Below are 68379 nucleotides of genomic sequence, written 5' to 3'. Positions count from 1 at the left end.
ATTACCCGCCTCATGCTGGCGGGGCAGGCGGGGCTGGCGGAGACCGGCCGGCCGAGTTGGACTCGCTTTTCTCAATTACAAGGCCGGCCGGGTGCAGAGACAGCGGCAGTAATTAAGATGTTCTTCGTGGAGGGCACCCCCCCCCCCCCCCCCCCCCCGCGAGAAGAAGCTTTTCCCGCAGGGCGAGCAGTGCTGCTCCTAGTCCCGCCGAAGCGGCCGTCGAGACACAAGTACAAGTTGGAGCGATTTTGGGCCCGAAACTCGCCCCGCCGCCGAAGCCTCGCTCCAAGTCCCAGCCGGCGACGGCGCGCCAAGGGCTGGCAACACCAGCTGTCGGCGTGGAATGCCAGGGAATGCCGGGCCGACACTGTATTATGGCAACGCATTTGTCCTTTTTGGTTTGCCTCCCTGGCCACACACTCTGTCTCCACAGACGCACTCGATCTTCTCTCTCTTTCCCTCTATCCATCTCCCCCTCTCTCTTTCTCTCTGTCTCTCACACGAAAGCTATGGCGCGCGAGACTCCGATTTTTCTCAGCATCCGTCCGTCCGGTGCCCTGCCCCTCCTTCCGTCCGCGTCGCGTCGCGCCCGAGGCGTGCTTGTCCACTTGAGCCACGCTAACGCGCACCAAAAGCTGGAGAGACTGCCCCCTCCCCCTCCCCCTTGAGAGCGCAAGCGCTGGCAGCCCTGGCCACTGCCATGAAAGGAGCGTGTGCAATTGCCGAAGCGAGTCAAGAAGATGAAAGCCTCCTCGGCCTCGGCGCGGCACGGCCAGGCACGGCACGGCCGCTCACTGAGCTTTCTTCGGCACTCGGCGCGCCAAGTTGGACTGCACGATCGTCTCCTCTCTGTCGCACTCACGGGGCGGCCCGTAGCGGAGCGAGAGAGACGGCGCGCAAAAGGCGCCGCAGGGCCACTTAGGCGGCCAAGTTGCCGGCGGCTGCTGCCACTCCTCGGCCTGCTGCACTGCGCCGGCGGTGCGGACTTGGGCCGACCCTCGCAGACCCTCCGCAACGAGGAAAGCAACCGCGAGCAGAACGGAACGCGTATTAACGCCCGGATTATTATCATTTCGCGAGGCTCCTTTGCTCGGCTTCCGCTACGAGGGGGAGGGGGAGTGTCCTGATGGGGCGCCTCCCGACGCGGGCCGCGAGGACCAGGCACATCAGCCGCCACGCCGCGCTGCGAATCTGACTTGTTGATCCATTACGCTTATTTGCAGAGCCCCTCGACCCGGCGGCACGGCGCGGCACGGCACGGCACGGCTTAGCAGCGCCAGAAAGGTGTGTTCGGATCTCCGCTCCGCCTGCCACTCGATGTCGCTCGCCATCTCTTTTGAAACGGGCGCCCCGGTGAAACTGAACGGGGCAATACGGAATCTCCTCTCCCGCTGATGCCGCCCCCGCCGCCCGTTCGAAGGCCGGCAAGGCCCGCCCCGTGATCCGGGCGAAGCGAGTCGGATGTGTCGCTGTGTCTTCGAGTTGACGCGAGTCGAGTCCAACTTTTACTCGTCGTCGGCAAACTTGTGGTCGGCGCGGCGTGGCGGTATCGCTAGCTAACCGTATTCGGTACTCTTTCCATGTTCTTCAACATTAAATTTCCAGTTTCTTTTCCATTGACAGCCGCGTGTACAGCTCGTCACTCCAGGGCCCGCCCACGCGCTATCTCGACCTGCAGCGAGGCCTGGAGTCCTGGAGGCCGCGACCGCGTTGCACGTTCCAGGGCGCAGGTAGTAAACACGCAGACTTCCAGGAAAGACGCAGGTTCGCCGACGCTGTCCGGTCGATGCAGCTGCATCCTGTCGGGGCAAATTCGCGAACGTGGCCAGGGGAGCTGTGCGAGCTGACGCGCCGAGTGACGTGCGGTGGCCTAATTGTGTAACAGTTCGTTTCATTATCCGCTTTTTCCGCGCGTCCAAATTAATTCGACTGCAATATTCCAGCTGCATTTGCATACATCGGGTTGCAGTACGTACCGCGGCCACCCCCCCCCCCCCCCCCCCCCCCCTCCATGGTCCGCCCCTGAGGGACAGCACGCATCCATCCTCGTGTGGGCGTGGGCCGGGCGTGGGGCCGTGTCGCTGGCAGACGGTGGTGTGGTGGTGCTGTCCTGTCGAGCCTGCCTGGTGGAGGCTGCCCTGACCAAAGACCAGCCCGTCGTACAGTGGTGGGTCTATCGGCCTTCGAAACTCGGTTTGAACAATGGCCTTCAAAATGGGGCCCGAACATTTGTCAAGGTTTTGGTCAAGTTTGTGGCCAGGCTACTGCCAAACCAAGGCGACGGAAAAAAATCGCACTCCGTAAAACAAAGCATGCTGCTCTGCTCATAGAAGCGATTGGAGACTCACGTTTCTGGGCCGAAAATCCCTACAGTGTCTGCGTCCGGCTAGCGGGGCGCGTTGTTGGCGTTGCCGCGTGGAACAGAGTGGGTGGAAAAGTGCGGTCCTTCCGGCACGCCGCGGCGCTGTGGCACGCTGCCACAATTATGCAAATGCAAGTGTCATTTGGTTCATTTCCGCCAGTAATACATGTTTGCGAGAACGGGGAGGGTGGCGCGAACAGCGTGTAATGCCGCAGAGACAGGGACACTGTCAAAAAAAAGGATGGAAATTGAAAATGAAAATCGAATTTCGCCCGCTGTAATCGTCTGGTTGTCGCCGCTCATGAATTCCGACGAAATGATCATTTCGGAGGTCCTTCGCTCCAGGCCAGCCAAGTCGAAAACAGAAAATCAGAAAAGTTGCGTCGTCACCGCGATGACCGACTGCCCTGCGCCCATCTGTCTGTCTGTCTGTCTGTCTGTCTGTCTGTCTGTCTGTCTGTCTGTCTGTCTGTCTGTCTGTCTGTTTGTCCGCCCGTCCACCGGGGAGCCAGAAATGGGTCCCGCAGCTCAGTCCCTCATTTGTCTCGCGGAGTTTGACCCGAAATTAAATCTGCCGCTCTCCCTCGACGGCGCCACGGTGAACAAGTCCGTTTGATTGGTCGTCACGACTCTTCTTCTTCTTCCGTTTTGCCCGCGGCCCAGTCTAAAGGGGAGAAGGGAGGGGGAGGACTTATGGAGATGGGGGCGGGGAACGAGTACCGAGTGCCTCACAGTCAAGAGGCCCTCCGCGCTGACGGAGACAGTCTGTAGAGAGAGATGTCGCCCGCCATCATAACACTGCGAGCCTCGGCCTGCCCCAGCCAGCCTCCGCTCGGCGCACTCCGCCTATTGGCTGCTATTCGTCTCCGCGAGTCGGTGCTGGGGGGGGGGGGGGGGGGGGGGCTGGCGGTGCCAGTGGAGGACCCGCATTATACAGGTTTGGATCCAAGATATACCCCCGCCTCCTGCTCCCCGGGAGCGGCAAGGCCGGGCGAGGCCGGGCGAGGCCGCCGCGTCGATCGCTGAGGATGTGATTTGAAACGAGAAGGAAAACCCGGGGAAAAGTGGCGTCGTCGAGGTCGAGGCGTCGGGGCGGGGCGGGGCGGGGCGGGGCGGGGCGGGGCGGGGCAGGGCGGGGCGGGGGCGGGGTGGTATGGTTGGCCAAATTGAGGGCGCGGCTCTTTGCAGTGTTCCGCGCGAATCTTCAATCCTCTGGGCTCGCGCGGCAACCAGCAGCAGGCTGATGCCGGAGACTGCTTCTCTCGTCGCTCCGTCTCTCTCGGCACCGAGAGGATTCCCATAGAGGTGCGAGGGAGACGCAGCGGCTTCTGTTCGCAGCCAGCCACGAGAGCGACTTCAAACGGCTGGAATCAATGACTGCGAGCGCAATGACTGCGAGCGCAATGACTGCGGGTGCGGCGAGGCAGCCGAGGGAACGCACACTTTATTACTTTTCGCTTTTCCTGCTTTTCCTCAGAAGGACCGCGAGGGTGGCACGGCGCGGCACGGCACGGCACGGCACGGCGGCTCCCCCAGGACGCCCCACGAGTGCGAGGGAGGCGAGGCGACGACGCTCTGCACTGTTCGGAGTCGGCCTACTGAGCGGCGCTGCTGCAACCCCTCCGTGCTTCGCGTTCCCCTTCACCAAGGCGCGCAGCACGGCGTCCTCCGGGCCGCGTCCGGGACGACGGCGACGAGGCCTCGAGCCGCGAGGGCGGAGAGCGAGGACGACGCTCCAGCGAGCGCGTCTCCCAGTGTATCTCGGCGGGAATGTGGAAGAGAGGGCTGCCATTGCCGGGGCCAGCGCAGCCGGCGACAGCCAATAAGCCTCGGGAAACAATTGACAACAATTTGCAGCCGGTTTGTCTTCGCCTCGCCGCCCCTTGGCCGTCAGTGGCTCCGCGCAACGACCCGAGAGTGCGAGAGGGACGGAGCGACCGAAGCAGCCTGCAGCCGCGCGAATAAAACGATCCAAGTGGACAAGTGTCGCCCGAGAACGACGACCGAGGGGGGCCGCGGGGGCGAGCACAGCGGGGCGGGGCCATTGCGAGGAACGCCTGTCGCGCATTAATGTGGGGCTTAAAGCGCGAAACAGCCTATCGCTATCAGTCAGGGCGTGCCGCTTCCCCGACAAAGACACGCACGCACACGCACACACACACACACACACGCACGCATATGTTCTCGCAAGTTGCGGAGCGGGACTCCTTTCGGCGCTCAAGCTGAGTGCGGTGCTGGAGCAGCACTCACAGCAGCTGGGCTGACACGGAACGCAAGGTTGGCGCGGCGCCGGGGCGGGGCGGGGCGGGGCGGGGCGGGGCGGGGCGGGGCGGCACAATATGGGTCGACACCAACAATGACACAAGAGCGAGAAGCAAAGCCAAGCCAAGCCAGCCGGCAGCGCGCGCAGTTTCCAACACGGGTTACTACAAGCTTGACGGGGCACACGTCACCGCCGCACTGCCGCCGCGTCACCAACACCCACTCAGCATTTCACACGGACGGGCCCGCACGCTCGCACGCCCACGCACCACGCACTCACACATGCACGGACACACGCACACACGCACAGACACACACAGCCACAGCCAAAACGAAGCGGCGCTCTTGGTTCGCGACTTCGCGGCCAATAAAGGAAAAGGAAGCGGAAGTCAAGGACTTGCTTCGTCTTTGAGAGAGACGCTATGCCACGCCGTAATGTACGATGCGAGGAACAACTCTCTGCACGAAAAATACCTCGAATAATTTACGGTTTGACTAAGCGTTCGCAGCGCAACAGCCTGGATAATCCATCACACTCCATCACAATCACTGTGATACAAAGTTTTCCATTCATGGCCACTCGGTGGAATGGGCGCACGCTCACTTGAACACAGTAGTGCACAATTCTACCGTGATTGTTGTCTGAACTTTGTTCCTCTGACACTCAGAAACGAGTTTCAGCCGCGCACAGTGTGAGGGGGAAATGTTGCTGATCTCTGGAGTGCTGCGCGGTCAATAATGAAGTGATTGGGTGGAGTTGTTAATACACGCCATTAGCAGCGTTTATGCTGTAACGGCGGCAACCTGCTACTCTGTGGGCGGCAGGGCAAGCTGGGCAGGGTAGCTCCGGGCCGTTGGGCGCGGCAGCGTGGCATCGGCGAGCAGATTGCAGCGCGTGCAGTCAATGATTCCGGTGATAGCGGTGGGGCTGCAGACTGATTCCGCACAGTGCGGAGGGGCCCCGCCGACCGACAGTACCCATGAGTGCGAGAGAGACAGAGTGATGCGGGTGGGCCCCTCCGCACTGTGCGGAATCAGTCTGCTGGTGGGGCTGGCGGGGCTGGCGAGCTGGCAGCCCGGCGGCGCTGATCATGCGGTGGGGCTGCCAGCTCGCCGGCCCCGCCAGCCCCGCCAGCCCCGCCGGGCACATTGCGTGTTAAGCCCGGCCAGCTGCAGTGCCGGAGGGGGGAATTAATTGAACATGAGATTGATTCTCGCGCGAAAACTCGATTCAGTTTTAATGAAAGCCGTTGCCACGGCGCTCCGGTCGGACCGAGATGGCCCGATAGAGGAGCTTGCCCCGGGCTGCCCCGGGCCGGCGGGGGCGACTCGCTGACTCGTCAGCATCGCGTGGAAAATAAAGTTCCGGAGCCGCTTCTGCCCTTCGGCGGACGACACATCTGGCGCCGCGTCGCGCCGCGTCGCGCCGCGTCCGAGGAGGCGGCCAACTATCTCCGCGTGGCTGAAGTCAACGGCTGGCGTGGCCATTTGTCACGGCGCTCTCTCTCCCTCTTTCCCTCTCGCTCTCTCCCTGTCGCCAGTTGGCGGACTGGATTTGAACGCCCGGCTGGCACGCACGCAACACTTCGCACCTCGATACGCGAAAGCGTTCGCGCTTTGTTTGTTTGCTTAACATTCATTGCATTTTCTTTCAATAACACAATCTTACTTTCATAGTATTCGCGTTTTGGCGGTGCTTGTGGCGGGGTTTTTGCAGCCCGTGCCTTTGTGTGCGACCCGAGATGATCTGGCGAGCCCTGGGAAAAGGGTCCGAATAAATTAATGTGCGCCATAAAAATCATTACCGTCACATGTAACCGGGGGATGGCCGGTCCACAAAGACGCCCAGCCGGCCCACGGCCTCCACGGCCTCCACGGCCGGAACGCTTCTCCGGCTTCGGACTTTGGGGGGCGGGCCGGCAGGGTGGCCGGCAGGGCCGGCAGGCCTTAGTGCCGCGGGGGTCCGTACATACATCAGCCGCTTTCTAAAGGGGGTGCCTTACGGAGGCCTCCGGACCGGCTCAGCCGAGCCTCTGCCGGGCCTCTGCCTCCGCCATCCCCAGCCTCGGCGTCGCAGCGCAAAGCCCTGCTGGCCTCGGCCTCGGCCCGATCGCCGCGCGAGCACTGCGGCATGCCGGCCAACAAAGAGTGTAGCGGTCGAAGCTACACCGCCCTGCGCCGCACTGCCATTCTTCTCCAGGCGGGGGATTCAATTTGGAGCGCGGCGATGGAGGTACTGCCTCTGGAGGCCCAGCCCGTCAGCCCTGCACTCCGCAGCAGCATCGTTACCACCATTGTCACTGCCGTTCGCTGCACAGCACCGCGAGCGAATCAATGAGAACGGACGCGTGAATGGCCATGCAGCGCCGCGTCCCATGAGCGGGTCGCACACGCTGCGGTGCACAGTGTGGGGAAGTCCTGCCGCGACCTGATTTGCATCCTGGCGGCACAGCACCCCGCGTGGCGGTGCGAGAGTGACAGACGGCTCGGCACAACGGTCGCCGCGGCGTGAGAGCAACGGAGACAGCTGCCAGCCGCCCCCCGGCCCCGCAGTGCAGCTTGGCGACTCCCTCCGGAAGGTAAGCCGCTTACAAGTGACTCCGGCCGGCCCGGCCGCCGCCCATCTCCGGGGACACGGCGGTAGCGGCAGCCCGACTGTTGTTTTGGCGCCAAATGAAGCCCGGCTGCTTTCGCTGCTTTCGCAGCTTCCGCGGCTTTGCGTCGCACTGGCGGCCCGCCGCTTGTTTCCCCGACGTGTCAGCCCCGCGCCGTTTCCATAATGCAGCCCCATTTACGGTGGGGTGGCCGGGCGGACGTGGTTCTGGCGGCGTGGGGCGGCCGGATATCGAGACCAGGTCAGTGTCCCCCCCCCCTCCCCCCAACCACATTCGCCTCAACTCAAAGCGGATCATCCCACCAATTGCTTGGTCAGGCTATTGGAGCGGTCCGGCCTGCCCCTTCCGGCCAACCCTGCTGTCTTGTCGCCGCCGGGCATTTGACGTGTCTGCCCTGGACGGCCTGGACGACGGCCTGGACGTCCCCCGAGCCGCAAACGGGCCTAAGCCCCAAACCACACACTGCACCGCCACCACACCGCAAAGCGCGCCGAGCGGTCAAGGCAATGCAAAGCCCCGGCTTGGCCACGGCACCGCAAGGGACACCGCCTTATCAGCGGCCTGCGCACACACTGCAGCACTGCACAGGCCTTGGGTTCGAATCCCGGGCTTGTGACTCCGATTTTCTTTTAACGATCAGCAACACGGATTGCCTCCCATTGCAAAGCTCTACGTAAAAGAGAAGGTGCTGTTCTTCGCGCCGATTCACAGAAAAGAGTTCTTAAGAATAAAAACAAAAACGAAAACGCAATTAGCAGAGTGCGCTATTAGCTGCAGGCTGATTCCCGTACAGTAGTTTGGGCGTTCTCTCTCCGTCGCCCTCGCACCCGAGGGGCGCGGGGTGTTGCGAGAGAGACAGAGCGACGAAAGCACTGTTCCGAATCGCTCGGCTCAGCCGCCCCCCGACAACTACTTTGTTCGTCGGAGTTGCGCACGGCGCGCCAAGTCGGCCTCGTCGTCGTGGCAACGCGCGGCGGGGGCAGACCCGCCCGGGGTGTAACCTGTTGTCGAGATATACAATTTCACATATGTCGCGCACACACGCACGCCGAGTACAGGCGAGTTACACCTGTATTGGCCCGCGCACGAAGCCAGCCACGCCTTACAAGGTCACGGGGGAAGGGGGGGGGGAGAGATTCCTGATTGCACGCATGGCAGCGGCAGGGCCGGCAGGGCTGCCGTTCACTCCACTACAACCACTACATCAGCCCGGCCGTTTATTGGCCACTGCCGTTGGCACCCCTGGAGGCGGTGCAGACCCCCACCGCCGAGTCCCAGCGGGCCGCCTCGGCAGGCACGCCTTGGCGGAGCCGTTTTACGACGCTAGATTCAGGGCGCCGTGTGTTTGCATATCACGGCGCGCCTAAGCTTACGGCCCGAGCCCTTAAGCAGGTCCTTGTGAGTTAGCATCGAGCGGCGGCGCGAAGGGCGGCGGGGCGGCGGGGCGCGGCGGAGCGGCGGCGCGCGTCTCCGGCGAAGTGACGGAAGTCATCGGGGCGGCGCGGCGCAGTGCTTTGTCGCCGGCACAATGCGAGCACTGCGCCCGCCAACTGCCGCCGCCGTCGGCCGGGTCACACTTTCGGGACCCGCTGCGCCCGCTGCTCCCTGGCGATTCGGTTCTGCCGCCGGGTGTTCGACGCCGTGGGGCCCGGTGGGGCCCGGCGGGGCCGCGCCGAGGAAGGCCGTGAGGCCGTAAATGGAGCCAGCGTGGTGTGAACCGTTTCCAGCGGAGCGCGGCGGAGCGTCGCAGGTGAGGCGCGCTGCGCACAGGTGGAGATTGGGGCATGCCGCCCTCGCCTCTCGCCCCCCTCCCCCCACCCCTTCCCCTTCTCGCAGCGCGCCTGGCCATTCACGGCGTTGTCCGGCCCGAATGGCGATTCCTTCGCGCTCCGCTGGAGCTTTGTAACGATGGCGGAGAAGAAGACCCCGTGTGCCCCGTGCTGGCCCGGCCCTGCCCCTGCCTCCCCTTCTTGCACCACACTCGACTGCAGTGGAGTAGTTCCTGTCGCCGTGTCACTCCGGCCCACGCCTTTGCACCCCTCGAGGACGAGAATAACAAACTGCCGGAGACAACAGTCCAAGCCAAGGTTTCGTCTCGGACTCAAAAGTTCGTTTTGATCAAACAGAACAAAGAAAAGAGCGGTAAAAAGTCGCCATTCGTATAACTACTTCGATATTGGCAAGTTCATCTTCGCCGAACATACGAAAGTCAAATCAACGAAAAGCAGGACTCTGACCTGCAGGTGTCTTTCCGAGGTCAAATGAAACGTGAAAACGGCATTTTTGGACGTGATTTCGACGTCCTTGTCGTTCTCCCCTGGACAGCGGCGCGCGCCTCGGAGGAAGGACTGGACCGAATGAAAAGGAGCCGGGGCCAAATTGAATCCACGGGCCGACCGGAAATAAAGATTCCTGGGCGCGGCCCCGCCGGCCCCGCCGCCCCACGGCCACTGCCACGGCCACCGCCAATGGCCACCGCCCTTGATTAAATAATTACAGGGAAGGCGGCGGCGCGGGGACCAATTTTGAAAAGCTGGAAGCCAGAGGCAGCCAGCCGAACCTGCCGAATGGGGAATGGCGGCTGCCAAACCACCAAACGCAGTGCGAGCCAGAAGCCGAGCCAGAAGCGAAGCCAGAAGCCAAGCCAGAAGCCAGCCGCACGCAGCGCGCTATCCGCTATTTTATTCAGCGAGCACACGCGCAGGCGGTGGCGTGAGGCGGCGCAGGCACACTGGGGGAGGCGACTAGTACCCGACGCGCTCACCGCAGCGGCGCGTAGTCCTGGATGCCCTACTCGTCGGGCCGGGAGAGAGACGGAGGGACGGAGAGGGGTTCAAAGAGAGACAGGACGAGACGAGGGGAGCGCGCGAAAAACAAAGACGTGTCGGCGGTTCGTGATAAAAGATGCACAGGTCGGGTCGGCAAAGGTGCCTTCTTCAAGGTGATGGCGCGCACATCCACTCGCTCTCTCGCTCTCCGACTTGCTTACTTTCCCTCTCTCTCACTCTCCCTCCCTCCCTCACACTCCGACGCGCAGCTCGGGGCGGAATAGACGTGGCGGCCCTCTTCGGGCTGCAGCCACCGTGTTCACCGTAGTCGCCCCCGCGAGAAAAGCCCAAGTGGCGCTGACTCTCTCGTCTCTCTTTCCCTGTCGCCCTCGGACACCCGACTCCGCGGCTCGCGGCGGGTAGCGGCAGACACCTGGCCCCCACCTGGTACATCGGCGTGCCGCGGGCCGCACTAACTCAGGCAGGCAGTTTTATTGTTTCCGCGATATATACGCGTAGGCGGCAGTTCATCCAGTCCATCCCCCTCCCGCCGCTGTTGTTGTTTCCCCCGCGAGTTTTATTCGCTGCCTCAGTTTTCGCGAGCGGTGAGTGGATGGTTCCCGTTCAGTGACTCTTTTTCCTCTCTCTTTCCTTTTTCAACTCTTCTTTTTTTTTTTGCGCCGCCCCCGCACTGCTTTTGAAAGGAACTGAGCCGCCGGGCGTCGCGCGGGGCGAATGGCAAACGGCGAATATCGACACCCCGCCACGCCACTGTAAGCCAAGCCGCGCCACTGTGAAGCCACGCCACGCCGCGCCGCGTCAAACTCGGAAGACAATGGCGGCTCCAGCCAAGCATGCGAGCAATAAGGGTGCTGCAGGCTGCCTCCGCCGTCGCCCTGTCGTCGCCCTGTCCCCCTCGCTCTGCTGGGCCGTCCCGCGGGCCGCGGGGGTGCGAGAGGGACAGCGACCAATCGCTGCGCGGAATCGGTGGGCCTCGGCCTCGGCGGCCCATTACTGGACAGAGGGGGCTAACGGCCTGCAAAAGGCTCGGGGGGCTCGGCTGCAAAGCACTGCGTCGCACTGAAAAGCGCTGCAGAGCCTCGGCCAGATCGACAACGAGTGATAAATGCCAGAGGGGGGCAGTGGAGGGCCGACAAAAGCGAAGAGGGCTGCACCGGGCTGTGTGCTTCGCTTACCTTTCGCTCTGCAGCCCTGCTCGGCGTGGCTGCCGCTGCGGCTCACTCACACACTGCCGCGAATGAAAATTAAAATTCTTTCCACTTTTTTGTTCGTCTTCCAGCCGCACTGTTGGTCGCACCGTCCGCGCTACGCCGCCATGGGCACCATGGGCACCATGCCCTCGAGGGGGTCGCGGCCGAGCCGGGCGCCGGAGCGCGCCGAGGCGTCGGGCAGCGTGGCCGCAGCGTGGCCGGGGCGTCGCGGAGCACTAGGCACTAGGCAGGGATGTGAACGGGGCAGGCTGCGTCGCGCAACTGGTGTGCCTGTGCCGGGACTCGGGACTCGCGGCCGGAGGGCTGCGCGGCGCTGTGCGCCCCACGAGGACGCGGACGAGGCCGCGCTGGAGGCGGAGGCACGGAGGCACGGAGGGGGTGCCCGAGGTCCGCGCCGCCGCAACGCGCACGGCGCAGACAGCGCCGCGAGGCTGGCCCAAAGTCATCGCGCCACCCTTCGTTATTTCACTGAAAAAAAAGTCTAGTTAAAAGTACCAGACGGTTCCTAGTTAAACGAGCACCGGTAATAATAACTAAAAACCTTGTATTTTTCACTAGATTTTCAGTTATATCTACTAGCATGGGTATGGTAACATTTACCAGACGTCTAGTTAATATTCCTAGTAAATTTAACTATACTGCTTAGTAATTGTCCTCAAATTTAAAATTGCAAGAGACTAAATTTTAACAATGCGTATTGAATCCCTTCGGTTCCCTGCAATCTCCAAAGCACCGTTTAGTAGCAGGAAATGCCACTCCTTTAGCTGCCTTAGATGAGCGACAAAACGATGCGCAGAGTCACCGGGCGGGGACACTCGGCCCTCCCATGTGGCGTGATAGCGCAGTGGTAACGAGCTTGGCTCGTATGGGGAAGATGGGTGGTTCGATCCCGGCCAGAAGCAAACCGGAAAATAATTCTTCCCAGCTTTACGACCTCCCAGCGTACATGTGGGGGCGTAGAGTTGAGAAATTCCATTTTCTTCTTCTGCTTTGTCTTGTCTCAACTCAAAATTTTTACTAGAAATTTAGTTAATTTTACTAGATTGGGGGTCTGATGGCATGGTAAGGTTTACCAAGAATCTGGTTATTTTTACTAGACAGAGACCAACTAGGCAGTCTGGTATTTGTAACTAGATTCCTTGTTGGTTCCTATTCAATTAGACTGTCTGGTAATTGGCACCAAAATCCTAGTTGCTGTAACTAGACTTTTTTTTCAGTGTTCGGTTTTGTTTGCCCGCCCAATGCCTTTGCGGTTTTCCAGTGGGGGGAACGTGTCCCCAAACTGAAGTTAGTTGCAGCAAGCCTCTGCGTGTGGAAAAGGCCCCATTTCTTGATTTTCTATGCGAATGCCTCAAAATATGCGGATGTTTCTTTTTAAAATGTTTTTGTATCTGCTTCGGTTTACTCTTTGGGTCGTGTTGCCTCCGTGCCGATGGCGCCGCACGCGCCAACCGGACCAGGCCTGACCAGGCCGGTGCTGTGGCCCCGTCCCAGCCTGCGCCCCGGTCCCGGCCGTCCCGGCCACCCCGCTCGGCCCGGCCGCAGGGATAAAATTGGAGGATTCGTTGGAGGCGTTGAGTGACACCGCCCCGGCCTGGCGGGCTGGCGGGCTGGCCGGGCCATGCCCTGCTCGAGGCGCCCGGCGCCCCAGTCCTGACCTGTGTGCCAAAATAACCCCGCGGAGCGGCCCTACCCGGCCCTCCCCACCACAGGGCCCGTCCCGGAGCCACGAGCACACGGGACGGGGTGCCTAGGGGTGCCACCTGGCTCTCGGACGGCCCCTGCTGTTCTGGCCCCGAGGCTCGGGCCGGGGCTGGCCGCACGCGGCCGTGAACATCAGGTGTGGCAACCCTACCTTTGCCACCCCTTGGCCCCCCCGTTCCCAACAAGCTCGACAAGCTCAGCTGAGCTGGCGATTCGGAGCGATCTGTTTGAAGCTGGTCTGTCATTCGGAAAGCGCGCGCGGGGGGCGCGGTACAGGGCCGCAAAGAGGGGGAGGGGTGGGGGGAGCGGTTCGTGGAAAGGCCGCAGGTAAGACGGCATCGTGGCCGTGACGGCGTCGACGGCAGTCGCGGGACGAGAGTTTCCCAGGACTCCCTTCGCCATTATGGGCAGGTTTTCGTTAATTTTGTTAATTACGGACCAAACTACTCCCCTCTCCTCCCCAACACGCTGTCCTTAATCTTGTCTGTCTAACTGTCTGAAACACACAAGTCGCCAATTCCATCTCTTATTTTTCTGGTCCGACGAAGTGCCGGTAGGATGGCGAAGACTCGCTCAACCAACCCTGGCACATCTCTCAGAGCTGCGAAAGCGAAGAGAGCCCGCCGAACCGACCGCGGTGCCTGGCCTGCCCACTATGCAATTTTCGAAAATCGATGCGGGCTAGTCGCTTCGGGTGCCGCTGTGGCCGCGCCGCGCCACGCCGCAGCCGCATGTGAGCTGAGCTGGGCCGAAGCCGAAGCAGCCCGAGCTGAAAGCGCCCGCCAGGTCGAGGGTAGGCAGCCCGGCCCGCAGGCACGCGCGGCGGGCAGGCCTAGCCTCGACTCGGCGGGCGCTACGCGCTGCGAGCCGTGTGCTGTGTGCCGCGCTCAGTGCCGGGCGGTGCTGTGCGTTCCAGTGTCAGCACGCTTATTGACAAATGCGTTTCTAGTATTCGAATGTATTTGATCGGCCAATGGGTCAAACGGGAACGAATGAACTAAGATCCACAAACATGAACAGGGCATTTATCATTTTATTTTTTTTGAAATTCTTTTCAAGACACATTACAACATTAAAAAAAAAATGTTTATGTGCGAAAGAGGTATCTCCAGCACAAACAAACACAAAATTAGCAGAGAAGACTACAAGAAACAAACAAAAAAACAATGATGCAGTTCAGTTGGTGCATAATGGCTGAGATATGGCACAAACAGTCCATTTTCTGTCAATTAATAAATAAGGTTGGGTTAAGAAGGATTAACTTCACTTCACATCACAAAAACAGGGTACAAAGCAACTTACTTAACTGCTTTTAAAGGAAATGGCTTTTTAACCTTTTTAGCGGCTAACAGTTTTGTACCAATAGTCAGGTCCACTTTCTTATTTACATAATTCATATTGTGAGAATTAGATGATGGTAAGAAACCAAACCAGCCAAATTGCAAATAAGTTTCCAAGGGTTCTAGCCAAAAGGTGTTAGCGTCTACCTCCTTGACTCCTTCTTTCAGGAGAAATAAAGCACAATCAATGAAAGCTCTCACTGACATTTCTGTTTGGAGACAAATAGTTTCATCTAAAAGCAACTTAGACTTATCGTCTTCAGATATATACGGAATGTCCTGTACCTCTGCTTTCCACTCACTGAGGTAGTCTAATAATCCTAGCATTGAAGAAAACCGAGAATCATTAGGACTTGTGTAAGGTTTCAGAGGTTCTTCAGCTTGAACTGTTTTAAGAAGACAGCTAAAGGTGTCACAGACTTTCGAAATGAAAGTAACTGTTTCTGGCGTATACGAACAAAATTTTCGCAAAAAGTTTACAACAGCAGTACAAAACACAGCAGAAGCATGAGATGGTATTTTACGGGAGTGTTCATCAAGATAGATATCTAAGTTATCAAGCATTAGCATAGGACGTTGCCATTTCCGTGCTAGGTAGAGTTTTTCAATTGTCTTCCAGACAATTTTTTCCTTATTTTTGGTGAGAATTCTTTGGTTTACCCCATTAGAACCGGATTCCTCAAAACAGTTACGAATCTGTCTCAATAGATACCACATATCTGTGAAAAAGTAAATCAGTCTATCTTTAGCAGCAATGTTTTTAGTGGCATATACTTGTCCAGAATCAAGCATGAGGCCAGAATGCAAGTCAATAAAATTCTTGGTTTTCAATGAGCCATTTGTTACCACTCCTACCACTTTAAAAGCATTTTGTTCTAATGTACTAATGACATCCCATGTTGCATCATAGACCTTCTGAGGGGAGTCATCTTCAGCATCTAGCAAACCTACAACTTCCCTCAAATTATTATTTATGCCTTTCACCATGTATGCAAGCATTGTATAGGATGGAATAGGCCTATGATCTAAACATTTATCTGCAACAATAAACTCTTCAATTTTGTCCATTTCACACTTAACATCACTTAATTTCACAAACCCAATAAGTTCACTGTTTGATTTCTGGTACACAAGATTATCAATGACATTAATTTCATCAATTAATACAATATTATGGCTCCCAATCAAGTTGCAGTTCTTTAAGTAGGGCTTATCCCGGAAACATGAGACATCAGCTTTCTGGAAAGAGTTCTTGATCTTGAACAATACTTGCGAGAAATTAAATAATGCTTTACCAGACGGTAGGGTAATCATACCCGACCCAAGTTGACTAGTTGACCTCATAAAAAGAGCATATCTAATTAGAGTTGGATACCACTTCATCCCAGTAGCTCTCTTCTGAGCAGCAAGCTCCTCCTGCATGTCGATGAATTGTTGTTGAACAGAAGTGGGATTCTTCAAGTCCTCCAGAATATCCAAAAGATCTTTTGACAGTTTATTGTCTATTGGCACTGCACATTTTTCCAATAGTAACTTAATTTTTACACATCTTTTTTCCAAAACACTTTGCACAATCTTCTGATTTTGCATAGCCAAATCAAGGGGTGCATTCACATCTTTATATGAATAGGTCTTAGGAGGTTTAGGAACTTCCTTTCCTAGAGGTAAGAAACACCTGACCACATTGCCAGCCATTAACTGGTTTGGTTTGATGTTTTTGATAGATGGGTAGGCACTTACAATTTTGACTGACAAGTCAGTGCAAACTGGTGATGAATTCTTCGATACAACCTGGGCCTGACTTTCAACTTGGTGGTTGGACATCATAGGTGATGCAGAATTTGAAGGATTTGTCAGCATTAAAGATGGCTTTGAAGAACAGTGCACCATTTCTTCTTTCATTGCACAACTGTCTGAAGAGGGCAATACATCATTGTGCCCTGACATTGGAGGACCGGAACTTGGTACCATTGGGAATACTGTAGGTAATTTGGGAGAACTACCTTGCTTCTTTGAAAATGCTACTGCAAGTCTCACACATTCCTCACAAACCCATACATTTAAAGGAACAAGACGTTTGCATTTTGTTGACCGGAATGTGAGACTGTAACTGGTCTCTGCGTATGGATTATTATCGAACACTCCATTTTTTTCTTGGAGCCACAATCCTTGGTGCATGTTACTGTGGTCAGCTCCTCTACACACTCCCAGATTTGACAGGATACGGATTATTATTAAAACACGTCCTAAAAAGTCGTTGAAGGATTGCTCCACAACAAGGATAGCAGGCAGTTTGAATCCCTTCAGGAGCTCATTGACATCAGAAGGAGGCAAAACATGTCTATGAATACTTATTTCAAGTTCTCCTTGAAATGAGATGAAAAGCTGCCTTTGAATAGCTTTATGTCTACCACTCGACAAATACATAAAGTCAAATCCATCATGGGTTGATTTGCACATCCAAGGATCTGGCAGAACTGCATTAAAAGATTTCTCCCACTCTGCTATGAGAGAAGGAATGGACCCTACAGAAGCAACCTGAAAATAAGCATTGTCATTGCAACTTGGTACTCTGTGTATGAAAGGATTTTATTAATAATAATAATAATGTCACTCACTAAATTTTCTCCTTCCCGTGATTGAACATCCGGATATGAGGCTTGCTCAACTATAGCTACCTGAAAATTGAAGTTACATTACATACAACCCTTGACTCATTACTAAAAGCTTCATTTTTATTATTTCTACTCACTAAACTTTCTGCACCACCTGCCTCTGCTTCCAGATTATCCACACCACAATCAACTTCTTCATCTTTGATACTAGTTATCTGGAATTTCAAGGTTGAATATGAAATGAAATTGCTTCATGAAAGTTGATACGTTTTTTGTACAAAACTTATCAGATTAATAAAGGAAACAGTATACATACAATGTTATTGTGTGCTTCTCCTAGCCTGAGAGGATGATCAACTGAATCATTTTTCTCCTGTTTGACTACGACTTCTGCAACTATGTCAGATTTCCGCTTGGTTGGTGTTACACCTCTGTCATTATGGCTGTCTGCTTTTCTCTTTCCCTTAGGAACACTTTCCGGAGAACTCCAGGATGTACTAGCACCACTTAAATTCTGTGAACATAATGAGGTATTAAAGAAAAGCATCATAGGTTTTATTGAGAAGGTAGTGCGACAAGCAAGAAACCTACACTTGATGACCTAGAAGGTTTCCTCGGAGAAACATTCACAGTTTTTGCTGCAGTTTGAACTTCAGCTCTCTGTAACATAAAAAACACACATGAGGATCATGCGACCATAAGAATTAAGAACCAATCAGAGGCACACAGGAGGTTTGGATTTTTAATTCAACAGTAAGGCAAAAATGTTACCTCATTCTTCACTTTGGGTTTGTCAGGTTCGACTTCTTTTGTTAGCTCCTGTTTAGCTGTGTTGGCTGCAGCTGCAGGTTTACGCTGCTTGCAGTTTCGCCGCCGACGGGCCATTATTTAGTCTGATTTGCTCATATGTAGTGATTGACCATAACCTTTCAACAAATTTCCGGGGCAGATTGAGAGAACCTGAAACGGCAACAAAATGAGAAAAACCGAACACGGATAAAGTGTCAGCTCAAAAATCTACAAAAGCACGAGAATAACACACAAGTTATAGATAATATTGAAAAGAAGAATCATTTCATTTGATACCCTCAATCACCTTAACCTTGCCGAACGGAAACCAATTAGAAACAAATATAGTAGTTTCATGGGAGCTAGTCCAAATAAACTACAAACCTTCGGTGAAAGAAAACTTTTTGAAAGCATAGATGTTCGGGCCTTTGAATTTCCATCACCTAGTGCAGCATCGTAGCTTTGTTTGGGTTTTGTTGGAGTTTGTTTTGCTTTTGCTTTTTCCTCAACAGACGACAAGTATCAATCCCACATTTGGGGGCGCGCAAAAGTCACTCAGAACAGGATACTTAAATCTCTCAGTGATTGGACATTTTCAGTGATACGTGGAGTTAAAGCCCAAACAGTGCTAAAAAATACAGAGTAGAAACTTCATAGAAAAAGATATAACCCCTCAACTTTACGAGAAGAGACGAAACATAATTTTGATTATCTACTGTTGTTGTTTGCTTCTTTATGCTTAATTTTTCATACCAGTCATTCAAGGGAGGTTCGTGGTTCTTGCAGTCTCCCTCCGCAGATTCATTGCAGATTTTAAAGCCGATTGAGTTCTATATAGCTTATTTAAAGTCGAATATAGAAGTGTTATCTTAGCGCATATCTGTTTTGAAAATGGTGCTATCGGAGCTTTCAAACAAGCTTGAGTTCGAAGAATATGTCAAGTAAGTTCAGAAGATTTCTAGCGTCATGCTCCCTCTCCATAACCTTGCCCATATTCATTTTAGATTTATTTTTATATAAATAAGATGATATTTATCAATTTCACTTTCCATCATCCAGAGATTCTTTTGAAAAATCTGTCATAGAGCTGATTCTGACTGTCACTTTTCTGGGGCATAGTAATCTCAAACTTATCTCGGTTGTGATCAGTGATATCAATCTCTGTTGTTTTGTTGCAGCACTAATTCTCTCTCAGTGGTCCATTTCTATGCTGAATGGGCACCTCAATGTGTACAGATGAATGAAGTTATGGAAGAATTATCCAATCAAATCGAATACAGGGTAATTATTTCTCATTTATTAACGATGTGAAATATTTTGCACGTAGCAATTCTCCAATGCCTTAAATTCTTCTTACAGGCTGTTAAATTTGCAAAATGTTTAGCAGAAGAAATACCAGATGTTTCCCTGAAGTACAACATCACAGCTGTGCCAACTTTTGTGTTAATCCGTAAAGGTGCTGCAGTGCAGCGGGTGGATGGTGCTAATGCTGGAGACCTCACTAAGAAGATAAATCAGGCTGTAAGAAAAGCACTATCTTCTGAGTTATGTCCTTCAAAGACCATCCATACAAAGTAATTTTGGTTGTTTCTTTTTGCAGCTGAAAGACATAGCAGAACCTCCTCGATCAGAACGTGAAATACCTCCTGTTGACTTAAATGCTCGTCTGAAATCTTTAATTAATGGGGCACCCGTCATGCTTTTTATGAAAGGCTCTGCTATTGAACCACGCTGCAAGTTTAGCAAAGCAATTGTGGAACTTTTGAACTCTCTAAATGCTGATTACAAAACTTTTGACATTTTAAACAATGAAGATGTGCGACAAGGATTGAAAGAATATTCAAAGTGGCCAACTTACCCTCAGGTAGGCTAGAGACTTTCCTTTCTTGCAAATTGTGAGTATTCTAACTCTTTTGAATTATTAACAACAAAATGCTTATATGCCATAATATTTTTTGCAGCTTTATATTAAAGGTGAGCTCATAGGTGGATTAGACATAGTGAAGGAAATGCAAGATAGTGGTGAGTTAGAAAGTATGCTTCCCAAAAAGATGTCTTTGGATGAGAGGTGAGTGCTCAGAGGTTGATTTGGTGATGGAAGACACTGAGACCGATTCGTGTTAAATGCCACTGAATCAATATTCACTTTTCTTTTCAGACTGAAGAGCCTCATAAATAAAGCCAAGGTGATGGTGTTCATGAAGGGAAATCCCAGTCAACCCAAATGTGGCTTCAGTAGAACTTTGATGGAGATTCTGAAGGGAACAGGGTAAGTATATGGTAAAGTGTGATTTGAGTCTACTTCAAAAACCACATGCACTGATTTGTGTCTGCTTAATTTTCAGAGTTGATTTTGAAACTTTTGATATTTTGGAAGATGAAGTAGTCCGTCAAGGGTTGAAGGAATATTCGAAGTGGCCAACTTATCCTCAAGTGTATGTCAAAGGGGAGCTTATTGGTGGTCTGGACATAATCAAAGAGATGAAAGAAGGTGGTGAGCTAGAAAGCACGCTTAATGCACAGTGAAAGAGAATCTGTATGTACCTTAGGTTGTTTCTTATGTGTAATTGCTTGTAACTCATCAATAAATTTTGAATCATTAACATTACTAATAATTACTGCAATTCAACCCAGAAAGGGAAATTTAAAAAAACGAAATAGAGGTTGCAAATCGTTTTGACATAAATTGAATAGATTTATTTATTTATTTCAAAAAAATACAATCTTAAAAACATCGAAGATTTTACAACTTTAAATTTCTTGATTAAAACATCCCAGCCTCTCATCATCAACCCCAGTTATGGAGGATGTTGATCTGGGCTCACTTTCAATTGAGTTCTTGAATAAAACGTGCAACAAGAGCAGCAATGGGTGCACCACTTGGTTCATGGGGCAAGTCTCCAGCAGATGCAGCAATATCCAAGTGAGAGTACTTCACAGGCAGCTTGGCAGTGAGACCATGCTACAAAAATTTAAGACAAATTAATAATGGCTTCATGATAGCCAAAAATATATAACATAACAGCAATAAGACATTTACCTTTTCCAGCCCTGAAGCTAAGAGAAGGAATGCACCAGGTGACTGGTGCCCACGAGGAGTTCTGGAAGATGGTGTATTGGTGCATTGCAGCAAGTCATCTCCAGCGCTTTTGGCTGAAACAAAAATCTCTTTACCAATCCGCTGCACCCTAAAATGAGCTTTCAGTTAGCAGGTAGATGTTTAAGTCACCTTTGTAGAAAGCAATGTCCTCTCTCCTCATAGTGCTGATTTCAAAGGGGTCTCCAATCACTGCACCAGCATCTTGAAGTTTGCGTGAATTTTGGTCTTCACGTGCAGGTCCATTATCTTGGCAAATCTATAAAATTAAATTGAGAAGTGCACAAAAGTTAGGGATGGACCTTAAGAAAGAATCAATTTTCTCCAATGAATCTACTTATCTTACCGAATAATTCCCAACAGCCAAAACTGCATGACCGGTGAGAGTTGCAATGGTGAATAAGTGCGGATTGGGACAGTTGGGAGTGGTAGAAGCCAGCTCCTTCATCTACAAGAGTTAAAAGCATTGTAATAACAATTCTGAAACTTCTTACAGTACATTACGTTAAAATTATCTTTTGACTTACTCTACACAAGGCATCTGCCATAGCCATACGCCCTTCAGCATCCGTGTTTCCAACACGTACACGAACTCCAGACCGAGCAATGACAACCTCATCAGAGACATAACAGTTTTCACCAACACTGTTCCGCACCATGCATAAAGCTGCCACTACTTTAACGTGCTGAGGTTTAAGTTCAGCAACAACCTGTTAATGCAAGAAATGTTTACAATATTGTCCTTGATCTATTTTAAAGTTCTCTTCAATTTTTTATTTCCATGCAAAACTTGCCTTCATAAAGCCAGCAACACCAGCGGCTCCACACTTATCACGAGACATACCGGCCATAATACCTCCAGCTTTGATATCAGCACCACCAGTGTCGTAGGTCACACCTTTACCCACAAACATCAGTGTTTCTTTGACATTTTTCAAATCTTGAGGCTCATAAGTGAGATATATGATACGGCCTTGGTGGCGTTCGATCACTGAAACAAACAAAATTAAATTTAGCACTGTCTCCTTCCAGAATGCCAGCAAGAAAACAATGAACCCATTCACATACCACTCGCTGCCCTATTCACTGCAGCAAAGAGAGGATATTCCTTTTCAAAGAATTCAGTGCCGGCAAGGACTTCTATCTTGATACCAGAGCCTCCAAATACATCCAGTACATATTTTTCAACTCGAGGAGGGGCCATTCGCTCCGGATCCCCACCACCAATGTCTCGAGCCACAAACCTGAAAAGCAAACATTCTTAGAACATGCCTTCTGGTGTCTGTATGAGACAGCAGGCGAAGAGACAAGATTTTTGTACCTTCCTGCTTCAATGGCATTGGCCAATTTCACTGTTGAGCTAGCGCGGGTCTTATTTTCCAGGTAGACCCCCAGAGTCTTGGGCTTCACCAGTTTCTTGGGAGCATCTTCTCGAACCATAATAGGCTGTTAAATGAGAGCAGAAAAATGATTAACACAAGAAATGCAAGTTGGATCACAAGCAACAGAAAGCAAGACAACCTACCACATACAGCTCTTCTAAAGCACCAAGTACTGTCACCAGTTCCACTTGTTTGAATTGTTCACAGGTTGGAATTACAAGAAGAGGAGACTTGATTCCTGCTTTCAAGGCCCTGCACACAGCATGCAAAAATGTTTTAGGAAAGTTGGAACCTAAACAAAACTGAAACGGGTGTAGGGAAAAATTATCTTTACCTTGAAACACCTTTCTTGGCTGCGTCAGCAAAGCTTCTGACATCATCATAGTCAGGGCAAATATTTCCAGTTGGGGCGTACACAAAACGCTTGGACGGAAGATTGACACCGAAGACACCTCCAACATTAATCAAAGACTCGTCAATCTAAAAAGTCATAAAAATATTTATTATCACAAAAAAAAAATAAACAAACGGCTAGATAGAACAAAAATAAATGGAAAAGTTTAGTACCTTGGCGGCATCAGCCAGAACAGCCCCGAAGGGGGCAGGCTGCTGCCCCGGAGGCAGATGGGAAATGAGAACGATACCATCATAGTCGGCAGATTGTAAATTCTCCTCCACTTTTGCCACACAGGGCTTACTGCAACAGAAAGATAAAAGATGAATAAACAGTCGATTTAAGACACTTCAATTGAAACAAAGAGGGTCTCCAGGTATCAATGTCTCTGGCATTCAAAATTTATTCTCTTCCCAGAAATTTTCAAATTTCGCGCCCCGGGCCTCGGGATATAAACAAAGAGCCTAACCTCGACACGTCACGAATAACGGTGGATTCCGGCTAGAGAATACGGCATTCAAAGCCTGTCATGAGCTTGGCCGCTCTCCGCTTCCCATCTCTAAGAACTTGCACTACGCCGAATGCGGTTGCCTTCGCAAAGCGGCTCGCCACTGACGACCGACCTCACACCGCGTTCTCGGAGTTGGACGACTTGCGGGACGCGGCGACGCGGCGACGCCTACAAACCTCATTGAAGAAAAGCCACGGATCCCCACAACACCTCGCCAGAGACTTGTCGAGGAGACAGAACGCAGCACTGCCCACATTTCTACTCATTCATAGGTGCTCCTCTGCGCTGAGCGCCGGCCGGATGATCCAACCGCGCTGATACTTACTGCAACTGGGAGTCCCCCATGTCGGCTCGATGGGTCGCCCCGAACTGCTCGATCGCAGCGAACCCTGCACTTGCACTGTCCGTGAACGGAGCCGAGCGACCAGCGACTGCGACGAGTTCTGCCGGTACTCAACCTCAACAGCAACAGCTGTGACTAGCGGAGTGGCCGGCGGACGGTGGCGGACGGCTGCGACCGAAAGTGACCGGCTGGTGGGTACGTCTCCGTCTCTGTCACACGCGAGGCGGGGGCGGGACCAGGACGGGACCCAGCGATTCGAACGCAGCCGGTTAATCTAAAGCCCCCACGACGACGAGTCAGGATCGCAACGCCCCTCCCCGAACACACCCAATCCAACACACACACGCACACACACACTACCCACACACTCTCAGCCACTTGCAACGCCGCCGTCCGACGGTTGCTGGGAGCAAGATTCTTCCACGACTGTACAAGGGGAAAACAGCCCGCCGCCCGAGACCTCTTTACACAGATACAACAGAAAAATAAATCTGGGGCTGCTTGCTCCAGGCGTTGGGCTTTCCCCCGGCTGTCGAGCCTTCCCTCCAGCAGGCCGATTCCGAACCTCCGAACAGTGTGCTGCCGGCGAAGACAGGGGCTGGCTGCAGCACGCCCCTGGCTCGGCTGGAAGAATTCAAGACGATTGACTCGAATCCAGAAAAAGATAGAGGTGACATTGGTGGGGTCAGTTGCCCCTGTTCCACTGTACAGCAAAGATCTTCTCCGCCGTTCACGTCGTCCCAGCCCTCCCAAATATTTTTCCTCAGCAAAAAAAAAATAACAGTGTCAGGGTCGTTTTTTTTTTTTTTCAATTATCCCTTTTCAAGCCCCTTTCAGTCAGGTGACGGAACTACTGCATGAAGGTCTGGACTCTTTTCCGTTATGAGAGTAAAGTGACGGTTGCGTCATTCCCCACTTCCCCCAATTATTGATTTTTGTTGTGTTCGACGAGGAATCACGAGTTTGCCCTGTCGCTCCTCTTGCGTCGGTATCTCTGAGTGCGAGGATCGGTACGGTACGTGACAGCGATATCAGCCTACTTTGTCACACAATCAGCCGTGTCATCGGCTTTCCGACGATTTCCAACTGGAGAGAAAGTCTTAAAATTTCCCTCGGAGGGAATGACTCCGCCAGCTCCGCCTCAACACTGTTTCCGCAGTGCGATTGTCCGGCGTGGCGGTCGAGCCAAGTCCACCAAGTCCACGGGTCACGTGATGCGCGTGACTGACACGGACGCGCCGTCGCCGTCAGCGACAAAGACGCTGTGAGTCACGCGTCACGCGATGGCGAGCCAGGAGGCCCAGCCAGCTGGCCAGCTTCATGGAGTCTCGAGTGCAGTGCACCGGCGCGCGCAGCAGATACCCCACGCGCAGAGGTCCGCCAGCCGTACTCGACCGTCGATACCCCATCGCTGGGCACGCGGCGATACTCCGAGCAGTCGCGCGAATACCCTTTGCCGCTGCGCTACCGGACGACGGGTGTCGAATGGGTTGCCTGCCTGCGGGCGACGTGGACGCCGTCTGCGTGCCGTCTGAGATGCCGCGCGCTCGCGTTCGAGGACTGTCCGAAGGACGCATCACTCTAGATTCGCTCTAGATTCGACGCGGATGCTTTCTCTAGACGCTCGCGGTGACCGCGCGCACGGCCTGCGGCGGGCCGGCAGGTGCGAACGCTGCGAAGAGACGGCGGCGGCACGGCGGCGGAACCGAACGCGGTCCAAATTTATGACCGACTTTGTGTCACGTCTAATTGGGATGGCGGGGACAGGCCTGACTGGACGGCTGGACGGGTGGCTCGAAGCCACTGCCACTGGCTGCCTCCGGCTGCGGGGCTTCGGATCGACAGGTTTCCAAACAAGATGAACTGAAGCTGTCCCCGCGCCGCGCCGCGCGCCGAGCCCTGCCAGCGGCCGGCCCAGCCAGCCAGGCGAGGGAATGAGGGAAGCAGCGAGGGCAGGGGAAAATATTCAGGCACCGACATCGTTTGTATCCAAAAGCGAAACGTAAATCAGCGCGAGACAGGTGAGGAGAGGACGATCTCGACTGCTGTTACGGTAAAAGGTCGGTAGATGGCGGCAGTGGCAGCGCAGCGCGCGCTAGCGGCCGGGGGAGGGATGGCAGCCGACGGCAGGGGAGGCGCGGCCCGCAACGCAGTGGCGGAGTCCTGGATCGCGTCATCGCCCCGACACTCACCCTCCTGCTGCAGCTCGAACGCCGCGAAAACAGTGTGGAAAGGCTCGAAACAGTGTGGTTCCGAGGTGGCCCCCTCTGTCTGGAAATAACGCCCTCCCACCCTGATGGCAGCCAATTCATCCCATCCCCGGCCTCCCCGCTCTTTTCAATTCGCTCCCTGCGCATAGCCCGGCATAGCACGGCGTTGACGTTTATAAAGCGTTCCCTGAGGGACTCCCCGAGGGACGGGGCGGCCGACCGGGCCTAGAACCGGGCCGAGGGGCAGCGAAGGGCCGATACGACGAGCGCCGCACTCCGCGGGGGAAAAACGCGAAAAGAGAAAAGCGCGGCGGGGGGAGTCGAACCCCGACCCAAGCCGCCCCTCGCACGCGGTGCACGCCACTGCTTATTCACACTTTGCTGCGATCATCTGGCCGTGGTGCGATGGTGTGCCTCCGGACGGTCCAACGGGGTCGAGCGGCATTCCCTGCGCGTCCATTTCCAATCACGCTTATCTCTCTGCCTGCCCTCTGCCGAAGCCTGGCCGCGCTGCCCGGCCGAGCCCCACAAAAATGCTGTATAAATAACTCGCTCGCTGTCACACCTTCCGAGAGGACATCCATTTCCGAGGGCGACACAGCGTCCATACCGCGCGGACGGAGAGAAAGACGCCAATAGAAACATTTCTCGCATTCTTTTTCATCAGTCCGCGAGGTGGTGCCACTACTGCGTTAGTGTGTGTGTGTGTGTGTGTGTGTGTGTGTGTGTGTGTGTGTGTTCACGTCGGTGTGCGCGCATCGGGTTGGCGCGCCTCTCGTTTGCCTCGTAAACGTCTTGGACGTGGCGCTGGCCGGCGCTGCCCTGGCCGCGCTGGCGCTTGCGTCTCAATCGCTAATAAGATCGCCTCCTGCCGTTAAACGCGGCAATTAAAACGGCTTTCGCTCTGTCCCCCTCGCACTCGCGCGGCGTCCGGCACAGGTGCGAGGGAGGCAGAGCGACGAAAACGACTCTCGGAGAGGCTGGGCTCGGTGCGCTGTGTAAATGCGTGTGTTCGTCCCGCCCACAGCCCGGCCGGCCGGCCCGGCCGAGGGAAAGGGTGGAGAATGGGTGCGGCCGGCCCTTAAAGGGCTCTGCCGGCCCTTAATTTGTTTTTTCACCTTTTTATGGCACTGTTATTGCTACGGGGTCATCATGTCCCGAGTTATGAGGGCGTCATGAAGGCGCCTGGGCCGGGCGGCGGGCCGGGGCCGGGCCGCACCGGCCACGTGAAGGCAGACAACCTGCAGGCACGACGCGTGAGACACTCTGGAACGCGTCGGGGTCGTTTGTCCTCCTGCAATCGGCGAGGGTTGTCCAGCTTTGGAGGTGCGTCAACTACTGCGGGGCCAGATGAAACCTGAGAAGAAATGCCCTTGGGCTGTGGAGGAGAGTCCAGCGCGCTGCTTCAGAGCCGTCATGGTGCGCTCGTGCCACCAGCAGCCCCCTTCACCGGGTGAAAACTCCACCCCCTTCCTTGCCCCTCTCTTTTGGCGTCAATGAATCGGTGGAGTGGTTCTCACTTGATGGTCATAATGAGTGTAATGAGAGCGCGGCGCTCCTCGCCGCTCCGCCTTGTTGGTCCTCCTTGGCGTGGCGGGGCGTGGCGGGGCGTGGCGGGGCGTGGCGGGGCGTCGCTTGGCATGCCTCCGCGAGTTGTTTGTAAGCGCAATTACGTTATCTCGTGGCGGCGCGCTGCGGCGCGGCGTGGACGGTGGCGTGGACGGTGGCGTGGACCGTGGCGTGGACGGTGGCGTGGACGGTGGCGTGGACGGTGGCGTGGACCGTGGCGTGGACGGTGGCGTGGACCGCGCCGGCACCAGGGGGGCCGCGTTGGCAAGTGTCCATTGTGGCCGCAAGCCCCGCGCAGCTCCCCCTCGGCAACGCCCCGCCCCGCCACGCCACGCCACGCCCGCAATGTTAAGTCGGACTCCGCCGAGGCGAGTGATGTGCAAGTTCCGTCCAAATTATCCCGCGCCTCGCTCGAGACTCGGCCGAGCCTCGCGCGCCGCGTCGGGGAAGGGCGATGGAATGCGGCGTCCGCACGCCCCGCCCCGCCCCGCCCCGCCCCGCCCCGCCCCGCCCCGCCCCGCCTTTGTCGCACCCTCGGCGCCGTTGCGTGCCTAACGGCGCCATGTGCATCATGATCGCTGCAACGAGTTATTACCGTGCAGTGTCTTGGGGCGCGCGCTGCATAGGTGGCGCTGGTGGCGCCGCAGGTTCGCGCCTAGCGGCACGCGGCGCGACGGTCGCAGGGGTACAAGAGAAGACACCCAGCACCGGGGGCGGGGTGCGGCAGCGCGAACCGACGAAACAGCTTCATTTGCGAAAGCCTGGCTGCGCGCTGCGCTGTCGCTCCCCGTGTCCGCGGCCCGCTCTCTTCCCACTCCGAGGGGGGCTCGGCTGCTCACTCGGCGTCCCCGTCCCGTCCATCCCGTCCCCGCCGCTGGCCGCGCTGCTCGCTCAGGCCCCCGATAAATTAGACTAATTACTTATTAGCGGCGGTGGCAGCGCGCTGGCTGCCTGCCTGCCTGGCCGTCGGGGCGCCGGGGCCGTGGGGCACCGTGGGGATGCAGGGTCGAGGCGCCCGAGCAAGCATGGCCGGCGTGGCCCCCGCGGGGGCTGGCACTCTGGCACAGGGGCCACCAGTCACCAATCCTGCGCTCGACATGTTCTAATAGCGTTCGCTTCTCCATAACCCCCCTCCCTCCTCCCGCACCTGTTTTGTTCCCTCCCGATCCAGATAATCTAAGCGTGCTCGCCTTGATTTGGGGGCCACCCCGCCCCCACCCCGCCCCCGCCCCGCCCCCGCGCCGGACCGGCCCCCGTGACGTGATTATGACGCCTTCGGTGTGGATATCAGCGCTCGGAAGAGGTGAGTACGAGAATGAAATTAAGAAAACAAATGTTATGATTAGACGGTCTCGCCCCGGCGGACGGCCCGGCCCGGCCCGCGAGGTTGAATACACTCATCATGCTAGCGAAGGTAAGTGAAGAGGGAGGGGGGGCTGACAGGCAAGGCTGCTGGACGTGACGGGCGGGGCGGCGGGGCGGTGGCGGTGCACGCGGTGCCGCCCCCTCCTTGATCCGCGCCGCCGCGACCTCGCGACCTCTCCCCGAAATCATTACCGTTTGCCTTTGTCGTAATTACCGCAGAAGGTAAGACATGCTCACTTGCTTTCGTTCGTCTCATTCTATTTTTTTCCCCCGCCGCGAGCGTAGACGCAATTTTCTCCAGGCTTGTTGTGGGTAAACCATTTTCTTCCTTTTTTTTTCGACGGCAGGTTGTTTCCTAATGAATTATTTTTGAGCCGGTGCGACAATCGGGCACTCGATTGCCGCGAGAAGCGACAGCATTCTCACATTACATCTCACTCACACACACGGCGCGCTCCACGGCGACACGACGGGGCGGGGCGAAGCGGGGAAGTTCCAGTCAGATCAAAAGAAGGCGCCTTAACGAGCGATAATTAACGAAGAAGTGACTCGGCCGCCCCGCCCCGCCCCGCCCCGCCCCGCCCCGCCCCGCCCCGCCCCGCCCCGCCACGCCGCGCGTCACATCGGCCCCGCCACGCCCCCGCCTCCACGTGAACTATTGCCGGAGTCATCTGCTCGGCGCGCCGCGCTGCCCGCTGCTGATTGGTCCAGTTCACACGTAGCACCGCGTCGCCGTGCCGCTCCACTCTCCATCACGGATTAGCCGAGCGGCTGGTCGGGTTAGCGCCGCGCCATGCAGTGCAGCCAGCGACACGGACAGGACGTGCCGGACAACAAGAAGCTGTTTCAAGCGCGAAAAAAAAACACCAAAAGTTTTTTCTTTTTGGAAAAAATTACTTGATGTTGCTATTTTTTCTTTTTGAACGATTTGGGTCCAGCCAGGGTGCGAGGCGCGAGGCGCTGATGATGATTAGACGTCGATGGTTTTCATTTTCATCGCTGGCCGGGAAGACAAATAATTGGTCGGGGTGAAAAATGGAAAGGCACCCGATAGGAGTGGGCTTGGTTTCGCTTCGCCTTGGCTTCGCCCTGGCTGCCCACCGGCCAGCCCCCGGCCACTCCATCGCTGTCAGAGTCCTCATAACGACCGTCCCGATTTCAGCCTCCAGAGCGACGCAGAGCGACGCAGAGCGACGCGCCGCCATGCGGAGTCCGGCCATCCGTCTAATTACAGCCGCGATGACTTACTCCGCTTCCAGAAAGAAAGAACGTCTATAAATGAGAAAGACATAACTCCGGACAGATATTTTCCCGAAGGCTCGCTGCGCCGGGCTGCGCCGGTGGCTGCACGCTCGTTTGCAGCTGCCGCTCGGTCGAGATGACCTCTTCATCAGCACTCGCACCGCCCCTCAATTTAAAAAACAACACCTTTTAAAACCAGTAATTATCGTGGCCGCTCGGACCAGCGGGGCAGGCGGGCAGGCAGGCCCACCCCCGTAATATCTCAATCTCGGCTCCTTTATTTAATTTGTTTTTGTTGCCGCCCTTCGGCCCCCCGGCCGTCCGGCCGTCCGCAGCGCAGAGCCCTTCCCTCCGTCCTCGACCCGCACTTTTTCCCCGTCTCTCGCCTCTAAAAGGGCCAATAAGGCCCTCGGAGTCATTACGAAATTATCGGTCTCTTCTTTTTTGCCCGGTCCGGCTGCGCGCTGCGCGTTTAGCCCCCTGCACAGCACACGCCCCCAGGCGGGCCCCGCTGCGGGGCTACCGGATGATGACAGGGTGCTGCTGCGTGCGATGAAGAGAAATTAAGGGCTCGGGGTGGCTTCGGTGAGCCTTGGCGCGTGCGCGTAGAGCCGGGGCGCCGCGCTGGCAGGCAACCCGCAAGCCAGAGTCAGTGACTTGACGAGCCGCATCATTGGTGCAGCTTGTAGTGGTTCTTACCCAGCGGTGCAGGCCTCATGGAGCAGGAGGCTGAGCTGCTGGGTGTAGGCAGGGCGGCCGAGAGACGAAAGCAGCTTGTCTGAGGGTGGCGGGCGGGGCGGGGCGGGGCGGGGCGGGGCGGGGCGGGGCGGGGCGGGGCGGGGCGGGGCGGGGCGGGGCGGGGCGGCCGGAGCGTCTCCACGCGAGGCGACCCCGGCCGTCGTTTCGATCCAAGGGTGCGTCGCTAGGCATAGTAGGGCGGAACAACCCCCTGCCTGCCTGCCTCGTCCCGGTCGCCATGGCAACGCGAGATAAGGACCGCCCCTCCGCCCCACGTTAATGGTAACGATGGCCGTGCTTGCCCTGCTTGTTGGCGGCCAGGTTCGCGTGCTCCAGGCCCTCCAGGCTGAAGCCTCCAGCGCTGCCTGCCTGCCGTCCTTTCTCCAGGACTATTACTCCAGATCGACGTGGCCGCGTCATTACAAGCTGGGCCAGGACGGCCTCGGCCAGGGCGCGCTACGGCCGTGCCCGCCGCGCCCCCCGCGGCGCCGACAACCACCCCCAGCGCGACATGGACGGCAGCACACGCGCCGCGTCACTCGCCGGCCCATTCATTGCTGCGTTCCTTCATTCATTCATCCATCCTGGCCGCCGGCCTGCCCGCCTGCCCGGCCTGCCCACTCTGGAGTAAATGACACTCGTTTCGTGAATGGATGAGAAGGGCCGCGGGCGCCGACCAAATCGGTGTCATGACGAGATTCTTGTTTTCCGAATGACGAGCGCGTAGGCCCGGATGGATCCGAGCAAGTGCATTCGCTCCGCACTATTTTTCTCTCTCCCTCCCCTGCTCTGTCGCTCTGCGGGCACGATGGGCCCTATTTCGCGATTTAGCTCGCAGTTTGCTTCGGAGGGGGGAAAAGGAGTAAAATAATTGGCACTCGGTGGTGCCACCGTGCATAAAATGGCCAGGTGACCCCTCGGTCCCCTTCCCCCTCCCCTGGGCTCGTTAATGCTCGCCACGCCTCGGCCGCGTCCGGATTACTGCTCCGATTATTTCCACGCGGATGTAACGCCTGCAGTGGCCGCCTCGGACGCGGCCCCGCAGCCCCGCGGCCCCGCGGCCCCGCACTCGTTATGTTGCGGTTTTGTCACTCGGCGGCGGCCCCGCAGTAAGGCAGGCTTTTTCATACTCGATATCCAAACATCTTTGAGGGGGTTCCGTGTACCGACTCGTGCGTGCGTGTTGCGTCTGTGTGTGTGCTTGCGTGCATGTGCTTGTGTGTGTTGGAGTGAGTGTGCGTGTGTGTGTGTGTTACGGCCGTGTATGTAGGTGTGCGCACTTGAATGTGTGCGAGCGTCTGATTTGTTTCCAGGTGGCCATTTGCATGCCATTACTGCTTCGGCGGCGACATCCGCAGCGGCGATGAGGCGGCGGACCGATTTTCAGGAATTATAGCGAGCCGGGCCGGGATGGGGAGATGCTGCTGCACTGCACCACCTCATTGCCATTCGTCGCTGCCGAGCCGCCGAGCTGCAGAAGCGATCGTGGCGAGCTGGACGCGGCCCAGGACACCGCCACCGAGGACGCCGTCGAGGACGCCGTCGAGGACGCCGTCGAGGACGTCAACGAGGACGCTGACGAGCACGCCGACGACGCGCCGCGGCCGTGCCCCGCGGCAGTACGCGGCAGCACGGCGGACCGCAAAACAAAACGTGGCGCGGAAATTAATCGCGGCGGCGCGATTTATAGCAGCGACTGTACAGTACACAATGAAGACATCGACGAAATTCAAATGCGCTGCCGCTGACCTTATATGAAAGCGAACACAAAACACACACTCGGACACTCAGGCCAAGTGAAACATATACGAGGAACGAGAGAGGGAGACGGCAACCGGCTACGGCGCGCTGCGCCGCCGGTGCGACGGAGAGAGCAGGACGCAAGGAGGAGACCTTTTGTTTTGGTGATATATATGCAGATGCTGATCAGACGTTATTCTGAGAAGAGTTCGCGGCTGTGGCCTGCCAGGCCCTGCCAGCAGGCCCTGCCAATGTGGTGGTGGCGGTGGTCGTGGTGGAGGCCCTCAGCAGGCACTGCGGCCAGCCGAGTGGCCGAGGCCCGGGCTGCACAGGCCGGCACGCCGCGGTGGAGGCCTTGTGCCTCGTGTCGGCCATATAGTATTGATGTAGTACGCCCGATACCCTGCCTGGCCCTGCCGATGTTCCGTGGGGGCCTTGTAATCTGTCCTTCGCTATAAAAGCACAGGTGAACCTGCGCCGCCGCCGGGACGGCCGGGCCAGGGGGGCGATGTGGGCGATGTGGGCGATGCTGGGGGAAGGGGCGAGGTGGGCGCTCCCTCGGGTGGCGGGCGAGGCGGGCGTGGACTGTTGCGCGCGGCGGGGCGACGCGGCGACGCGGGGCGGGCGATGGCCGAAGATGACTGTGTTCGGCGAACAGAGTCGTTACAGTGTCGTGCATGGCAGCCAGGGCTGGCCAGGGCCTGCACGGCCTGCACGGCCTGCACGGCGGCGGCGGAGTCGTGGCAAGGAACGCCGGGCTCGGAGTCGACACGTACTGCCGGGTGACAATCATGTAGCCTCACGAAGAGATTAAGCGGTGCACTGCTGCAAGTAGAAAGCGGAGCGGCGCGAGTATTTGAACCCGCGGAGGTGCGGACGGAGCAGCGCCCTGGCTGGGCCCGCTGCCTCGGTAGCCGGCATGCCGAACACTCTGCGGCCGCGACGCGCCGCGCCGCGCCTCGACTTGCCGCCAGGGAGTTATTGCTGATCCGGGCAATAAATTTGTCAGTCGGGATTCACTTTGAATATCATCATCAGCTTACAGAGGCAGCAGGCGGAGCCACGGCGGAGGCAAGGCAAAGCTCCTCGCCGAAGCCGGCCGTCGCCTAGGCGTGTCCGCCGTCCGCGGGCTTCGCGACGTACCCTGCACCTCGCCGTCGTGGCGCGCCGGGCCGTCCCCCGGGACCAGACAGACTCCCGTCGGCCCGTCGGACTCATTCATAAGGCCGAACAAATTAATGGGACCAATCCGAGGCGCTCGCTGGCGCCGCTTCCCCGGCCGCTTCCTCGACCGCTTCCCTGATTCATCAAAAACCACTCACTCACTGGAGTGTAGAGTGTAGCTGCTGCTTTCGGCCGGCCCATTGATAAAGCGAGAGGCAGGCCCGGCGCGGGCCGCTGGCGGCCGCAGGCCGGGCGGGAGCCAGTTTTTCTCGTTTTCCTTTCCTTTTGCATTTCGGTTTTGTTTCCTTTCGGTTGAACGCGCGTCTTGATTTTATTCCCGTGTTGTTTACGCTTCCCCGGGATGATGTCCCGTGACCTGTGCGCGGCGATACCCCGCGGGGCTCCGAGTCCCGGTGGCGCCAGCGAGTGCGGTCGCCACTCGGCCGAGGGGCTGGACGAGTTGGCACCCCTATCATGGAGCCGAAAACACGGCGCGCGGCGCTCGCAACGGGAAACGGAGCCCCCTGCGACGCCCTGCCAAGTCGGCCTCGGAATTATGACGTTTGGTCCGGCGGGCGGTCCGGCGGAAGGATATATATCGATCTATTAGGGGGAAACACGGAAACATTTCTGTAATGACTTTTATTAATACGGGCGCTGCTTTACGGCGGGACTCGCGGCCGGGACGACGGGCACCACGGCGTGGCGGGGAAAACAATGATATACCTTCGTCACTCCACTGCGAGCACGGCCGGGCACGGCCGGGCTGGGCGCCCTGGCGCGGCCGGGCGGCCATGTCGCGCCCGTGTCTGACCAACATAACGGCCAAGGCAGAAACGGTGTCTTCATCCGCACACAAATCGCACAAGTCCTCACTCATTGTTTTATTTATCTTTTCAGTTTTACTTTAAAGTTGTTCTTGAGGATTTCCCTGTCGAGCATCAACGTGTAGTCTTATTTAAGTCCCCCTTTTTGAAGAATTGTTGTGCGGCTTCGCGTAGCGACTGACCCGCAGCAGCGGCGTGCCCAAGAACCTTATGAATAACCTCGGCGGCCGGATTCATAGGAGTGAGACAAATTAATTGTGGAACACCGGCAACACACGGACACACGCGGGTTCCCGTCTCGGAATCCTCCCTCCGGGATCCTGGAAGCCCTGGAATGCCTGGCGGCTGCCCGGCCATGGCCCGGCACTGCTCCCGCCACGCCCCCCGCGGGGTCGCGGCGCTACAGGCGGTGCGCCGCAGAGAGGCGCCGATCACTATCCCGGCGCAGACCGGAAGAGAGGATGAACGACGAGAAAGCTGCAGGGCCAGCGAGGATCCCGCCGAAGGCGGCAAACCACAGCGGCTTGGGCAGCGAGAGAACGAAAATGTCCCCGGCGATACTCCGTGCTCTACAGAACGTCCAGTGGGTGGCTTCAGAAAGTCACTGGGGCGCGGAGTATCGCAGCGTGCCTTCTTTCGGGCTTCGCGCCGCCCGTTTCCACCGACAGCACAAGCATGGTTCGCAAGCGCCGAAATGGCATACGATCATGTGTGGTCTGGCCTTTAATGGTAATGGCAATGCGTAGGCAGGCCCGTCGAACTAGGGTGCGCTCGGGCTGCCTACCCCGCAGGCGCGCAGCCTCGCGCAGCCTCGCGCAGCCGCGGCGCGGGTTTGTGGACGCCCTGTGCTCTGTACAGTGCTTGTACGCCAGAAGGAGGGAAGCAAAAAAACAAGAAGGAGGCAGAGAGAGGGGAGGGGGGGGGGGGCGAAATAAGAAAAAGGGCCGGGCTGACGCGTCCGCACAAATGCGCCTCGCCGACAAAGGGCCGCGGAGAGGTGTCGGCCGGGCAGCGCCGGGCCGGGCAGCCCGGGCCGGCCGTCCCTCCGTCTCTCTCGCACACACGGCGCGGACCGGAGAGGACCGCAGGGGCGCGAGAGAGACAGAGAAGCGCTGCGCGGAATCGGACTGGTCGGCAAATGAATTACGGCCGTGTTATTTGTTTATGCGGCGATATGGCCAGCCCTGATTATTTTGTACGCACGCGCGGGGGAGGGGGGGTAATCAATTGGCAGCCGAGGAGGAGAGGAGGAGGACGAAGGGGAAGAAAGAGAAGAGGGATGCGAATGGCAAGAAGGAGGGAAAGAACTAGTGACTGGGATTGGCAACGCGCGCCCATTCCCTGGAGATTTCAATTTCAATTCGTTTCCTTCCGTCGCCGCCAGGCACAGCCAGGCAGCAGCCAGGCCGCGCGCCTGACGCGGCGGCGTCGCGCCGCACACCGGGATGGCGCGGCACGGCGTGGCGATGCGGGGATAAGAGAGATTCCCAGCGCAGATTTCCCTCTCGCCGTCTTCGATTGCCTTCCGTCCGCGGCGGCCGAGGCGGCAGCGCGCAAATGTGATTTGAGTCGGGGCGCGGCACGGCACGGCACGGCCGGCTGGCGCTTGCGTCCGACACCTTGCTACCGACGGCCCCCTCTTCTCCTCCTCCTCCAAAGAGCGGCGGTGCCGAGCTTGACAAACAACGCAGTTTATGACGGGGCGTGGATCGCGCACGCACGGCGCGGGGCCGTCCGGGCCGTCCGGGACGGTGGGGGACTTGATGATGACTTACAGGCGGTCACATATCGCCGGCCGGCCTGCCGGTGCCAGCCAGTGCGCGGCCCCCTTGTCTACTCAGGGCCCTCGCCAAAAGGATTAACGCTGCGGCTGCCTTCTTGTAAATGGAGTCCATTTCGTATTTATTGTGACGGGAAATTATGTGTGGAGACGCACTCGGGCTGAATGGCGCGTAACTCACGGCGCGCCGCGCGGCCCGAGTCCGGTCTCGCATTAGCGGCCGCCTCGCCCTCCGACTCGAAAGGGAGCAAGACTCGGAATCAATTTATAGGCGGGGCGGCCGGGATTTGGGCAGTGCCACGCCGCGCGGTGCCGATACCCCGCGTTGCCTGCGCCGAGGCCCGCGCGGCGAGGAGTATTCCCAGGCGTGCTCTATGGCCTTCTTTGTGTGTGCCCGAGCAGGAATCACGCTGGAAAACAGATTTAAATTATTTGACCGCGCGTCGTATTCCGTGTGTTATGAATTGATGCTGTGCCAAGCGAGAGGTGCCAAGCGGGGCGACAGTACTCTAGCACGCACACAGTCTCGACGCGCGCGCAGGCGGCATTCAGTTCGACTTCTATCCCTTTAAATAACAACTTTAAAACGACACCCGCGAGGATGTTGGTGAATGGGCGAGCACACTCGTAACTTTGGCGCGGCCGCTTTGGGTGCTTGCTTGTGTGCGCCCGGCATTACAGCGTAAGAGGGCGGTTAAGTTGCTCGGTTCGCTTTTGTCATTCAAAGCGAGGGGAAAAAAGATGATTCTAATGAACCGATTGCTCGCGTCGTTTTTCAGTGCACTGCCGAGGGGCAGCAGTGGCGTGGTGCGTTCGACAGGACCACCTCGTCGTGCAAGCAATGAAACAACCACAGATAGTTTGACCGCCAAAATTTGGCCACCTCGGTTCGCGCCACCACGCCGTCCGGTGCGACACCGGAACACGCCAGCCGGAGGCGGGGCGGGGCGAGGCGGGGTGAGGCGGGGTGGGGCGGGGGTTGGTAATTGAAAATGATGATGGTCCCCGAACGGTACACGGTGCTAAAGGCGGCTGAAGGCGAGGGCAGGGGCCTCGGAGCCCCCATGGAGCCCCCGCGGGGCAGCCTTTCATCGGGACACCTCGCACGGGGCACAAATCGGGGGCCGTCCCGAAGCGCCGCGCGTCGAGCTCTCCGGCATCCGGCTCTGCATCTCCAGTATCGATCAGTCTGGCAGGCAATTCAACGCCGGCTCATAGGCCAGCGAATGGCACGGGTGGAAAAAGCAACGACAACAAAAACAAAACTTGTTAGCGGGCACTTCCGGCTCCAAATAATTTAACTCTCTGGCCGTCGGTCAGCGGGACGGCGCACCTTCGCCGTTACTCAGACTCACTGCGAAATGCGGCTGCGGCTCCAGCGAGCGTCGTCTCCTCCCCGCCGTTCTGCGTCGCCTATTGGAAAGTCCGAACACGCCCGTTGAACAAACCTTTGAACAGGATCTGCCAGTCGTCGACATTTTCCGCCCTTCCTAACTAAGCAGTCTGCCGTGGTTCGACAGTAATCGACACTGGGGTAATCGAAATCGGCTTTTCGAGACATCGATGACTTAGCGCCCAAACTGCAAATAACTGTAGTGTGCGAAACAAGTGAGACTCATGACGATTCCAGCCCGTTGGAGTTTGTTGTTAAATGTCCAGATTTTCGTGTTTGTGTGAAATTTTATTGGTGTTCGACAGCCGAGGATGGACTTTTTGTTTTACAACCGAAATAAATCCTTACATACTGGAAAGCGACGACGTTTTGACGTTTTGACGGCGTATCTCGGCGACTCGCGCCACGAACCTAACCAAATCTGGTCAAATGGGGCTGACATGGATTTACCAGCTCAATGTATCCTTGGTAAGTGCGATCAAGATCATCTCGTGTTCTTTTGATGAGCTTGTTGATGGATATGGTTTTGCTTTAGTGTGTTACTTGGTGGTACAGTTCATGGGGGCATTCAAAACGGTCCATGAATCTTTTCATGAATGGTTGTGAGTGAGCTTTCCGGAAGCTAAATTCACTATACACAAGGATAATAGTATTGGCATGGCAGTCCTTCAGAATGAATGAAGGTTTGAAGATTCGCATCTTTTGTCTTTATCACACCTATGCCTTTCTTTCCGTACATTCTGATGAAATTTTTAATAGTTCCCTGGTGCACGGTACTATCCTGGAACCAATGCCAAACTGTTCCGCAGCCAACTCATGCTGCTTTCCGCAATGTTTGCACCTCATATTTTTTGAGCAGACTGTGTTGATGAGTGGTGTTTTTTTTTACGTAACAGCCATTGTCAACTTTCCAAATGCTTGTTCCTTTTGAGTGCTGTGGTAGTGGGTGGCGGGGAGAAGCTGGCTGGTGTCAATACCCTCAACGGCCCTTGGCCCTGTCCGCCGCCGGTGTGCTTCCCGAAGCTATCCTCGTGAGTCGGGCCCTCCGCCACCAGCAGGACCAGCAGGACCAGCGGGTCAACTGAATGGACGAGCCGGGCCGCAGGGGCCACAGGGGGCCGCCGTGAGGGGCCGCCGTGCCCCCCTTGGGGCCCATGGGGCTCACAGGATGGCGGGATGCGGTGTGCGTGTGGGCAAATATTAGCTCCTCGTAATGCAGACTCTCACGTCCTCAGTCACTCCATTCGCGGGGCGGGGGGAGGGGGGAGGGGGGCGGTCGCGGGGCGCGGGGTCTCGCCGTCGTGCCCCCGTACACCTCGGCGGCCGCGCGCTCATTTGTCGATAAATTAGACCCCCACGCAGGCTGGCTGGCTCGCTGCTGGCTCCTACTCGCCGCCGAGCCCCGAGAGCCCCGCTGCCACCGAGTCCCCGCGTTGCCCATGTCGACCGGCGAGCAATTAAAAAGGAATTAATGAATTACGCCTCCCCACCTGTAAATATCCCCGGCGGTTCGGCCATGACGGCTCAATTTTCCGGGGCGGCGCATCGCCTTCGGCAGCAGCGCTCTAGAATTGATGCGCTTTTGGAGGGACGCCGCCTCGGGTGAGGTATCGGCCCGGATCACACTCGGGGCGAAGCAGGCGAAGCGTGCACCAATCACGCACCGCCCGGCCCTCGGCCCTCCACGCGCGTTTTCGCGGGAAAATTTAAAACGCGCGGAGTGTTAATCGGACGTGGTCGTCGTGACTCGAGGCTGCGCCTGATCGCTGCGAGTAGTGTAGTTCGGAGGCGAGGTGCCTCGTTCTTTATTGAAAATGCGATAGCATCGTTGGAATTGCCGTGCTGCGATTCCACACCGCCTTCTTGAATTATCGCTCATTTTAACACACACTCCAGTTGGCCCGCTGGGAGGAGGATAGATATTTTAATTTGGATCGGGTTTCTGTTCCTTTCGTTTTCTTAAGTGAATGAGATTATTTTTTTTTCGTTTTCTTTTTGATGTGTGTCTTTTCGCTATAAGCGGTCGAGGCGACATCGCCGCGATCTCTCTTTACGACCGTTGGCCGCGACGCTAACGCCGCATTTCGATAGCGTAATATCGTGTTAAATGTGTCGCCGGCCGCCCCGCCGCGCCCCGCCGCGTTCGTCACCGGGACTACTGCACTAATCTCTGATCTAATTCCTCCAGTCCTTGGGCCGGTCCGCCCCATTTCATTGTCCCCGAATGAAAATAATGCTAATGCAGTCGTCGCATCCCAATTGGGCCCCGTGTGCCGTCCCGGCCCGGCAGCCCGGTGTCCTGGGGGCCGTCCGGGAGCGGCGGGCACCTCCCGAACGGGCCTGGACACGGCTCCCCGAACTGACGGCTCGCGACGGCGCGGCGTCGCTCCCGGACGGGCCCCACTAGTCCAGGATTGTCGACGCGCTTCGTCCGAAAGGAAATGTTATTGCCGAAATAGCCGTGACGAACACGAGTAGGAATAACACGCCGCTACCGTAAACGAACCGACACACGTTTCTGGAGGTATGAGGGTCATTAAAAATGGTCAACGGACGCGCGCGCTGGCCGGCGGGGAGCTGGGTGGTGCTGCGCTGGGTGGTCGAACCCTGCCAGCCTGCCGCAGCGTGCTCAACGCCCATTTTTCGGGGGTGCTCGTGTTGGGGGTTGTTTCAGCGTGCGGTTCTAAAAAGCGAAGCCACCCCCTCTTCCGCAGGTAACCAGGCCGCGATAAGCGGGGCACGGATGTGCAGGCAACGAACTAGGGCAATAAATGTATTAGCTGGAGTGTGCGGCGACCTGGAAGCAACGCGCGTGAAATGCGTTTTAGATAACGCTCATGCGCACTCGGCCGCATGCCCTTTTCTCATGGCGGGTAAAACTCATGAATGACTCTGTGCTCGAAGGCGGCTCGGCTCGGCGCGGCTCGCCACGGCCCGGCCGTGCGTCGTCTTGACGAACAGATGCGAAATATGCTAAAGCAAAGTGTATACGCGCTGCCGTGCCCGGGCCGGCCTGGCCTGGCGGCCTGGCCGCGACGTGTGTGTACGAAGCCATCGCCTGTTTGCGTTTTCAATGAGATCTGAAAGTGCGTGCCTTCCCTAATGGGCTACCCGTCTTACACGCACTGTCCATAAGTCGTGTCATGTGAACGGCCCGCCGTTCCGTTGGCCTGCCTACGGCCTCCTCCGTGCGCCGCCTCACTCGCTCTCATGGGGCGTCGCGAGGGCGCGAGAGAGACAGCATCGGCCTGCCTTTGGCCTGCCTTTGGCCTGCCGGCTCAGGTGCGGTGAACACGTCGTTACGGCCCGGCTCCGTATTCGGAAGCCATAAGGAGCTATGCACGGGCTTCATTACTGCGGCTCTATAGAGCAGTCGTCGCGCTACCCCGCGCTCCACGCGCCCTCGGCGATACTCCGCGCCACTCGGCAGCGCGCCGCCTTCGCCGGCCCATATGAGGAGGCTCCCGAGCGCGGTGCCCAGAGCGCGGGGTATCATCAATCGGACGCGACAGCGGCAGCAGCGCGGGGTAGCGACGCGTCGCGGCAGCGCCGGGGGCTGGCATGGAGGCAATACGCATGACATGTTTGGCAATGAAGGGCACGCCACGCCACGCCACGGCATGGGAGATTCATGGGAGCCACGAGGCGGGCATGCCCATGGCTGCCCATGGCTGCCCATGGCTGCCGTGGCTCGCTGCTCCGCCTGCTCCGCTGATTGAGACATCAAGCACGCCGTTGCCGCTACTCCATGCTCTGTGTTTGTCCGTCTTATTGGCCGCGCTCCGGAGAGTGATGCCTGTTCCCGAGTCGCTGCGCCGCGAGTTGATATTTCATGTAATGGCGTTCGTACAGCCCTTGCAGCGCGCAGTCAGCGCAGCCAGCGCCCGTCCCGGCGGAATATATCGCTCGCACTCCGTCTCTGTCCGACGGGCCCAAATCCGCCGCCCGGCGGATAGGCAACGGGCTGCCGATCTAACGAGAGGAGGGAGTGGAGAGGCACGATGGCGCTTTCGGAGCCAATTAGTACGGGAGTCATAAAGTTTGTATGGATAAGTAAGTACCGGCCCCGGTGCCGCCTCGGCCGCTTGCCTCACTGATTATGTCTTCTGATTCTCCCGACGCCCCGCCCCGCCCCGCCCGGCGCTTAGGAACAAAAGGGATTGAGCCGTTTGGGGAGACGGCGTTACGTGGGTAGTTGACGCCCCGCCGAGGCAAAGGTTAGGCTAGGCTCCCATCATTGTTCCCTTGTTTTCCAGAAAGAGAGTGCCCTGAGTGTCGCGCTAGTTTCTAATAATTTTTTTCGCGAGGGCTCAGTTTTGCAAGCTTCTGGAAACCACTTCAGCGGGTTGAACTTCAACTCCACCTACCTTGCCCGTTGCCAGGGTGTTAGAAAGGTGGTGGGCGGTTTTATATCAAATTGGTGGGCGTGGGTGTGGTTTTCGCTCCACCGCTTATTATTGCACTCTCTTTCTCTCTCCGTGTGTGTGTGGGGGGGGGGAGGGGGGTTCAGAAGGAGGATCGCTCTCCGAATAAAATTAGGAGACCGCCAGACACTTTTCCATGCTCCTTTTAATTAGTCGTCGTTAATAACGCACGATATTTATTCGCCATTAGAACAAGGGTATCGTCCGTGTGTGTGAGTGTGTGTGCGTGTGACTCCATAAATCACCGCCGGGCTCACGCGCAGGTATTGTGAGTTGCTGTCTGTGAGGACGAGGGGCGGAGGGGCCGAGGTGGTGGGCGCGGCAGAACCGGGCGCGGCGTTGGAGAGTGGCTGAAATCGAGAGCTCTAATTGTTCCGAGGCTTAGGTGTCGGGGCGGTGCCATTTAGTGTTTTAACACTTTCTTCTTCTGAAATAAAAAAATAAAAATTTAAAGTGAAAATTTTTTAATTTTTTTTTTTGAAATTACCTGTAAGGACCTAACACTCCCGGACCACACAGATTAGACAAAAGACTCCCGAAGAGAGTGAGCGGCGCCGCGGCCAGGTCGGCAGATAAGCCAATCGGGTGGCCGCGTCGCAGTGCCCCGCGCGTCGCCCCGCGTCGCCCCGCGCGGTTCGTGATTGGGGTCCGGAAATGGCCTCCTGCCGAATTAATCTGGAGGCACAAACTGGAATCGGGGAGTTACAAAGTGGCCGCCTTGCCTTGCCCTGGCATTGCCAGCAGCGGCAGCCGGACGGGGCTGGGCCGGGCTGGGCCACTTAGGCCTGTGTAAGGGAAACAGCTCCCGTGCTACGAACGTCTTGTCGTGTCGGGCCCCACCCAGTCAGTGCGTCTGTGTGTGTGTGCGTGTGTGTGAGTGTGTGTGTGTGTGTGTGTCCCAGCAGCAGTTAGGCCCTTCCCGTCTTAGAGTGAGCGCGGAGAATGTGTTGATTGGTGTACAAACACCTGGGCCGGCCACTGTTTCTCACGCGAAGAATTCAAACACATTCCGAAAAGTCCGGGGGCAAATAAGCGACGCTGTATGGCTGCTTGCGCGCGGCGACGGTCGGTGCGCGCGAGAGGTTGCTCGGGTTGCTACTAGATGAGAGTGAGTGAAATGATCAGGGGCCGTCCATGTGTGGCCACCCAACCTTTCTCTGGGGGATGTAAATAGTCAAATCGGGCAGAGTTGGCTCGTCGCTACTCCGCGCGCAAGAGACTCCGCAGGCCGAGCTGCCGGGCGAATCCGTGGCGCGGGGGGTATCGGCGCCGCTCTGCCGTTTCTTTCGCCACCGGCCGTTCCCACTGCCGAGTGCCGGAGTGTCGGGCCGGCCCGGCCCGGCTCAGCGCACACTGCCGCTCTTGTCGGTAAACACAGTGATGGCGCGCTAACCGCGCACACAGTTTAGCTAATTCGCGCGGGAAAGAAACCAAACAATAATTGCACTATTTCGCCTTTCGACAACTGGCTCCTTGTGCGCCACTGCTAATGAGTGGGGCTGCCAGGAATGCGGCGAGTGCACTGTAGGGACGTGAGCGAAAATTGGCTTGTCTGGCCGGCACACTGCAGAGAGATTCGGTCTGCGCTGGTTTTTGCGGTGGCGCGGCCGCTCTGGATGGAGAACGTGGCACGGCGAGCTGCTTGCATTCGTCCCGTATCACCCTCCAGGCGCTCGCGGTGCCGCCGTGCCGCCCGAGGCGCGCGGATCTCTTTCTAAGCGCGTTTGAGAGAGGCGAGCGCGGCGAGCAGCGCCCAGGTAAGGAGTAAAGGAAGTCGGAGGCACCGTCCCCAGGCCGTCGCCCAGGCCGTCCCCCAGGCCGGCCGGCCTGCATTCAAATCAGTCTACTTTCGGAAACAGTAAACTAAGAAAAGGCGACGAGCCACTGTAACGCCGCGCGCCGCGCCGTCGCCGCCGAGTCCGCGGGCAAAAAAAAAAAAAAAAAAAAAAAAAGTGTGCGCGCGAAACGGTGGCAGCGCGTTTTGCCGCCTTTTTCTTATTTCAGGAATCGCAATGAGTTATGGCGGCGCGCCTAATAACGCGGCCAGCCGCTGTCGCCGCGGTCGGGAAATAAGGCGGCGGCCCGGCCCGGGGTAGCGCTCTGTCTCTCTCGCACCCGCATGGGGCCCTCTGTGAGTGAGAGGGGCAAGGCTCTGCTCGGAGGCAGCCTGCCGCCGGCCGTGTCAGCGCGAGCCGCCTTGATTTGGTTACAAGTCGCGCGCGCCGATGGGGCAATAAACGGCTGGAGGCCCAGCTGCGCTGCCAAAGTCCATTCCGGGACGCGGGCCTGTGTCGGGCCGCCAGGGTAGGCAGTGTAGGCAGAGTGCCTGAGCGCGGCCTGAGCCGAGCGCGGCAGGTTGTCAGTGTGTCATCACTTGGCAAGGGCAGAGGTGCACGGAGTGGAGGTACTCGTTTAGCACGTCTGACTGACTCCGCTCCGGGCCTTGTTCGCCCGGTCGTCGCCAAGCTGGTCGTCGCCGTGCTCGGCGCCCCAGGGGCGGGCCCAGGCGGGCCCAGGCAGCAGGCGGGGCGCGCTCGTGCGCCTCGAAAGGGAAAAGTGGCGGAATAGTAAATTTGGCGGTAAATATGGGGGACGCATAAACTGCAAAAATGAGCCATTTCTATTCATTATTCAGCGTCGTAAATCAACGGCAAAAATCCAGGAGCTCGAATTCGCACCCGTCGGGCCCGGCGGCCCGGCCCGCCCCCGCCGTCGGTCGGCCCGACCCAAACTCTTTCCACCGCCGAGGCGGGGCGGGGCGGGGCGCCGCTCGAGATTTTATTCCTCGAAAGGTGCGGAGAGCAGCCGCCGCCGCGACGCGATGCCGTTTAATATATTTTAAGTGCTCTTTTCTCTTGGGAATTGCCGCGCCTCGGAATGAAGTGCGGACGATATCGTGTTCCTCACCGGCGACCGCGGGCGGGGCGGGGCGGGGCGGGGCGCGGACCCGCGGAGCGCCAAGTTTATTGGCTGTCGTCGACGCCCGGCCCGCCGCGCTACCAGTCTTTTTTCCCTTCCAGTTTCTCATTCAATCTAAAGTGTGCCAGCCGTCGATGGTTTAGCTAATTAGTCGAGTTTCCTGTGGCCATTCGGCCGTTTGGCGACAAGCTCGGCAGTCCGCGGTCACCCCATCAGGCCGCCGCCGCCCCGCCCGTCCGCCCGGCTAGACTACACTTGGAACTCCCGTTTTCTAGTTGTTGTTGCTGTTTTCCGAGGCGCGAGGCTCGCGAGGCGCCCCACCGGGAAGACACCGGTGTGGAGATCCCGGGGAACCCCGCAGAGTTGCAGCGCGGCTCAGATTGGATCACCATGGCAATGTATCGATATGTACGCGACCATCGCGGAGCCGCGGGGCCGCGGAGCGGAGCGTGTTTAGGGAAATCCTGCCCCAAGATATACTGCGCTTCTGACTTACGCGCCGCGCCCGCCGCCCGCAACGTCTCCTGTGCTGTGGGTTTGGCCGTTTCCCCACGCCGAACGAGAAGTCGGGGAAAAACAGCAACAACAACAAACATATCGCGAGATCGCGTCAGGAGAAACGCGCACCCCTACCAAAAAAAGGAAGGGCAGTCGAATAGCGCAGTCTGATTTTCTTTTTGTGTCGCAGCGGAAGACTTTAAATCACTTGCAAATTCTCGGTCTAGCGAAACCGGCGGGGCCGCGGCCAAAAGAACTCCGATTCCCGACGCCGCCACCAGTCGCGCCACCGCCACGCCCTTTTCGCTTCCACGGGGCACAGAAGTCAAACAGGCCTAAGTTCTTTTTCGATTTCTACGAGGCGATTGTGGTTTCACCTAAGCGCGGCGCTCGAAAGGCGGAAGCGGCACAACGCGCCGCGCAATTGAATGTGTTCCCACCGCCTTTGCTGCAGTGTGCTGGCGCCGTCGCACCGCCCTCGCTGTAAACCGAGCTTTACCCGCCACAATTCAAACCATATTTCCTTTGTCAAATAACAAATTATATATTCATATCAGCGGGCGGCCTGGGCAGCCTGGGCCGGGCCAGCCGCTTCCTCCCCCACCCCTCCATCCCCCTCGCGATGATAATGTAAAGAGTCGCCCGCGGCAACAATAGCGCCTGTAATGCCGGTGTTATAACACGCGGCGCGGGGGACAGTCCGCGCCAAGCCAACGCACCCTCGGTCCGCTCACGCCGCGCAGCCCGCGCGTCCCCGTCGCGGCGGCTCTGCGTAGCCCTGCGCGGACTGTACCGCGGCGCGCGCCGCCAAGTGCGGGGGGAGGCTCAGCCCTGGCGCAGCGACGCGGCCTGCATGGTGGCGGCGGGGAGCGGCGGCAAAATGACTAAACGCGCCATGAAAACGGTTCCAGCAGCCGTCAAAACGTCGGTCGCCCTAACCTACTTATCGCCAGCCCCGCCCGCCACCCCCCGCCGTGGGAAAGGCTCCCCGCCCCGGCCCGCCCCGCCCCGCGGGTAAAACGATAGTACGCACGGCCGTGTTGGCACCGCGAGCTTAGCAGAAAGCGACACCGGATTAGGACGCGCGTCTTCGTGTGATCCTGCGGTCAGCCGGCTAGTGCACTGTAGAACTCTGTAATATACGTCGAGTCGAGCGTCACGTGAGAGTTCAAATTTTGCTAGATGCCAAGCAAGAGGGAGAATTTCATAAATAAAAGCTAGCTGAACGTTGAAGTGTCGTTTTTATTGTTCTAGGTGTGTTTGGAAGTAGGTACGTAAAGGTATAAAGGTATCATCTGCTAAAAATACCTCTCAAAAATTTGCCTCTCTTGTAGTGTTGTTGTTTAAATGTCATTTTTTGTTCGTCCTAGAAGGTGTAAGTGCGTCATACTCGTCATATTAAATTTGATTACCGCTCCCCTCTGGCAGAGATTGATCCCCGCGATGGTAATTGATGCAGAGGCTCACGTGTGGCTGCCGATCCGGGAGATGGCCGCAGGGATAGCGCGGCCGCGGCCATGCCAAGAGGGAGGCGGCCGAACTAGCCTCGCACGCGCCCCGTAATCATTTCAATTGAAAACGGCTGCAGCGGGGCGGGCTGCGCTTGCTGCGCTTGCTGCGCTGCGACAAGTAGTAGTGCCTCTCGGCGGTGTCACTTGGTAAACACGCGCTGCCAGTGTGCCCTTGTCGCACGAGCCGGCCGCGTGTTGGTTTGACGGATCGGCTGCTGGAACTGACACGCTTCCGGTCAGCCTTTGTCCGGCCGCTGTATACTAATCGAAGGGTATTCACCCGTTTTGACAGGGAGACACCCGAAATCAGTTTTGGCAGCAAGGTCGACGGCCGGGTTGGGTGCGACGGAAACAAAAGGCTGCTTCGAACAGCAAAGGGGACTGTGATGTTGTGACGAGAACCAACTCTCAGCTGCCGGCGGGCTATGTTAGGTTAGGTGTCGCATTGTTTCGGACTGCCGAATTTCTCATAGCAGCATGTTGGCGACGCGACGAGGGCTGGCGCGCTGCCGCCATGGGAAACCAATAAAACAGGGCCGGCTTAGACCGGGATTACCATCCTGCATACACAATCTCATAATGGCCAAAACGCGCGCCTCGCCGCGCCATGCCACGCCACGCAGCGCCACACCACGCCACGCATCGCCACGCCCAGCAAGGATCTCATATAGACACACATAATCGGTGCGGCCCAGCTAATCATCTCACGCCGACGTCGGGCGGGTCTCGGAGGCGACCACGTGTCCAGTGTGTGCGTCGACGGGGTGCTCGGAGCAGACCGTCTCGGGCACGGCCAGGGCACGGCCGCCTTGACCACGTGTGCACTGCCTTGAGCTGCCTCGCCTGCTTCGCCCCCGCCAGCTAATGGGGGCCAGTAAATCCTTTACCGGGTGCAAACCGTTTCACACCCCCGGTGCACTGCGCGGTCCGGCCGGTGCACGCCGTGTCCGAGGCCTCGCGTCGTTTGGAGTGGCGGCAAGCGGCGTTGAAGTGGAACTCGAAGTGGAACTCGAAGTGGAACTCGAAGTGGAAGGCTGAGGGGGATTCACTGAAGTTGTGCCTGCCTCTGAGGGCCCTTTGGCGGCCCGGGGGGCAACTTCACACGTAATAAGTCGTGTAGTTTTTCGGTCAAGCAGCCTGCTGTGGGTGGCGGCGGTCGGCCTACAGTCTGAAGGTGCTGCTTTTCCCCTGAACGAGTGGCACTTGTGAACAACACGGAGCCGCGAGTGTTTGAACTCGAGGCCTCATTCACACGTCGATGATTCCGATTTGCTTTCTGGTAGTGCCACGCCACCCGCGGCTCGAGGCAGGGGCTTTGCCTTATCGAGACCACCCTGCCGAGCCCACCCACCCCTTTTACAAGGGGAAGGGGAGGGGGAGGGGGTGCTTGCATGCGTTATACCGTTCCGCGGCGTTTACCTTTACACCCTATTGTTCACCTGCCTAATAAAACCGGTCCACGCCCGGCAGGCGCGGCAGGCGAGAGTTGAGCTTCCCGCGCCCGCCGCCCCTTGTGGCTGGAGGGCGCCACCGTCGGCCCGGCGCGAGGTGCGGGGTGTCACTGCGGAAGGCCCGGGGAGGCGGAGCGCGAGCAAGAAACACGCCGCCCGCCTCAAATCGGCCGCCGCTAAACGATTTTATCAAATTATTTTAGCACCGGAAACGCTTTCGTTTACGACCGGGCTGTATAATTTCGGCGCCGATCCGGGAAAAAGTTTGGCGCTCCGTGAACACAGCACCTCAACCCGTCACGCGAGGAAAGTAAGTAGCCGGCAGGGCAAATTTACCGCTCGCCGGACTCGCAACGGCACCCCTCTGTTTGCCGTGTGCGCTATTTGCCGCATTGAAGGAGGAGACGGGCACGGTGGGAAGGGGGAGGGGGGGGGGAGGCTTTACTCGCGGCGTGCGCCCTTGGCACCAGTCTTAATTGATATTATGTCTCCCCCAACCCCTTTTTGATGCACAAACAGGCTCTGCCTCTCTCTCTCCCACTCGCTCTCTCCTAGGCGCGCGCTCACACTGACTCACACGTGTGGCGAACCAAGTTGTACTTGCCGCGCTCTATGACTGGTGTCATTCAATGTCCCGAAAGCGTCAACCCCCGTCTGGACGCACGCTAGAAGTCTTGGGAGGAAACGGTACCGACGTGCACTAATGCCTGGTTGGTCGTCGATGACGTCACAACGCATCCGCTGCACCGCTGGATCAGTGTAGCGCCCCATCCAGCTGCAGTGCGCAGCCTCCAAATTAATGAATTGTGTTGGACGAGAAGACGACAAAAACAAAACGCGCCCCTTTTTCCCTGCCTGGCGACAAAGCTCGTCTGTAGAGACTCCAAAGTAAAGACGCGCGAGAGGGACGGACTGGAAAAGTGGTGGGGGGAGATGGGGCAGAGAGACACACCTGCTGTTTGTGTTTCCTTTCACGGCGTGTGTGTGTGTGTGCGTGTGTGTGTGTGTGTGCGTGTGTGTTTGTGCGTCGTCGCCACCAATGCGCTAATCCACTTAAGGGCAATCATCACAGCTGCCGCGCCCCGAAAAAGTCACGACTTGAAACGCCGCCTCCATAGAGACCCCGTATGCCCTCGCGCAGTTAGTCGCGCCCGGAGACTTTGTGTCCGCCAGACTTGTTCGATCGGAAGTGTTATTTTTGGTTCAAGGCTCGGTTCAGAGGCTACAGATCCATGAGACGGGATTTTCACAGACTTATTTTGCAGTGCGGTGCAAAAACGATCGCCGTGGGTACTTTTTCTCGATCCCGCGGGCGCTGGTGTGTTCTAACGCAAGGCGCCCCGGCCCCCCTCCCCCCTCTTCGCTGTATTCCATTTCGGAAAGGACCTCGCCGGCGCGTTATAGGGGAGCCAATAAAGCATGATTTAGCGCGGCCGGGGCGCGCGGTGCACTGCCAAACATTTGAATGCGGCGATGTGTCAGCGCGCCCCTGGCAGGTAGGCAGCTTGAATTGATTCCTGCACTTTGAGTGTGTTTTCGCCGGCGGCCCGCAGAGCGTGGCGGAGCAAAGCGGCCGCTCTCAGCGCGGCGGCGCTCGTCCGTCACTTTTATGGCTTGATAATTGAGTCAGAAAATGGCGGGGAGGTGAATGGGGAGCCCCACCGCCATCGCTGCGCCCCACCCCGGTGGCACACTTGAAATTGGAAATAACAAGTTTACGCCCCCTGTCCGAGGCGGGCGGGCTGGCTATGCATTGGGAGGGCCGCCGCCGCCGTCCCTCTCAGTACGCCGTTTCCGAACGGGAAGCTGTCTCTCTCGCACGCACGGGGCGCCTCGGAGGGGTGCGAGAGTGTAGGAGCGCTCGTTCGGGATCGGTCTGCCGGCATCCCCTGATCGCTGGAGCCGAGCGGCGCGGCCCCGCCCCCGCGCCGCCCCCGCCCCGCCCGCCAGGGCACTTTGGCAACCACTTGCTCTCTCGCGAAAAAAAGACGCCTGGTGAATAGAAATCGCTTTGCATTTATAGTAGTGACTCGGTGGGGCGCGCGGGGCGCGGGGGGCGCGCTTGGGGGAATAGTTTAGCTTCCCGTGCGTGATCGCCCAGCCAGGCGGGCACGGCGAGGCGAGGGCGGCTCACGGGAAACGCGGCCCAGAGCCCACTGGGCCGGTGTTTACGATCACGTTATGAAAATGACTCTTTTGCGCGGCGGCGCTGGCGGTGCTTCATTAGCAGGGACTGCTTGGCGAGGCGCAGGAAGGCACTCACTCGCCGACGGCAGCCGTCGCCGAGTCCGCGCTTTGAAAGCGACCGCGGTTTATTTAGACAGAAGTGCCGCGTGCTACGCCGCCGTCGCGAGAGTCGTGGAAAGGGTTTCGGCGCGAAAGGCTTCGGGATCTGCCTGTCCGGCCGGATCAGCCGATAACGCCTTCGGCAAGCCGGCGGGCCTTTCGGCTTTTGGCGCCCCTATTTAAATCGGTTTGGCAGCCTTGGCGGCGGGCCTAGCCCGACCGACCTGCACAGGTGAGGACCAGCGTGAATGGAACGGTATTGGCTTTCGGGGCTTTACTCGCGCGGTGATTCAAACTTCCCTGGAGGGATGCAGAAGGAAGGGGGTCGCCGCGCGAGCGGCCTGCGGTAAAAAGCAGGCGCACAGTTTCCTCCATTTACCCGCTCGGCGCGACTCGCGCGGCGACGTTCGGAGTGTAATAACCACGACACCATAAATTCTCATGGCTTCATACCGAATAACCGCTAGAAATGAAAATTACAAATGGTGACTTCTTTCGAGCCTGGCCGGCCGGCCCGTCCGCGGGCGCCATTGGTGGCGCCTTGGTGGTGCTGGCCCACTCGAAGGCGGGGCGAGAGCCGCGGCGTGGGAGGGAAGGAAGGCCGCCCTGCGCCCCATCGGAGGGCTCGAGGATGGCAATAAAAATCTACATAAGGAATGGCTTGCCCGCGCCGCGCTCCCCGCGGCAATTCCCTGATTTCATTTATTTGCAAATAAAGTTGACGTATACGAGGCTCCCCCGAACCGCACGGCCGAAGGCGCCTCGCCTCGCGCGCCCGGTGCACTCGCCCGACCGAAGGAAGAAGTTTGCCGCGGATTCTTGTCTCTTTTTCGCCACTCCAAGTTTCGCTCAAAGCCCCACACTCGGGCGGCTTGTCTGTGAACGCCGCCGTGATACCTCTAGCAAACAGGGCCTGGCGCCTGGGCCGGCCTGGCCGAGGCTGGGCCGCTTGGGGGAAGTAGCCGGATTTATTGAGCCTTTATTTGTGTTTGCCCGGCCTTTTGGCTGCCTTTGGCGCTCTGGGCGTGGGCGGTCGCCCGGCGGTGTGATGTGTGTGCAGGCGTTGCAGGCGGTGCAGCTGCGTGTGTGTGCCATTTCCGACAAAGCCGCCGCACCACCTCCCCGGCGGCACGGCGGCACCCAAGGAGGCTTCCGGGCGAAGATGGCAGGAGGCCCTCGATACCTCGAGGTATCTCGATACACGAGTGATTTTGAGAGATACGACGTGCTCCTGCCCACATTATTAAAATTAATTTTCTTTTCGAATGCCGAAGTCGTTGCGATTACTGTGATTACAGTGTCCATTGCTCCGCACGTCCCCGAACTGGGATAATCGACCAATAGGCGGGCCCGCCGTGCAGTAGCTTGAGGCGGCCTGTGTGTCTCTGCCGGACGCTCTGTAAAACATCCTCCAGCTTTATCTGTTTGCCCGGAATACACAGAGGCGCCAGAGTCAACAGGCTGCCAGTAATGATGGGGCTGTGTGCGGCATTTGTCTGTGTCTGAGGCAGCCTGGGACACATGACCAGCCTCGAGTGTGGCCGGGCCAGGTGAGGAGCTTCAACTTGCGACCGCGCCCACGTGAACCTGTGACCACGTCATCTTCCGAACACGTCCAACTGTGACCTGCTGAACTTGAAACAAGTAGGGCGAGCTTGAAATGTGATCCGACGGGTGACCAAAAACCAGCCCTGATTTTTTTTGCACAAACTACCCCCACAAAAGTTTTGTACTCCAATGGTACATTGCTTACGACGGAAAGGGCGTCCCCGCCCTGACGGCGAGGCAATGGCTGCGGTCAGCACTGCTTCGGCGGGAAGTGCACGTATCGTTACCGCCCTCCATTTGGACTTCCCTCCCCGAGGGGCCCCGCCTAGCCCAGCCCCGCCCCGGGCAGGGGCAGCCCCGAGGGACCCCATATCTTTGCGCTCGGCCTCGTTAACCGGAAGACATTTTGGAAATGTAAATCTCGGGGCATTTGATTTGCACAGTGATTTATCGAAAACGGGAATTGGCGGCGACGCCAAGGAATTGCAGGAAGGGGCCGCGCGGAGCCGAGAAGGGCGAAGGGCGGGGCGAAAGGGGGCGAGAATAAATGGAACTGAGAAAAGGGGCGTTATTTTTCTGGTGCGGCGGTTTGGCGCGGGGCACGGCCGGTACCTGCGACGTGTCGACGGCCACGACTGGCGCGGATGACCTGACCTCCTCGCACGAGCGGTGGGCGACCTCTGTCGCGCCGCCACGCCGCCGTCCTGCCGGCGTCTGCCCCGGAAGCAGTCGACAGTGGAATCGCCTCGGCCACTTTTGCCCCGAGTTTGGGCTTCATTGTACGCCGACTCGACTTTATTTGCAAGTGCCGCCCCCGTCGCCGCCCCGTCGCCGCCCCGTCGCCGCCCCGTCCACGTCGCGGCCCATGAATATGCAATGCCCCGGCCCCGCCAAGCCCCGCCCCACCCCGCCCCGCCCCGCCTCTCTCTGCTGCAAGTTTGCTGCTGAAAAAGCGGCAGTCGATCAACTTCTCGTTCCTCCATTTCCGCGGAGCGTGACTACGACTATCCGCGCGACGCCGCGACGCCGCCACCCCCGCGTCCCCGCCGAGCCCGTGGCCCGCAGTGTGCCGCCGCGCCGCGCTCGCGTCGCCTCGGCGCATCGACACATTACCATCACTCATTCATTATCACTATTTTCTATCGTCTTCGTCATCGCCGACAATGTCATTTTCCGCCCTTATCGGCGCCCGCTCGCGGCGCCTCGGCCAATCGCTCGGCAGTGTACCGCGGTGGCGGTGCCGCGGCCCGCGCGACCGCCGCCCCTTTTTACCAATTTAAAATTCGATGCGGATCAATTACGCCCCCGCCGTCCCCCCGCTGATGTTTTCTCACTCTGTCGGACTTTTATTTTCCCAATGCCGCCCCCGCTGCCGCCGCCCCCGCGCCTCCACGGCTGCGGCGCTGCGGCGCTGCGGCCCGCCTCGTTGGAGTCTGTCGTCTAGCGTGGAGGCAATTTCCTCCACTAAGCGTTCCATCACGGCCTTCGTGTCAACATGGGGGCGGCGGGGGCGGCGGGGGCGGCGCGGGGTGGAGCCGTGCGGCCCTATCTCCTCGCAACCCCTTTGCCGCCGTCTTCGCCGTCGTCGCGTACTCGCCTCCCCGCCGCCCTCCCAGAACGTGACCGAGGCAGTGACCACCACAACAAACAACCCGAGCATTTTCAATTTTTTTGTTTTCGAAAGTGTGTGCTGGCCCGTTGGTGGCGAAAGGACGGGGTGTTGGTGGAAGTGCTGCGACACATGAGCCCATTACCCACTCGGGCTGTGCGCACGGTGCTTCCCCCTCCCCTCGCCCCTCGCGATAATAGAGACTTCGCCGCTCAAATTTACCGTGAGGCTGGAGATTACAGGCCCCGCCGCCCTACCCTGCCGCTTTTTCACCACACTCACGTGTGCTTTTTTTAAAATGACAAAATAATGTTATTTTTTGATGTTTTTTTTTTGGGACAGAAACAATTTTTTTTTACAATTTTGTTGTTGTTTTGGAAGGGGGCTGAGAGGAGGGCAGGGGTGTCAATGTATTTGACTCGCGAGCGGACACGGACGCCCCAACAGGACTGCGCGGCGCCTGTTAGCCACGCTGCCGACACGGCGGGGTGGGGCGGGGCGGGGCGGGGTGAGGGCACAAGGCGTTCCCGCCGGCAGCTGGCGGTCAGTCCCTTCATTCCGTATAATTTCAACATAAACCGATACAGTGATATATGTGCGCAGGTTCGCGCGACGCACCTCCGCCGTGCGTGCCGCGGACATCCATGCGCGCGGGGCGGACTGCGGGCTGGACCCGGGGCAGGGGCGCCGCCGCCGCGTTTTTCGCAAATTGAACCCAAGTTTTAAACGAAAGTGCGCGCCGTGTCGCCGTTCGCGGCACTTCCCCCGGGCGGGTTAGCTCTCTCTCTCTCTCTCTCTCTCTCTCCCGCTATCGCGTCCTTTGTGATCGCGATTCCCGTCATAAAGCGATACAGCGCGACGGGGACGCATCGCGCCCAGGATCGCGAGGACGGCGAGGACGCGGATGGATATATATTCTTCTTTTATCTGGCTTCCTGGAATAAAGTCCCCGCGAGGTGCCACGGCACGCCGACGGCACTGACAAACTCGGCAGAGAGGGCGGCCTGCCCTGCCTGCCGCCGCCCTGCTCCGCTTCCGACGCGAGCCCCGATTTCCGGCACCGGTTTCGCTCGCCGCCCGGAGGGCCTCTGAGCCCAGTGCCCGGCGGACTGATTCTCTTTTGGTCTCTCTCGCACTCGTGGGGCGGGGCGTCCCCTATAGTATGGGCGCGGGGGAGACAGAGCGACGAAAACGACTCCCGGAATCAGTCTGCAGGCCCCAGGCAGCGCGCCCAAATTGAAATCGAGACGGAATTGCTCGCTGATTGCAGTCCCGTGCGACGCGCCCCGGTGACTCTGCCGCGTGCGTCGTATGAGAGTGTTTTGTCTGTCTGTCTGTCTGTCTGTCTGTCTGTCTGTCTGTCTGTCTGCTGTGTATGTAAAAGGAAAGGAAGGGGTGGGGTGGCTGCTGCAGTGTAGTATATACGATCAGAGGCAAATGTGCTTTCTCTGTCGTTTTTGACGGCGACTGACTGCCGTACGGGGCGCCGGGTGAAGTGGTTAGTGCCGGCCGCTGCCGCGTGGTGGCGCCACCGTCGCCATGACGACGCGAGCGAGGCGGCGAGCGAGGGGCCCAGCAAGACTAATTGCAGCGCGCGGGATGAAGGAGGCGGAGCCGCGGAGACGGTCAGCATCCCGGCCAAAGAGGACCGCTGCTCACACAAACGGTGCGTTTGCCGAACCGAACGCCGCCGAACGGATGACCTGACAAAGAGTTGAGGTATTAAGTTTCCCCTAAAGTTCGCTACAGCTCCCACTGGCACAATCAACGCAAACACTACACACGCACGCACACACACACAGAGCGATGGGTGCGCCGCAGGGGAGGGAGGGAGGGAGGGAGGGAGGGGTGAAGAGAGGCTAACTGTGAGCGAGAAACAATATGCCGCAAACTGATAAATGTAATGTGAGGAAGGGGGCCCCCGCTGGCTCGGCCGGCTCGCCCTCCCCAGTCTGCGGCGGCAACAGCCAAAACCAATGGGATTAAGTGTTTGTTGGGGGTGGACGAGGGGTGGGGGAGCGGCGCGAGCAGCGCGAGGGCCGTTGAGAGGGAGGGTGGCGCCGCGCTGCCCTGCGCGAGGCCTACGCCGGGCGCGTGCACTCCGCGCCACTGCGGTCGCCGAGCCAAATCTTCTTCAGCTTATTTTTGCCCGCTGTGTATGTGTTTATGGGTGCGTAAGAATACGCTGGAGTCCTGGTCGCGTTTTGGGGCGCCATGGATAGGAGGCGTTTTCCTCGATTCTCTTTGGCAAGGGAAGTCCGTCTTGTTGGACACTTCTTGCAGGGTCGGACTGGCCAGGGATGACAGACAGGAAAATCTGCCGGGGCCTTTTGGTTTGGGACCAGTAACGTCACAAAGTTGGTTAAAAAGTGGTCGAATGTCGGAAATTTGCTGATTTCGCTGACTTTGGGCGGCCACTGTGTCCAATCTAGTTGCCGTAAAAGGCCTCCCTCGACGCCCTCGTATTCTTAAGACACTACTCTTTCATGCCCTGTGTCGGGAAAACGTTGACCACAACGATTTCGCCTTTGACCGCAACGATTTTGGGACCAAAGTTGGTCAAAAAGTGGTCGAATGTCGGAAATTTGCTGATTTTGCTAACTTTGGGCGGCTACTGTGTCCAATCTAGTTGCCGTAAAAGGCCTCCCTCGACGCCCTCGTATTCTTAAGACACTACTCTTTCATGCCCTGTGTCGGGAAAACGTTGACCACAACGATTTCGCCTTTGACCGCAACGATTTTGGGACCAAAGTTGGTCAAAAAGTGGTCGAATGTCGGAAATTTGCTGATTTTGCTAACTTTGGGCGGCTACTGTGTCCAATCTAGTTGCCGTAAAGGGCCTCCCTCGACGCCCTCGTATTCTTAAGACACTACTCTTTCATGCCCTGTGTCGGGAAAACGTTGACCACAACGATTTCGCCTTTGACCGCAACGATTTTGGGACCAATGTTGGTCAAAAAGTGGTCGAATGTCGGAAATTTGCTGATTTTGCTAACTTTGGGCGGCTACTGTGTCCAATCTAGTTGCCGTAAAAGGCCTCCCTCGACGCCCTCGTATTCTTAAGACACTACTCTTTCATGCCCTGTGTCGGGAAAACGTTGACCACAACGATTTCGCCTTTGACCGCAACGATTTTGGGACCAAAGTTGGTCAAAAAGTGGTCGAATGTCGGAAATTTGCTGATTTTGCTAACTTTGGGCGGCCACTGTGTCCAATCTAGTTGCCGTAAAAGGCCTCCCTCGACGCCCTCGTATTCTTAAGACACTACTCTTTCATGCCCTGTGTCGGGAAAACGTTGACCACAACGATTTCGCCTTTGACCGCAACGATTTTGGGACCAAAGTTGGTCAAAAAGTGGTCGAATGTCGGAAATTTGCTGATTTTGCTAACTTTGGGCGGCCACTGTGTCCATTCTAGTTACCGTAAAAGGCCTCCCTCGACGCCCTCGTATTCTTAAGACCCTACTCTTTCATGCCCTGTATCGGGAAGGCTATTGACCGCAACTAGTTTGGGAGCGGTAGCCTCACAAAGTTGGTCATGAAGGGTAAAAACATAATGATGATCGGGGGCCTTTTGCAGTCTTTTCCGCTGGGGCCCTTCGGGGGCCAGTCCGACCCTGACTTCTTGCATGTCAAGTGTACGAGTGGTGAATGAAAACCATACGACACGCGAAGAGTATGAAAAATTTAGATGGAGCAGTGCTGCTGCTGGTTGGAGAGTTTTTTTCCTTCTCCGCCTCCTCCCCTCTGCCTGGCGGCACGCTCGCCGGCTTACACGATAATAATCTATAAAGCGATGTGCACGCCGGGCCATCCCGTCCGTCCCGCCGAGCTTAGCGTCGTTTCGCACACGTCACGTCCGTCCCGAAACACGTCCCGAGCGCCTGGTGAATCAATGGAAAACCCGTAAAAATGACAAAAAACCCCATTGGTAAATTCAAAAAAAAAAATAATGAAAAAATGGGTATTTTTTACGTTTTGAAAAAAAAAAGGAAAACCTTTTCGAAAAATAATTGTTGCAAACTCTGTGAGTAAAACGCGCGGCGCTGCAATCACCGACGTCCCTCTTTCCCCGTTCCCATCGTTTGGCGGCTCTCTATTATCCCACGCGGGCGACACACATTATGATATCAAATATCGGGTGAGCGCGGCTTACGCGGGGCGGGTGCCACTGCCTTCCTGCCGGCCGGCCCGGCTAGCGGGTCAAAGGCACGCGGCGGGGCGGGGCCAGGAAATTGACGTCATGAATTACATTAGTCACGTTTACTTTGCGCGGTGGCGGTTTTAAAAACGTGTTGGCAACATAGGGTCAAGCGGGACTGCGCACACATACACACACTCACATACATATACACACACACACTCATCCCTCTTCCGTTCGCGAAAGGTTTCGGATCGAATATCGTGGTCCTTTCGGGGAGGACGGCGGTGGCGTTTCGTTTGACGTGTCGTTCCGTTTGTCGCTGTTTTCCGACATGAAGACAGAGGAAAGATTTTTCGACATGTAAACAGAAGAGTTTTCCAACGTGAAGCAAAGCGAAATAATTTTCCGGCAGAAAAACAGAAGAGTTTTCCAACGGAAGTGAAAAGAAATCCCCGTCAGGAAAACTGAAGAAAGCTCACACCACCAAGTAGGTAAGTCTAGGTTCTGCTCTTTTGGTTCGCAGCGTAAACGATTCCCTCTCGCAGCTCGCCACACTGGCAGGCGGAGGCAGGCGAGGGGAACACAACTGACTGCGCTACAAGTTAATCCTCGCATTGTACCGCCGAGTGCTTGTCTAACTACGCGTGCGATATCATGCGCGACTTCCCCCTCCCCCAGCCTCCCCTATTTTGCGAGAGAGAGAGAGAGAGAGAGAGAGAGAGAGAGAGAGAGAGAGAGCGCTGCAGAGGGGTTGCGGTGCGGAGGGGAGTGCGGCGCGCTCAGCTGGGGTGTCCATGCCGGCAATAGGATTTGATGCCTCGTATATGATACGTGTAACTAACTTAAAGACGTCGGGGGCGGAAGGTCCCTCTCTGTCTCTCTCACTCTTCAAAAGAGGGAGACACCTGTCACCCCGCCGGCCCCGCGCTCATTACCCGACAAATGGCGGCACAAAGAGAGGCCGAATTTCCATCCGATAAGACGCTAGATCGGCCCAAGACTCAGCGCAAGGCTCGGCGCAAGGCTCGGCGCAAGGCTCGGCCCTGGGTCCACACAAAGCTGGCAACTAATCCCCCTTAGTTGGCCGCCATATTACTATCTCGCCCCTCACTGCCGCCTCTCCCGCCCCCCGACGCCCCCTACAAAAGGCAGCCATTTCACTAATTGTGAACATAATTACCATTCTCTGCTTTCAGCAATTTAAGCCCCAAACGACAGTCCTAAATTGCTCCGTTATTGTTCCAGCGGCACAACTTTGCTCCTCGGGGCTTCCCTTTCCCTTCCGTCCTTGCCCGGCCCTTCGCCCTTCGCCTCCTCCTCGGCGCGTCCTTCGTCCCTTTGTGGCCTCGCTGCGCCGTGCTTGCGCCTCGCTGCGAGGCTAGGGCTGCGCGGCCGCTTCCGTGGACGCCGGTAATTGAAACACCAACCAGTCAATAGCCTCACGCTGGGGCTGCCGCGCCACGCCGCGCCACGCCGCGCCGGTGGCTTCCTCGGAAAAAGGCTTAGCGGTGATAGCGCTTCCAGCGAAAGCGGCGAGCTCGGCAAAGCGAGGCGGCCCTGCTTAGCGCGGCCAGCACCGCCACGTGTCTTTTATCCCTTTTCTCCACTTAGACCAGGTGCTTTCCGCGTTAGTTTTCTGTTCCCTCAAACAAAATCAAAGACGTTGAACGTGGTTTCTTTTTTGCTGGTCTTTCCCTCTCCACTCGGTCGCCACTTTTCTCGACTCGTTTCTCCGCCATCCCTCATCGCAGCTTCCCCCAATCAGCACCACCTATCTTAATGACTCTCCACCCTCATTATCACATTAGACTGGCGCGAAAGGGCGGCTACAATAGTCGCCAGACGATGGCGGTAATTTCCGCGAGCGCCCCCTGGGGCCCTTGCCCGGCTCTGGGGTCCCACCCCCTTCCCCCACCCCTTCTCCCCTCCCATTCGCCCGCGACCACCCCTCAGCCCAGCATGGTATCCCACTGGGGACGATTCGCGCGCGTGATTTTCAAATTAAATGTGGGCTGGTGGTTTATCGGCTCACTCTTTAGCCTGCGGTCGCCCACTCGCACCCCCTTTTGAGAAAACGGTTCTTTGAGACGCGTATTCAAATCTCTTACAGCGGCGTTTTCCCTCTTTGTATATGTAATTGCCAAATGGCTTTGGATTACGGCCATGCGGTGGGGTTCCAAACCAAAGTTTAAAATTTTTGTGTACCCAAATTTTTTAATTTTTAAACCTTTGTAGTACTATTTTTAAAAAATTTTCAAACCCCTGCAACACTTAAAATTTTAAATTTTTAAACCTTTGAAACACTTAAAATTTTAAATTTTTAAACCTTTGTAACACTTAAAATTTTAAATTTTTAAACCTTTGTAACACTTAAAATTTTAAATTTTTATACCTTTGTAACACTTAAAATTTTAAATTTTTAACCCTTTGTAACACTTAAAATTTTAAATTTTTGAACCTTTGTAACACTTAAAATTTTAAATTTTTAGACCTTTGTATTGTCTTACCAATTTTTTCTCAGACCATTATGGTTGAGCATTGAAAGAAATTGAGAGCGCTTAGTTTCCCTTCCCCTGCTAAGCGGCGTCTCCGGCCCGAGGCGCTGCCCCCACCGCCTTGCAGCAGATTCCGCTCACAAGGAGGGGGGGGGGGAGGCGCGGCCAATAGCAGATCGCAATTAAGCATAATTATGGCGCCGGATTAGCGCGGCGCTGATTGCTTCCAGGCGATAGGCTTATCTAGGCCCTCCGGCGAGGCGCCCCGGCCCGGCCCGCCCGGCCCACAATACCATTTCCGTCCCCGAGAGTCTCCCGCGGCCCCAGCCGGGGGGCCACTGCAAACTCCACGGCCCTTGCGCTTTCGTCGCTCTCTCTTTCTCGCTCACGGGGCGTCCCGCTGAGAGAGACAGAGGGATGGTCGTTCGGCAGCGGCCAGCCAGGTGCGGACGCATCGGAAATCAGATTACGGGTCGCGGGGCTGCGCACGCACACGATAGTAAACACGTATGCAACATTTTGAGCACCGGAAGGCACTACGCTGTGAAAGGATAACGAGGAAAGCAAACAAAAAAAGGGGAGGGGGGAGTGTGGAAAATGCGAGCAAGCGCTGTAATTAACCTGCGCCTTTATGATCTTAATGAGTCAATTCAGCCTCGCCTGCCTGGTTCGCGGCGCGGCCGCAAGATGGCGCCAAAGACCACTCACTGGCTGCGGCGCCTCCGGCCGACGACACTGCGGTAAAGGAGGACCTTTTTCCGCGAACGCTGCCACGCTATCCCACCGCCTGCTGGCTGTCGCGCGGGATTGGATTATATTTGTGTGGGCGGTGGACCATGAACTCTTGAGGCCCGACGGAGGGAGGTTGATGGGAGTGGGCGCTTTGTCACACACCATCCGCTCCATGCGAGTGCGTGTTTTCGCACAATTGTCCGAGGAAGTGTTGTAGCGAACGCAACAATCCTTGCGTGCAGACACTTTGCTGCAGCAGGCGTTGTTGCGTTTGGGCCTTTTGTTGGTTTTGCTGCCAATCACGGTCCTCGGCAAACAACAACAACAAGCCACTCGATGATAGGGACGCCAGCGCTACGGCCACTTAGCCGACGCCCGCCTCTTTTTTCCAAATTAATTCCGTCCAGGAAATTCGATGAATCATCTGCCAAACGGCCGATGACGCGTCAGCGGGGGGCCCCTCGGGGAAACGCCCCCGAAGCGCCTAGCCTCCCCGTCATGGCCGCGTGCGAATCGCACCGCCAGCTCACCTGCACGTCACCTGCACTGTGGAGGAAGACTCCGCCTTCCGGACGCGGCCCGGCCCCGAGCCCCGACTGGCGCCAAGGGGGCTGGGCGGGGCTGCCCAACACTCTGCACCCATTTCACGGGTCATCGGATCTCAAAGCCCAAATCTTGGCTCGCTGCGTGCGTTATGATGGGGCGCTGCACTGCGAGGCGAGGCCTGGGGCGGGACTGGTGGAGCGTTCCCGGAAAGGGCCCTTGCAAATCTCGTTAGCGTCATCGTCATACTCGGCACAACTTTCTTCCCCGGCCTGGCCGAGCAACGCGAACCAGGACCCTCTGTCAGGGCAGCGAGGCGGCTCAATCCAGCATAATGGGGCCTTGCGCGCCTTGCCGGGGGTCCGAGCACAACACCCTTACCCTCGCCGCGCCGTGCCACGCCGCGCCCTGCCCTCGCAGCGTGACATTTGAATGCGTATCTGGACTGGCCGATGCCGTGGCGCGTCGTCCACCTTCTGTATTTGGTATTCCAGTCTCGTGTTGGAAGCCAGTTTTCTTTTGTGTTGCCCTTTGCCGTTTTGTTTCCATTTTCTTTTTATTGATATATATTGCCCCTGCTTGCAATTATATTGGCAGGCCTAGAGAGGTGGGTTTAGTGTATTCTGATTGGCTGCTGGTTAGCGGAGTGGAGATATCGAGAAAGGTCCGAAACAGGGTTTCACAAGATTGTCTTATTTTTCTCGATTTACATAAGAATGCCTGGTCTACAGCTGGCAGGCTGGAGCTCATTAACAATAATAACAAATAAATAATCTTTTAAGCTATAACAAAACGTTTCACGGAAAGCTTGCACTTGCGCGCACAGTATAGTTCGGATCACTATGAAACACTTACAGTAAAGTCACTACGCCTTCTTAGTTTACAGGAACTTGGTTTCCGCCCGCGCACAGTGCTGGTCGTTGCGACGATGCTGCGGCTGCCCGGGTTGCCTCCTCAGCACAGCCCTGTGGCGGATAGGCAGCCCGACGCGGCACGGCGCTACAGGCGCGGTGAGGGCGGCGCTGGCGCGGAGCGCGGGGAAGGCAGCGGGGAGGCGAGCGCGGGGGACAGGGGGCCCTGCGAGGGCCCCTGAAGGGGCGCCGCCGGGGCCGCGCCGTGCAGGAGGTGCGCCATGGGGTGCCTGGCCAGCAGCGCGCTCAGCGGCAGTTGCGGCAGCATCTGCGGAGAAGATGATTGGGTCATGATTGGTCAGCCGAGGCCGCGTGCTGGAGATGACGCACCAGTACCTGGTGCTGGAAGAAGTGCGGCGCCGGCGGCACGAACATAGGGCCGGGCCGCACGGCCGCGATGGCCGCCATCTTGATCTTCTCTATCTCGGCTTCCTGGAGCCGCTTGGCTTTGGCGCGCCGGTTCTGGAACCAAATTTTCACCTGCGCGAACACCGCGGCCGGTTATTCACCCACAAAACACGCAATTTCACACTGGTGAACCCAGCGGCACGCTTACCTGCGTCTCGGTGAGCTGCAGCGACGACGAGAACTCGGCGCGCTCCGCGATGGACAGGTACTGCTTCTCCCGGAACTTCTTCTCCAGCGACAGCAGCTGCTGCGTGGTGAAGGGCGTGCGCGGCTTGCGGTTGGGCTTGTGCTTGCGCAGCGTGCAGCGCAGCTTGGGGGGCTCGTCGGGCGCGCCGGGCTCTGCGAACAGACGAAACAATTTGAACTGGTTATTCTGCTGTGACACTTCACCTGCAGCCCCCTTTTCCCACGTTGCTCTTGTTTTCGGGCTCAAGCAGGCACAGGAGGGAAAAATGATAATGCTGTGACTTCGAATCGGGCTGCTCGGCCTCCTTCATTATTCCCGATCTGGATTCCGCCTGGCTGCGCGCTGCGCCCGTCAGCCCGTCAGGCGCATCCTGCGGCGTAATTTGCCACCGACTAAATATCAGTCGGCACGGCACGCCACGGCAACGCATGGCGGCGCACCAGGCACGCCAGCCCGCAGCCCGCCCGCCGCCCGCGCCCTGCCCCCGCCCCAAATTTCTCGCATGCCGCCGCGAGACGGTATATCGTTATTTTATTTAAATGAAAAAGATGACGCTTTGTTTGTTATTGTGTTGTGGCGAGCACGCCCGCTCGCGTGTCAACGGATCGTATACTCGGGCGTGTAACACAGTGTCTGGGCCAAGCGCCGGGCTCGCGGCGGCGGCGCCCCCCTGCCCCCGCGGGGCCGCCCCGCCACTGGAGTAACCGCGAGCAGACCGTGAAAATACAGTCATCACGGCGGTGCCACCGCCCTCCGTCGGGGAGGACGCAGGTTCGAGCCCCGGTCCGTCCGTTCCGGCCTCGCCGGGCACCTCTGCACGTGGCCGCTTTCGCAACGAGCTTCCTGCGACCTGCCTGCGACGGACGCGCGGAGGGTCGCCGCAAACTTAACCCCACATCCTGGCGCGGAGACCTGGACGCGCGGTGCGTGTAGGGTTGCCTACCCGCCAGGCCAGGGCGGCCACCCTAGCAGGCCTAACCAAAAGAAGCTCTGGGTAGGGTCGGCCTTATCGGGCGTAATCGTGAGCGCTTTACTAACCCCACTAAGGGATATCCGCCGCCGCGTGCCCCAGGCGTGCCCCTCGCAAATTAAATCAAATGCGTGTTGAAATGCTAAGCGGGCTTGGGCTGCCGGCCCTGCCGCCCTGCCGGCCCAGCGCGGCCCTTGACAGCTTTATTCCCGTACGACACACAGGTGCCCGACTGGCCGGTCGGTCCCCCGCCGGCCTACAGGTGGACTTCTTCATTAACCACGTAATGCCAAGACCTTAAGAATGACCCCTCGGTGGGGGAAAACGCAGCACAGTTAGTGGCACAGGAAACACGGAATCGGACACAGAAAAGCATCACACTGCTGAAGAACCTCAGTTGTTGAATGAAGTTGACTGAAAAAAAAAAAAAAAAAATTCTGGTAAAAGTTAACGACTTCTCAAAACATTGGTAACGCAAATACGTGTAAAAATTATTCCATCCAGGACTAAAAAAATTTGCACAATCGATAACCAATGCAAAGGCAGCGTTGACCTGACTGTGCGTGACCGGCCTGCGCCGGGCTGCCCGGCTGCGCCAGACGGCATAATTATTGGCCTATTTTCGGTGTAAATTAGGAGCCGCGAACTGCCTTTAGCATAAGGGACGCGGCTTAGGGCTCCGCCACTGTCGGGCTGCGCCCCTGGCTCCGCCTGCCGGCCGCATTATCACAGAATGGAGCCCCGGAATGCAAATTCCCGCCTCTATTGCATAATAATCGCGGCGTGTATGTTTCATTGTGGCCGCGCCGGCCGCGCTGCGTTTGTAGCCGCCATTGTGGCCGGCAAGTTGGTCGGCCCGACAGAGCGCGGCGGCGCCAGGCAGCGCGGCATGCGGCAACAATTGGTCATTATGACCACTAATCCGGCAATAGAGTCACAGTCGGGCCGAGCGCCACCGCCGAGGGCCGCGCAGCCCCCCGGGGGCGGCGCCGCCCTGGGCAACCAGATCTAAAGCGCGCCAAAAAGACAAAGGTGGTTTTGGTCCGCAAATTACCTAACGCTGGTTGAGGACCTAGCCTAACCTCTCCTCCAACTTGAGGTCCCGTCTGCCAAGCCGTTTACACCCGCAACATGACGGACCGTTCTCAGAACGATAACCGACGATCCATTCCGGCAACCTGAAGTCAAACGCCGCACCGTTCTGATTTGCAGTCAGCTTTTTGAACCGTTCACCGGGCGAAAGTAGAGCGTTGCGGCGCGGCCCCTCGCGGGGCCCTGCACTGGAGAGGGTCGCGCGAACAATGCCCGGAAAGGCAGCCCCCCGCTACAATATCCGCCGCCTATTAACGTATTCCTCTTTGTGTTCGCCAATACTGCGTGGCCGCTCTAAACAAATGGAAAATGGAGATACTGCAGTTATTCGAGCAGCGCCCCGAGGAGGATGTGCCCTACACTGCCACGCCGAAGCGGCGCCCGAGTGGTAAGGGTCCCTCGAGCCGCCATCTTGGGTCCCGACGGTCGCGGGGAGCTGGCGCGTTCATTACAGTGGACACAGCGGATTTGTTGGCTTTGAAGGTTGCTGGTCGGTAGTATGCATGAGGCGAACACTGCGGGCGTTTCCCGTCCGCGCCTCGCTCGCATCACGGATGCGCGATTTCGTAATGTTGGCTGACCTGTGAATCACCTGCGGGGGGCGCACACACACAAACACAGAGGCATATACAACACTTCCGCCGGTCGGGTCATTGGACAGCAGTGGCCTGGTGCCCTTCGAGCGCGGGGGCGCGGGAAAGTTGAGGCAATCAATGTCACACACACACACACTCGCTCTCTCTCCCACACACATGACACCTTTGGAATCCCGAGCTGATTATGGCGAATGGCGACTGCGGCCATTCTGTCGTGCGAATAAGCAATGGCTTCGACGGAAGCGGCCGATTGGGAAAGGGACGGGGCAAAGCCCGGCAAAGCCCCTTCGGCGAGCCCACACACACTCACGCGCAACGCGCAGTGCGTGTGAATATGTGTGAATGGCTTCGGCGGAAACAAGGCAACATCTTGCTGACACACACACTCGCACTGTGCGAGAGTGTACGTGCTGCTAGGGGCCAGCCGATCACCGCGTCAAACCGCTTTTTTTTGTCGTCCTCATGGCATCGCACGGTGCCGGCCAGCCCTAACCTCACTTCTTGGCTTCTCTGCCCCTCCACCTGAAGAATGTCAACAAACTGCCCGGGAGTGCCACCACTCGCTAACAGCCGGCTAACAGCGGGAGTAAGTACGCCGCACTTCCATTGCGGGGCGGAGCGGCAGCGCGAGCAGCGCGACGTGGAAACGGCCGACACCGCCGCCCGCTCGCAGCGCGCAGCCCGCGCAGCCCGCGCAGCTATGCGGATAGGTCAGCCGAGGGAAAGGCAAGGCAGTGGCCAGCGAGCGATTACGGGCAGCGGCGTGGCGGCGGCGTGGCAGCCATGGCAGCGCCGAGCGGCCAGCCAACCAAATTAGCGGCGCACACTATTCGTGCCCACGCATTTGTCCCACTAAATCACGCTTTATTTTTACGGCGGCCGCTTTTATGCCACTAGTTTATCTCACGCCACCTGCAGCGCTCGCGGGGCCGGCTCCATGGCAAAGTAAGGGGAAGTATAAAATTAACGTGCTAATGCGGGCATTCCCCGGCGCCTAGACCAAGGCCCAGACACGCCTAGACCGCGGCAGACAATGCGCCTCGCTCGTTAGGTGGCAACGTGTGGCCGTGGGCGCGTCCGATAGAGTCCTCATGAGGCTGGGGCGAGCCAACAGATTCCAAGAGCGCCCCGCCAGAAGGGTAAAAGTCACCCGAAGGACGCCATACATTGTAGTACTGCGAATAGCGAAGTGTTATTTACAGTCCCGCTCTGCTGGGAATGAGCGTGGAGAGCGGTTCCGCCGGAAACTCGTGGCCGAAACGGCGCGCTGCTCGCAGGGCGAATAAGCCATTCGAATTATAGGCAGTAAACGGGTATCATTCAGCATCAGCGCCGCGTCAGGCCCAGGGCATGCGCGGACTTTTACACTCCTGCATGCGAAAGTGGCGGTGAATTAAGTCGTTGCGACGAACAGTCCGAGGCGCGGTCGCGCGGGCCGACCGCATCTTACTACCTACTCGCCGACAATTTGTCGCGACTTAGTGCCGCGCCGCTGTTTTATGACGCGAGTGGATTCCCCTGTCCGAAATAATTAGCACCGTTGAGCCGCATCGAGGCATTTGCACAGAGCGGAGCCAATTCGAGGACGCCGTTTTGGCAAGCGCCGCTGTACACGCCACGCGATTCTGTGAGCCCGGAGAGCAGGGGACGCAGATTAAGATAGACAGAGATACAGGCCGGCCGAGCCGAGGAGTCGAATCAGCGAGATAATCAAGGGAGAATGCAGGTGCGACGACGCTACCACCGGCACCGGTGCATTCTAATTGACTGCTGCGGTAAACTTGATCTCCCAGTCTCACCAACACACGCACAGTCGCACAAACACACGCGGCGAACGCGCGTGCCAGGACACACATACTGCGAGAGTCAATAAAGATCGCAATGCCAACTTCCCAAAACACGCGACGTATGCACGGCAATAAAAGCGTGGTGCAGCGTCGCGCTATCCGCGTGCATTCCAGCCGCTTGCAAACAAGGCGCTACCTAACCTCACTTACGCGCCGGGCTGCGCGGGCCAGCCTCGCCGGCCGGCCGGCCCAGACGCCGCGGCGACTCGGCGAATTCAGCAAACCTTGATGGCCTGGCCGCTGTTGCCTCCGCAGAGAGTTACGCGTCGGCCGCGGCGTGCCGACCGATTTATGGAGCATTAACACGCATTGCAACAACGGTGTAAAGCGTGCCGCGGCCGAATGCCGGCGCCTTTTTGCGGTGGTATGATCCGGCGCGCGTTTCGCCGAACGGAGGCAAATACTGCCCATCACGGTCAGGACAATGTGGGCCGTTAATTAGGGCAATATCACCCTCGTTAGCGTGTGTGTGTGTGCACCGCCATTTTTTTTTATAAGGGCTACAACTTGTCAATGACATGGCAGGAAATTTAGTGTGCGTCTTCACAGAGACGGGTGTATCACTGCGCTTGCTGCGCTCTCTGATTGATTGATTGTCTGGAGACTTTATCCTTCTGCAGCGCCATTAATTGGACTCGGTCCAAAGAGTATTAAAATCGGTGTCTGTGAGCAGCTTTCTTGAGACCACTGCCTGGGCGCGCTCGGGGGCCGGTGGAGGGGGAGGCAGTACAGAGGTTAGCTCTTGGAGTTGGAAATCAGTTGCCGAG

General features: G+C 57.5%; 4 protein-coding genes across 6 annotated transcripts in view; 1 reads left to right on the top strand and 3 right to left on the bottom strand.

The window, feature by feature from the left end:
- Positions 1-13956: 13956 nt before the first annotated feature.
- LOC117653377 lies at positions 13957-18230 on the bottom strand. Of its 2 annotated transcripts, none has more exons than XM_034399013.1 (7): positions 18072-18230; positions 17670-17858; positions 17490-17558; positions 17215-17412; positions 17036-17113; positions 16902-16961; positions 13957-16821 (listed from the first exon to the last, which is right to left on the bottom strand). In XM_034399013.1, exons 2-7 carry the CDS (start codon positions 17781-17783, stop codon positions 14242-14244), a joined length of 3099 nt encoding a protein of 1032 aa, XP_034254904.1. In that variant the 5' UTR covers positions 17784-17858; positions 18072-18230; the 3' UTR covers positions 13957-14241. The 2 variants fall into 2 exon arrangements, with proteins under 2 accessions (XP_034254904.1, XP_034254905.1); XM_034399014.1 differs by having other exon boundaries at positions 17995-18083.
- Positions 18231-18376: 146 nt separating this feature from the next.
- LOC117653379 (glutaredoxin-3) lies at positions 18377-20295 on the top strand. The gene is made up of 7 exons (XM_034399017.1): positions 18377-18628; positions 18866-18968; positions 19047-19208; positions 19288-19551; positions 19649-19755; positions 19846-19956; positions 20033-20295. The coding sequence occupies exons 1-7, from the start codon at positions 18579-18581 to the stop codon at positions 20211-20213; spliced, it is 978 nt and encodes a 325-aa protein (XP_034254908.1). The 5' UTR covers positions 18377-18578; the 3' UTR covers positions 20214-20295.
- A 66-nt stretch (positions 20296-20361) lies between these two features.
- LOC117653378 (putative aminopeptidase W07G4.4) lies at positions 20362-23561 on the bottom strand. Of its 2 annotated transcripts, none has more exons than XM_034399016.1 (12): positions 23397-23561; positions 22734-22863; positions 22501-22646; positions 22310-22418; positions 22106-22230; positions 21853-22028; positions 21579-21775; positions 21312-21494; positions 21131-21232; positions 20917-21043; positions 20728-20840; positions 20362-20649 (listed from the first exon to the last, which is right to left on the bottom strand). In XM_034399016.1, exons 1-12 carry the CDS (start codon positions 23414-23416, stop codon positions 20515-20517), a joined length of 1563 nt encoding a protein of 520 aa, XP_034254907.1. In that variant the 5' UTR covers positions 23417-23561; the 3' UTR covers positions 20362-20514. The 2 variants fall into 2 exon arrangements, with proteins under 2 accessions (XP_034254907.1, XP_034254906.1); XM_034399015.1 differs by lacking the exon at positions 23397-23561 and adding an exon at positions 23248-23390.
- Positions 23562-62600: 39039 nt separating this feature from the next.
- The window catches only part of LOC117653200 (muscle segmentation homeobox-like), a 16170-nt gene continuing 10391 nt past the window's right edge, over positions 62601-68379 (bottom strand). Inside the window, exons 3-5 of the mRNA XM_034398700.1 lie at positions 63069-63259; positions 62849-62992; positions 62601-62780 (exon numbers count right to left, since the gene is read on the bottom strand). Coding sequence (XP_034254591.1) covers positions 62601-62780; positions 62849-62992; positions 63069-63259 — 515 coding nt within the window. The remainder of the gene's footprint in view (positions 62781-62848; positions 62993-63068; positions 63260-68379) is intronic.

This window comes from Thrips palmi, unplaced genomic scaffold (assembly GCF_012932325.1).
Source record: "Thrips palmi isolate BJ-2018 unplaced genomic scaffold, TpBJ-2018v1 HiC_scaffold_8, whole genome shotgun sequence".
Classification (NCBI taxonomy): Eukaryota; Metazoa; Arthropoda; class Insecta; order Thysanoptera; family Thripidae; genus Thrips; species Thrips palmi.
The sequence above is the reverse complement of the archived record's forward strand: the minus strand, read 5'-3'. Positions and strand labels throughout refer to the sequence as shown.

What these genes read in the sequence shown, in the direction of transcription:
- LOC117653377 (XM_034399013.1), bottom strand. Translation starts at nt 17,783, where the DNA reads ATGGCCCGTCGGCGGCGAAACTGCAAGCAGCGTAAACCTGCAGCTGCA. An exon ending in AACCCAAAGTGAAGAATGAG is followed by an intron (nt 17,559 to 17,669) that starts GTAACATTTTTG and finishes TTTATGTTACAG; the next exon opens with AGAGCTGAAGTTCAAACTGC. An exon ending in CACGGGAAGGAGAAAATTTA is followed by an intron (nt 16,822 to 16,901) that starts GTGAGTGACATT and finishes GCTTATTTTCAG; the next exon opens with GTTGCTTCTGTAGGGTCCAT.
- LOC117653379 (XM_034399017.1), top strand. Translation starts at nt 18,579, where the DNA reads ATGGTGCTATCGGAGCTTTCAAACAAGCTTGAGTTCGAAGAATATGTC. An exon ending in CCAATCAAATCGAATACAGG is followed by an intron (nt 18,969 to 19,046) that starts GTAATTATTTCT and finishes TTCTTCTTACAG; the next exon opens with GCTGTTAAATTTGCAAAATG. An exon ending in CTAAGAAGATAAATCAGGCT is followed by an intron (nt 19,209 to 19,287) that starts GTAAGAAAAGCA and finishes TTCTTTTTGCAG; the next exon opens with CTGAAAGACATAGCAGAACC.
- LOC117653378 (XM_034399015.1), bottom strand. Translation starts at nt 23,327, where the DNA reads ATGTGGGCAGTGCTGCGTTCTGTCTCCTCGACAAGTCTCTGGCGAGGT. An exon ending in CGTGGCTTTTCTTCAATGAG is followed by an intron (nt 22,864 to 23,247) that starts GTTTGTAGGCGT and finishes TTTCTGTTGCAG; the next exon opens with TAAGCCCTGTGTGGCAAAAG. An exon ending in CTTTAGAAGAGCTGTATGTG is followed by an intron (nt 22,231 to 22,309) that starts GTAGGTTGTCTT and finishes CTCATTTAACAG; the next exon opens with CCTATTATGGTTCGAGAAGA.